Source organism: Lottia gigantea (genome assembly GCF_000327385.1).
Source record: "Lottia gigantea unplaced genomic scaffold LOTGIsca_84, whole genome shotgun sequence".
In the NCBI taxonomy this organism is placed as follows: domain Eukaryota; kingdom Metazoa; phylum Mollusca; class Gastropoda; family Lottiidae; genus Lottia; species Lottia gigantea.
The window spans coordinates 296,945-369,033 of NW_008710779.1; the positions used below are offsets into that span (position 1 = coordinate 296,945).

The 72,089-nt window shown below is 33.1% G+C and overlaps 6 protein-coding genes across 6 annotated transcripts; 3 read left to right on the forward strand and 3 right to left on the reverse strand.

Annotated features, from left to right (window-relative positions):
• The first annotated feature begins 6,661 nt into the window (after positions 1 to 6,661).
• Positions 6,662 to 9,308, forward strand: LOTGIDRAFT_222658 (hypothetical protein). Its single transcript, XM_009067612.1, has 4 exons — positions 6,662 to 6,714; positions 7,320 to 7,491; positions 7,998 to 8,107; positions 8,830 to 9,308. The coding sequence occupies exons 1-4, from the start codon at positions 6,672 to 6,674 to the stop codon at positions 8,976 to 8,978; spliced, it is 474 nt and encodes a 157-aa protein (XP_009065860.1). The 5' UTR covers positions 6,662 to 6,671; the 3' UTR covers positions 8,979 to 9,308.
• Positions 9,309 to 10,985: 1,677 nt separating this feature from the next.
• LOTGIDRAFT_236593 (hypothetical protein) lies at positions 10,986 to 13,839 on the reverse strand (the record flags this gene model as incomplete). Its single annotated transcript, XM_009067613.1, has 2 exons — positions 13,565 to 13,839; positions 10,986 to 12,920 (listed from the first exon to the last, which is right to left on the reverse strand). Exons 1-2 carry the CDS (start codon positions 13,622 to 13,624, stop codon positions 10,986 to 10,988), a joined length of 1,995 nt encoding a protein of 664 aa, XP_009065861.1. The 5' UTR covers positions 13,625 to 13,839.
• A 6,015-nt stretch (positions 13,840 to 19,854) lies between these two features.
• On the reverse strand, positions 19,855 to 27,047 carry LOTGIDRAFT_133451 (hypothetical protein; the record flags this gene model as incomplete). Its single annotated transcript, XM_009067614.1, has 10 exons — positions 19,855 to 20,026; positions 20,581 to 20,670; positions 21,320 to 21,470; positions 22,057 to 22,203; positions 22,827 to 22,967; positions 23,470 to 23,625; positions 24,497 to 24,648; positions 25,964 to 26,145; positions 26,298 to 26,398; positions 26,804 to 27,047. The coding sequence occupies 10 exons, from the start codon at positions 27,045 to 27,047 to the stop codon at positions 19,855 to 19,857; spliced, it is 1,536 nt and encodes a 511-aa protein (XP_009065862.1).
• A 2,106-nt stretch (positions 27,048 to 29,153) lies between these two features.
• LOTGIDRAFT_169295 (hypothetical protein) lies at positions 29,154 to 30,251 on the reverse strand (the record flags this gene model as incomplete). The annotated part of the gene is made up of 1 exon (XM_009067615.1): positions 29,154 to 30,251. The coding sequence occupies one exon, from the start codon at positions 30,249 to 30,251 to the stop codon at positions 29,154 to 29,156; it is 1,098 nt and encodes a 365-aa protein (XP_009065863.1).
• Positions 30,252 to 33,282: 3,031 nt separating this feature from the next.
• LOTGIDRAFT_59142 (hypothetical protein) lies at positions 33,283 to 34,615 on the forward strand (the record flags this gene model as incomplete). The annotated part of the gene is made up of 2 exons (XM_009067590.1): positions 33,283 to 33,450; positions 34,463 to 34,615. Coding segments are annotated over 2 exons (321 nt in total), but the record flags the coding sequence as incomplete, so codon positions are not given.
• An 8,310-nt stretch (positions 34,616 to 42,925) lies between these two features.
• On the forward strand, positions 42,926 to 54,302 carry LOTGIDRAFT_133456 (hypothetical protein; the record flags this gene model as incomplete). Its single annotated transcript, XM_009067616.1, has 5 exons — positions 42,926 to 43,159; positions 43,772 to 43,959; positions 52,340 to 52,462; positions 53,538 to 53,642; positions 54,140 to 54,302. Coding segments are annotated over 5 exons (813 nt in total), but the record flags the coding sequence as incomplete, so codon positions are not given.
• Positions 54,303 to 72,089: the final 17,787 nt, after the last annotated feature.

Here is a 72,089-nt window from a genome sequence, read left to right on the forward strand (position 1 = left end):
GAAAGATGTCAACCTTATATGCTACAACACCAGTCTTTTGAATCCAAAATGGTTGTCTTGGCAACATCTTCTCTTTGTTGGTAGTTCTAGAACTTGGTTAGTTGTACTAAATGGATGTACATGTGAACCTTTCGAATTCAGACGCACAGTACAAAATGGCAGCATTTTTTATTCTTTGTAGTAGCTACCTAACATTTTCTTCATCTAATGTCAGATTGTCGAAAACTCAACTAAGATCAAACCCAAATTTATGAAATACAGTATCTGATTGGATAATAAAAATATATTTGTTGGTGATTGACCAATCAGATTGGATAATGAAAATATATTTGTTTGTGATTGACCAATCAGATGAGTGTTAAGTTAATTAGGCATAGGTCCTAAATCCATTGTTTTAATAAAATGTGACATCTGAAGGTTATATCTTCTGGAATTTTTGTCAATGTGTTAACTTTTAATATTGTCATTGTGTTAAACTGAAGATTATTTACGATTTATTGCACAAAAAGTCATTAAAACGTTTTTCATGTACATGCATTAAGTTTATTTCAATTGATTTGTTGTTTTGTCAAGACTATTTTGTGCAAGGTAGAAATAGAATTCCAAGACTCAAATGTACTTGAAAGCAAGCTAGACTTGTTAAAAAAGCTGAAAAGTGCTTAGGTGATTAAAGAAAGCTTAAAAGTGTCTTAGTTATTCCAAAGATTTTGAAACATTCCCTTTTTCTTCTTTCTAAAACTGGACAATTTAGTGTCTTTTAAGTGTTTTTTCTCTAAGAACATGATATATGTATGTTTTTATTGTTATTGTTGTTTATTTTTGATTATATAAACTGTGATATTATATTCCCTTAGTATTATAAAACACAGCATCTTACCAAATATATTATCTGTGTTAATATTCAGTTTGTTTTCATGTATTAACAGGACAATTATAAGTCCCTTGAAGTCTTGATCTTCCTTAAAGGGATGATTGCGCCATTTTCGGGGATTGTTTTGGGTCTTGAATATATGTCAAAGTCTTCAGAAGTACTAGAATTGCACAAAAATTGTATAATTCCTTCAAAAATACTTCAAACTCGAAAATTCACCCTCTATTTATATATATTTCCTTTTCTATATATGGCAGTCTTTAGAAAAGACAAGTCGTCATTTTAACTTTCAAACACGGGATAATGCTGGACACACATGGATTTGAAGGCTCAAATTTCGAAGATAAGCTGTGAACACTATTAATGATTGGCTTAGCTTTAAAAAAAAATCCAGTTTCTGAGACTAGCGTACGGTTGGTAAAAAAAATGTCCCTTTAACTGTATATAGAGTCTTCATCCCAAAAGCTGCCAATAATATCTAAAGACCTTCCTAATACCTAACTCATGAAATGCTTAGTTTTTGTGCAACTGCAAGAACGACAGACAACGCCTCACTGAAAATTTGAATGTAGCAAATCTGTGCTATCAATGTCTTTGAATGACTTAAAAAGTTACAAAAACTCTTTATAAGTTGGTGGATATAGTTGATAAATAACACATGATTCAGAAATAATGCTTTATGTAGCGTGTTTAGCACAACATAAAAATCGACCACAAACATCCTTGTATCTCCAATCACTATGTTCATTATATAAACATACATCACGACACCAACCCGTTGTACCACAACTATGACTATCACTTTCTACAAGAATCATTGAAGGAAAATACATAATAGAACGTTCACTTGGCATCTGAAATATAATGACTCATGGTCGGATTGAAGATAGGTACATTGCAAAGAAACACTATTGGAGGCAGCCCTAAAGTACAGCCACGATTGACAAAGGATTATTGTATATCTCTTTGATACACGGGATAAGATCTCAATTTCATCTTTCAGAGCGTTTTATTTTTGGCGCGCACGGCCTCTATGCCTAAATGGACATACAATGCTCCTCGTGACTGAGCTTAACGATGCCTTGGACTGGGCAGATATGGCCCAGGCTTACCCTTTCCCTTAAAACCCGACTCTGATTGCATTCTATAACCAGAGAAGATTTGAGTTATTGCACTTGACTTAGTAAAAACACATCAAAATTTATCAGGGAAGTGGGCGTATCTTGCAAGGCAACCACTTGTGTCGTTTTCCTATTGGGGGGGTGTAGGTTACATTTTACACATTTTATCCTAATGGTACAACACAGTATAGGTTAATGTTTCGGAAACTTACAAAAAAATGTTTGGGAAAAAAGGATACGACCGCTTTTAATACCAGCTTTATTGGCAGTTTCTAATCCAAACGTGTGTATAATCCAAGTATAGGTGTCCGGACCCAAAGTGGCGTTGTGATATCTGGTTGGTATTTGAAAACTAAAAATGTTATGACGATCTCCTTTATTTCTCATCTTTAAGTTATCAGATGACGTTAGCTCTAAATATATCACACATATAACCGACAAAATCCGAATACTAGGTATCTGTAAATAATAGATATAACTAACATTCAGTGACCCAACTAGATGAGTTAGGTGCCTGTGGGCTTAAGTGGGTAAGGGCCCGTTTCCCGGGAAATTTGTTTTTAACATATGTTCTTCTGTATCCCTCTGTAAGTCGATATGCATGTTAATGGATTTTCAGTCTGTAGTTAACATGCTATTTCTGACCCCCTACTCCCCTGGAAAATTTTGTGGTGATATATTCTGCATGTATCATCATATATCTATACTTAATCTATATTCCATATATCTGTTCACATTATTGTACTGCTTTATATTTGTATGCTGTCCACAATGGGCGTATATGCCATAAATCTTATAACTGGACACACTTATATGGATAACAATTACTTTAATAAATAACTTGCGACGTTTCGACGATGATGCTTTCGTCTTTATCAAGCAATAAATCTTATCTTATCTTATAATAGTAATAATTCTCAAATTGTAAGCAAACCACATGTAAGACTTTCATTCTGAAACATGATACGCATACCATAATTAAAATTGAACTGGCCATGACATTATCATGGACATACCATCAAAGCAATTGTCTTTTTAAAAATTATGTAAACTAGATATCGACTTACCATATTTCAAGTTTTGATTCAATATTAGAATAAACGACATACGTTTCAAAATTAATAGTAGGCCAATTGTATAGAATTTGATACTTGGTTTTTGAAAGTTTTGACGTATAAATCCCCAAATATAAAACCCAAAACACGTTAAACTATCACGTTTTGTCCAGGTTGATAATAGTCCGAAATTGAGAGTTATGATTGACGACACCTTCACCTTGTCAAGCTGTTACGAACTAGACGAATGGTATGAGTCGAAATGTTTCGGACTAACATTAAGTCTAAACACATTTCATGACGTTGGTTGTAACATTCAGTTGTTGATTTCTCCAACACAAAGATGTGAAAACAAGATCTTTATGAAATGTAGTTTTAGATCCACATAGTTTTGTTAAGTTTGTGGCAGCTAGGGAGCCACAGATTGCCACAAAAGCATCACTTTTCCTATGAAGATGTGAACGACATATAAAAAGATCAATATAATTATAATGCTAAAGTGTGCTTTGAATTGAAAATTTAAAAAAAAAGTCCTTTCTGTTTATTTTTAGCCACAGGGTGGTTGTTTGGACAGGGAATTCTGCAGGTGGCGCTCTATTACCAACGAACTACAGTTTTGATCCATTTTTGTTAACTTGCTATCTAACTTTGCTAGTGACAAAACCAATTTGATATTTTATTACCAATCTGTAAGGAGGCCCATAGCTAGCCCAGGGTCTTATGGGGGAGGGGCACATATTTTTAAGGGGGGCTCAACTATGTGACTGGGCCTGGCTGTAAGTGATACCGTATGCTACTTAACGTTGCGAAATATACTTTATAATTATATTTATAACTTCAAAGAAAAATTTGAATCAGGAATAACCACAGGAATCATTAAAGTCATTAAAACCGCAATTTAAAGTTGCATCACGACTCTTTCATAGCCTTTTAAGTTATCTAAACGTCTTATAACACTGACCCGAATTCAGAAGAAAAAGAATTGAGGTCAAAGCCCACATGTTGGGTAAATTTAATGGAATGGTTCCTATCTAATATTTTCAAAATAAACATCAGTACGTAGTCAATAATTGGATACACATTCGTAAATTCGTAGTTTCTGGTCGCCGTCTGATCATTTTCCCATTCATATTTTTAGCGGGTAAAGTTAGCACGAGTTTCTCTTATAATTTTGATATCGAAAAATGATTCATTCTTGACTTCGACTTTCTTACACTGAAGTTATTGAAGAATTAACTCTGTTATTTTAAGGCTCTCTTAATGTGTTAAGTTAAATATAACGGTAAGAATGTATTTCTTTGTGTTTTGGATTTTTACTAATTTTTTGGATGGAAATTATTATTAAATTTAGCATTCTGCTTATTGTCATGTATGCTGGCTAACTAGCTGATCAAACGATCCAGATTGCTATGTCAGCAAAGATTGAGAAAACTCTCTCTTTTCAAGAGCCTGTAAAGAGGTTTTCTAAACTTTGGATGTGTATCAGGGACATAGAAAGCATCAGTTTGCACCATTTCAATTTCGTCAGACGTGTTTGGTTCCACCAAAAATAAGTGTTTGATGAAGTAACTATCACAAAACCTAATTATATCATAATATAAAACCCTTTTCGATAGTGACGTTATAAAACGCTTAGTTTCATTGGAATTACAGGAACAATAGACTCCCGTTCATTATGAGTGTCCCCAACACACATTTAGACATCAGAGGACCTCTTTACTTTTAATCCTTCCGGAAGGGTTAATAGAGCTTGGAGCTCCATTTTGTATAATATTATGCATGTTGAATTGATGAAAGTCTATAATGAAACGTGATTGTATTGGGGTAGTCTTTAGGGATTTTTATAGGAGCTGGGGAAAGTTAGATGCTTGGATTAATGCAAACTATTGACCAAAACCAAGAAAAAAAGGTTCTTCTTACATTATCTGAATATTTTACCAAAAAATCTTACTTGGAGTTAAATTTTATTGCGCCAAAACTTTTTAAAGGTTACGTAAACCTTTAAAAGTCGCCTTATTTTTTTGTCGGTGTTGGGAAATAATTATATAACTTCTACGTACAGATTAAATTGATAAATTACATTGGATTATTGCAAGCAATAATGACGGACTACAAATAATAATAATTGAATTACAAACTATAATGATTGACTACAAACCATAATGATTTTTCTACAATGATTGACTACAAAGAATGATAATTGACTACAAACAATAATGATTGACTACAAACCATAATGATTTTTCTACAATGATTGACTACAAACAATGATAATTGACTACAGACAATAATGATTGACTACAGACTCGTATTAAGTATTAGGTCTTACATCAAACAGCTATCAGTTTCCAAATTCTACACCTGCAACGGTTGCAGAGATGTGAGCTTTAAAAGTACATTTAACTTCTTTGGTGTGGACTGGCCTTAACACTAGTAACGATGGTGATGATGAAATACTTATATTTTTCTCTACTCATCTCATTTCTTATTACGACTAACGCCTGTGGAATTTTGTTTTCGAGCGGTTAATTAAGGGAGTGATCATTTAACTTTATTCCTCAATAGTTTCAGTTTTTTGAGATCAATGAACTTTCTGATTTTTCACTTAAAATGTTTATTTACTTATTCGAAATCGAGAAACCAGATTGATGAACTACGTCACCTCTAATGTCTACGTGTTTTCTGGTAATTTTAACTTATCAGACGTGATGCTGAGATTTGTTACACTAAAGGTTCTTACTAATTCCTATAAAACGATAATACCTTAATGATTAACCTACATTGATATCGCAGTCTGTACGTATTGCCCTTGTATTCGACCTCAAGGCCACATTTTCGGCATCTGGAAAAACTTCGGGCAATGAAATCTGGAAAAAAGATGTGAAAATTCATGAGAAATATTATGACGTCAAAATATTTACATCACTATAGTAGAAAGGTCTCAATTTCAACTACCCCTATCGCTTTTCAGAATTAACATCTGACGCTCGGTCCGTTTATTCAGTGAAAACTTACCGTTCTTGCAATTCCACTAAAACTATGCATTTTATAACGCCACTACCGCATATGTTCTAATCATAGAACTATAATATACTATTACAGTTCTATGTTCATATAATTATATCAGATGAAGCTCTTGCGATGGTGACGTCATACAACGTTGAGTTGTATATTGATATTGCAGAAACCACAAACCACGTCTGATGATTGGATGTGCAAATCGATGCTATCAGTATCCCCTATACTCATGTAAATATAGAAAATCTCTCAACAAGCCCTTTAAGATAACGTCCTTATTAGCAGTAATAATAATATTGTGAATATACAACACTTTTTTGGTTTTCAAATACAATTCCATCCACAATTGAGATGTCAAGTCTAATTTCCAACACAAACTTCACATCAAAACTCGAAGGACATACTTTTCTTTGAAAAACAAGGTGACATTTTCAAGGCCAATCAGCAGCAAAGAAGAAAACATCCGGAATAATTTGAATATAAATTGTCAAGATGTCAGTCATTTGTAAAGACTAAATGAGAAACGTGGAATTAAAATCCGATTTCTTATCGAGTTGTCTATCATTTGTTACAGGTTGATAGGAAATGGTTTTATACTTGATAAAAATGAAGAAATTGCTAATAACTCTGCCGTGTTTTGTTCTACTTTGTAAGTATTAATTCTATTTTTCTATATTGCTATGTTTTGCGGAAATTTTACGACACCTGCTTCCAGTTTCAACTATTTGTTTCACCTAATATGTAAAACGTACTGCTATCGCAGGCACTAGTTACGCAAAGAAATCTACCTTCTTATATAAACGGTAAAATTTCAGTCAACGAGCTGTAGCAAGAGCATTGGAATTTTAATGACGTCACATGCATTTTTACGTCTAACAAATGATGGCCGTCCTTTCTAATATCGGTCGGTTTGTGAAAGTCAAGTGACCTTATAAAGGTCATCATGCCAGTTAATCCAACTTTAAATAGGTAAGGATAATCATCAATGACACGAGGTTTGTCGAAGAGTCATCTGTAGAAGGGGTGGAAGAACGGGGGGGAGGGGGGGGGGGGAGAGTCCATCTGTTCGGGAATGCCCCTCTACTGCGAAATATCAAGACCTGGGTAGGCAGTACCCTTAGTTGTTATAAAAAAGATTGCAGTTTCTTTCCTTTTTCTTCATTTTTATTGTCAGTCGTAAACTTTCGTTGGCTTGTTTGAAAGACTCAGTAAGCGACACTTTAATTTTCTTATCTTAAAATTTAACTATTACAGACTTAAATGTAGAATCATTTCAACCTAGCCATTCTCGTCATAAAAGAACAATTTTCCAACTATGTGGGTTGATAAATTACTATACAGGAATATCATGCTGGAACTATAATGATTATGGTTGTTTCTGTGGACTGGGAAATTCTGGTCACAAACCTGTAGATAATTCTGATGCGTAAGTAATTGTATCTTTCTTTATAAAATCTAAGACCGAATCACTCTGTTGTCAATCTAAGGTGATTATCGAGTTTACTTATCAGAAAAACTTCTTTCTACAAAAAATTCTAGTTATTAATTTCTCTTTGAAAAACTCTCTTAGACTCTCCCCGGGAGGCTTGTGCCATTAGCGTTTTCGTACAACTGCCGCAATTGGAGTCTTAACCTCGACCGTTGTCCCCTATTAGGTCAATATGCCCAGTCTCGGAAGGCTGGCAATATCGCAGGTTGATGTTCGATCCCCGAATGGGTCGTGGGAGTACCACCAACTTTGCAAAAGCAGCTTTGAAAAGGAGGATAGTCGTCCTTGCCGCTCATTTCGAAATTAACTACAGCTGATAAATTAGAAACAAATATATAAATCCAAATGATCCAAGGCGTCGATCTCTAGATTTAGGGATTAAATTTCTGAAATGCACGATTAAAATCTTGAATCTAAGATGTCTGACATCATTAATATTTCAGATGTTGTAGAAAACATGATAACTGCTATGGAAGATTAAATTGTTATTGGTATTATCCTCAATGGATTGGCTATGAAATAGATTGTAATAATTCTACATGTGCTTGTCAAGGTAAGATTATGCGGTTCTATCCCATAATTTTGGTTTCTGGTAGTTTAACACATATCTGGTCGACCAGATGAGTACACAAAGCTTTATGAGCTTGCATATTTGGCGAAAGTGGATTGAATTTGGATCTATGTTTCAAAATGTTCGTTCTAATTTTGAATTTCTTTAGAGTCGTTGACGTATAAGCTAGAAACAATCACTGGATCTAGAAATAGAATACGTTTCCCCCACATAAGCGATGCTGTATATATAGCGACAAACATTGTTGAGTTGTTCGGCAGCATGATCCTTGTAAAGTTCAAACATGATCTGTATACGCCAACGAGTTCGTTGACATGCGACAGTCTCCATAGGGCCTTAATTTTCAACTGATTGGCGCCTTCATGTATGAAGAAGGTCGTCCAGAAGGGATAAACAAAAAATAGGTTCCACGTCCTTCATAATATCAATGTTGAAATTTCCAACTACAATCCTGTCTATAGCACAGCTGGTTAGGGTGTTGGTTAGCAAATGGTGGCTGTGCGTTACAATCTCGATCGGAGTGTAAGTCATCTTCACTCATAATTCCAGTCGAACAAGCAATACATTTTTAAGGATAATCCGGGAAAGATCAATGCCAAGAGGCTTGTAGAAAGGATCTCTAATTGTGAACCTCAGTTGTTATCCTTGTAAAATAAAGTTGTTTCTTTTTTTCGTTTTCTATCAACGTGTATTTGGTATTTTAGACGATCCTGTTGATTATGCCTGTGCTCGTTCAGTTTGTGAATGTGATCTACGACTAGCACAATGTCTACGAGATGCATCACCAACATACAATGAACACTATAAAAACTATGACAGAGTTTTATGTCGACCAAGAAGAAGACGAAAATAACCACAACGTATCAATCGTTGACAAAATAAGAATATGGTAATCAATCAAAATGGGATTTTTTCAATGTATACTTAACACATTAAAGAGATTGTAAATGTTTTCAAAATTTTTGATGACGTCAGTAATCGCGAAGAGCCTTAGGTCTATGTTATAATTTTGCGATTAGTGACGTCATCAAACACTTAATTTTAGCTGAATTGCAAGGACCTCAGACATCTGATTGAAAATTGGAATGGTGCAAGTTGATGCTAACATCGTCACCGATACACATACAAAATTTTGAAAACCTCTACAATCAATTTAACATCTAGATGAGCCACTGCATGCACCTAAGATTCTTAGTTAATCAGATCATTGAGGTCGTTGGAAATAAGTTTTATTGTTTCCTAAATCATATATTTGGGTAGTTATAGGCCTATGTTGTTATTATTTGTTATAAAATATTTTAAATTATTATGCCAAATAATGCAATTCTTTTACGTATATAATAACTGTTTGGACGATCACTTTAACGTCGTTATACTCTTGACTGGTTTACATATTAATTTTGACAAAAATGAGGAATAATATATTCTCCACATACAACTTTGCATCTGCAGAAAATATTATGTTATGTAAGTATATTTCTTTTGGGGTTAGGCCTATGTTAAAAATGTTGAAAAACGATACGAATTTCCCTTAATCTTGCATGAATGAATTTGACCTTCAAAAAGAGCTTTGGTCTGCAATAATATGACACTTTTGCTATATAGTTTCTCATTTAGAAATCATTATGTAGATTATTTGCGTATATCGAACATAATGTTTCTAAATTAGAATACTTTAATGATTTTATCATTTACTCACTGATGTAATTCAAATTAAAATGTTGGACTTTGGAACTAGTAATTTAAAATTAGACTGAAAATTAGATAAGATTTCACCTAACATTCAAGTGCGAAGAAGTTCTAGTAAACAAGGAAATTAGTTCGTAATTGAAGATGATTTAGTTCAGAAAAAATTATTTGAACTAGGTTTTGATGCAATCTTGAGATTAACGGAGTTCAATATTACAAAATATGTATTTGATTATGAAATAATTATTTTCATAAATGCACGTAATATTCTTAGTTAAGCAGATCATTGAGGCTGTTGGAAATAAGTTGTAATATTTCCTAAATCATAGAATTTAGTAGTAGGCCTATGTTGTTATTATTTGTTATAAAATATTTTAAATTATTATGCCAAATAATGCAATTCTTTTACGTATATAATAAATGTTTGGACAATCTTATTGTTTTTGTTTAGATTGTATGAGAAAGAACTGCTACATTTTAACGATAATCAACACCATGAGCGTATATCACTTAGGTTTCGCTTGTCTCGAGATTTTGGGTTCCTTTGGTCCTTAACTACCATAGGGAATTGTTGGCACGGGCCCCCATCCCTAAGGGGGCCAACTTAAGAAAAAATACAAAATTTAAAAAAATATATAAACGAGAGAAATAGCATTAATTACAGACTGAAAATATTTAAACCTTCCATTAGCATAATTCAGGATAAAATATGTTTAAAATTTTCAAAGGCTGGGGGCGTGCCGCCACTTATCTCGTTGAGCCACTGTGTATCACTCCATAGTATTCCGTTTTGCAGTGGTTAGGAAAAGTGTCTTTCAATAGAGCCAAAAAAAAACAACAGTAACGTTTGGGAATTCGAACAGAACTCTCAAGCAACTGTTTATTTCAGCACGTCATGTTCCTTTAACGGTACGATATTACATGTATACATATCTACTACCGGTGCTAAAATGAACTTTTTTGAAAATCGACAATAACGACAAAAGTTGTTTGCCACACAAATTCGAAGAACAGAGTTTTTTTGATCGATCACTAATATTGTAACATAAAGCATCAAATTTTCTAAGAAGCTTCTGTAGTAGCCTACTTCATTGGGTTGTGCACAAATACCCCATGGAATTGCAATCAAAGTCCTTGGCATACCAATATGAAATTTAAAAAAAGCTGGTCGTTATCTTTGGGAAAGGAGGGCAGCAGTTTCCATAGTAATTACATCAGGTTTAAATGGAAAGTAATTTCGGACATGGCGTCCGTGTATCTTTACAACTGACTTATTCTTTTTCTCCTGTCTCAATTCTTTCATCTGGTCTTGCTGAACTTCAGGTAATCTGACTGTTTCTAACGGCCCTCCAATAGCCAGCGGATCAAACGTTCGCTTCGATTTAAAATGTCGACGTCGTCTGTCTGTTTTCTGGAAGAACCACATGAGAAAGTTTGTAATAGAATACATGCAACCATCTGGAATTTGGGATTCTCCCCACAGAGCCTCTTTAATTTGAGAGTATATAGGGTTATACGGTATCGGGATTTTAACAAGCCAGTCATTATATAGAACTATAAATGTGTGAATTTTTTCCAGTGGTATCAAGAAAACAGACATTTTGATACCGATAGCTGAATGAAACACCGACTTGTCATCACTTGACGTTATAACCCTACCAGCTACCATTAACTGATAATGTTTTACAGATAGTCCTGTTTTCATTTGTATTCGAACTTTAAACGTAGCTAAACTTTCATGAGCGTGAGCAAACATTTTGTAAATTACTGTTTTTGGAGTATGAATGTACACTGGATATCGTTTGAGCTTCAGCTTCAAAGGAATTCTAGGATCGTCAATGACGTCAACAATTTTTCCAGAGTTCGGTAGTTTTGTATCTTGTGAATATAAATCATAAACTGTAGCATTTGGTACTCCCATGTCCTGAAGACGTTCTTTCACCTTTTTGATGGTTCTCGAGGCCGAGCACCGTATCACTTCTTGAATTCCCGAACCAAGATCAATGGTAAGCTCTATACCATAGAGAGTATCTGGATCTATTTGAGCTTGTAACGCTGAAGCTGAGATACGAGGACCAATGTTTCTCTTGAACGAGAAACCAACAGTTTCTGAAAAATCGATCTCCTTGCCATCTTTATATAAGCGAATAATGTTTATTGGGATTCTGGATATTCCATGAACTTTGAGAGCTACGATAGCCCAGCAGTCATATTGAGAGACGGTTACAACATGTGTAAGTCCATCATCCAAAGTAACTGGAATGTTCTGAAGTCCAAGCTTGTTCTGGATACCAAGAGATATGAGCTTCAAGATGCTTCCTTCCAAAACTCCATAATTTCCCAGACAATCGTGCCATTTCATATGAGATTTACCGTTATAAAGCGCTAATTGATGCTTAGGTAGGTACAACTCAAACAAAGCTTGGACGTTTTTAAGATTCGGACTCACTGTTCGTCTAAGTATCATATAGATGATATTCATACTCGTCATACACGGGTCCACATAAATATGATACGTTTGTCCCCAGAAACACTCAATGTGCACCAACATATCATAGTACAAATGTAACATCACAAATATTCGAGACTTGTGTCCAATTTTATACTCGAACAAATGACGGTCATTAAGCAAAGGTGCATCTTTGTATAACATTTCTATCCTGTCGAAAGGATAACCTTTCTGGTTTTGAAGGAACAGTTTGAGTTCCCGAACAGTGGTATTGGTATTAAGAACAAGATCATATTTAGCATTTAACTGTTTGGCCTCCAGAGTAATGGTAGGATCACATTTTGGCATGACAGTGATGCAGGATCCATGCTTAATCCTGTAGATATCTATGATATTCACCGGTCGACTCCGCTTAGGCTTCAACACCATTAACTTATCAGTGTCATTATTGAATTGAAGATTTGTTTTCACGAATTCTGTTAATCGACGAACATCGTCTCCCGCCAACGGAGTATATATGGCCAACGTATCTGGCATCTTGTACGACCATATGACCATCTGTTTACCAACAACATGGTTAAGATTGACCTCAGCATATGGCAAATCTTCATCACTGCTATAATCATCATGATGCGTCTTTATCAGATCATCGTGACACTGGAATAAAAGAGAAAACGTCGTTAAAGATATATATTAATCTGAAATAATTGCTTTAGCAGACGGACAATACGTCAGATTTTCCTTCTAAAATGTACTGTAGATACATCTGCATTGGCGCTCTTATGGTACAATGCCCCTTTCAGATTGAAGGCTGTGTGTTGTAAAAGCTATAAAATGGCTCTGGTACGTATGGAAAAGGAAATGGAAATGGAAATGGCAATATTGGCCACGGTTAATGTAACGATTATGATCGATCTTGTCATAATGTAAGTTGGTAACGGTAAGTATTTTTTATGGTATGTAGGAATAGACATTTTAAGTATGGTTATATGGTAAGTACATATATATATAATGATTAAGTAAGTGTAAGTATTTATAGTAATGGAAGGTTATGTTGGACACCCTGTTACTTCTGGGAGGTATGGGAATGTGGTAAATTATGTACATTATTATATTGTATTATAATTAAGTATGGTTATGGTAAGTGAATAATGACATAGATTACTATGATGTATCAAATTGTCCAAGAATAAACATTCAATAAAAAGCCAAACATATACAGTATATAAAAAAATAGATCAGTGGAAATAGTTCCCAATGGTTTTCTAGGCAAAATTAGAAATACGTGTAGATCAGCTTACCGTTTGGACATTCTCTCGACTTCTTGGTACCAGTTTCTCTTCTTTAAATTCGCGAAACATGCTGTGATATATTATTTCCTCAAGTTTTGAAGAATTATATTATCGTCCGATAGGCCTATCGTCCGCCATTTTGAAATGAAATCATTCGTAGTCAATGTCAACATATTGTCAAATATATTTATGACTCTCTTTCAATCGAACTCTTTATGAATAGGATTAACAAGTTGTATTGGTTGGTTTCAACAATAGTAAACAACAATAAAACTGTCATATATATTCAAAGCAGACCTCAATCTAACAGTTATAGCTGGTTAAACCTATATGGACCTTTACCCTTTAAAACTGGAAAGCATTGACTGATATGCTTATTATGCAGACTGCAGCGTGCTCTGATCCCTTTTTGCAATCCTTACAAACATAATATTAGCCCAATATTTATGGCTTAAGACAAAGGGCAATGAATTTCATATAGTTTCGTTTATAACTCTGTAGGTCTACTCCAAATTTGTTTCGAAGTGCCGCCAATTCAAAGATTTAGGCTACCCAAAAATGTGGGAAAGGAGAACTTCCGAACTGAAACCTAAAAGAATTAGGCTATAACATATCGCTGTTAATAGCGATTACCAGTTGCGTATGGTAACGATTGATAAAAGTTCCGGTATCCTTATTCGCAATTATTTGCAACTGGTAATCTTATTCGCACCCATATGCATTATGCAACTGGTCGAACGTAACCCACAACTCAGTTGCGTTCGAAACTTACAACAGGTATTGCAATCATATTCAACTGGTGTTAAGGTGAAATGAGAATTTAACTCATAGAAAGCACGGGCCTAGGTCCGGAGCAAGAACTATTCATTTACAGTGCTGGTTAGCTTAGTAATGTTTTGTTAGTTTTAACAATGATAATAAATTTGTTTTGTTGTGCAACTGGTGTGAGGAACACTCTGAAAAAGGACTGTAATTTTGAATAAAAAAATCTGGTATATAAAATTGTTTATTCGAGTTAACATTGAAACACGTACATAAAATCTACCAGTACTATAAATAGTATATATTAATCAAAAAATAACAGGTAAAACAATTGATTTAAAAGTATAACAATTAAAGTCAGAGTTTGATTCTATATAGGCCTCCTATTGGACAAACCAAAAAAGAAATGCAGGTCTAACTAGTGTGTCAATCTATAGGTTACTTCAATATTATTATGATTTTGAGCATTTTTACAATGTTATGCTAGTACTCACATAGTCTTATACCTTGACTTCACTCAGCCATACGGTCTTTCTGTCAAGACCTGATTGGCTGTATTTGCTTGTGTGAAATCAAACGACCTCCGTGAAAATTACACTAATATACTCTGCTCAGATTCAGCTTATGGAAACTGCAGAGAATTGGCAAATGATGACCAATGCAATCAAATCGCTGCATTCGATGATACAAAAAAGTGGCTTTTGCAGTCAAGGTATAATAGCTTAAGTTCTTAATAGCTTGACATTGTAAAAATGGATTTCGAGAGCTTGTACAACTGATCTTTCCTTATATCAAAATTGTATTCTAAATTGTATAATTTGTCTCTTTTTATCATCTGAAAATTTGCTTTACCAACTAATGGAGCTCAGAATCAGAAAAAAAAATCTCAAAAATATTCATTAAATATAATGATTTAGATTAAATTTAATTATATTTAAGTGCAGATATACTCAAAGATGGATATTTTCATTATTAAAAGTAATAAGGGTAGCTGGAACAAAGTTCTAGAAAATGGTAACGCCAAAAATCGACAAACAGATCTCTTGCACAAGTATGAAGATGTCTTTTCTATGATATAATAACAGTGAAACCTTTGATTTCAAACCTTGGCTTTTGAATTAACAGTTTTGGCACATTTTCTAAAACAATATAATATCATTATCTACATACTGGCCTTTAGGTAAAGAAAATGGAGAATGGCATCTGAGCTAACACAAAATTCAAAAAAAAAAAGATAAAATCAATCTGATTATCATAGCTTCAAAATATTTCATATAGTTTATTTTCTGTTGCATACTTCTATTCCCTCCATCTTCACAATGTCAAGCTATTACGACCTTCAGCTTATACCTTGACTTCAATAGCCACCTTTCTTGTATAACAGAAGTGTGTAGATGCAGTGATTTGATTAAATTGTACACAAAGCACTACAGCCAACCAGAGGCCTCGACAAAAAGTCTGTAAACACTAAGGCAAAATGTCTTTCCATCGAGGGCTTTGATTGCTAATTGGCTGTATACGCTAGCATACAATATAATCAAATCACTGCATACCCTTATACAAATTTCTGTGACACAAGAAAAGTGGCTATTGTAGTCAAGGTATGAGCCAAAGGTCGTAATAGTTTGATATTGTGAAGATGACTTCCCTCATACAAGATCTGATGACTTTCTTTTAATCTAGTTTGAACTGATAGAGCTTATTATGTAAATAATTAGACTAATAAGTGAAGTGAAAACCATTGTTCAGTAAAGATAGCTGGGAATTTCTTTTGTCTTCATTAGCCCAATCAAGTGCAGAAGGGAAGTACATACAACACCATTAGCATTTAGTAGGTTGATTTAGTATCACAGATACTACAGTACAAGTAGCCTCTATCATCCAGTCCCTCTTCATCTTTGCACAGAATAATCGTCCTCAACAGGAGAAGTCTGGGTATCAGAGAGTATGAGTGAAGTCATATGAATATACTAAATGAAATATGTAGAACTAGATTTAATCAGATTGTCAAAAACAAAGATAAAAATAAAAAAAATGGGGCTATCTGAGAATACCCATAAAATGTACATCATCAAGTCAGCAGTCCGGTTCTTCATAAGTAATAGATCTTGAGACAAGTGAACGTCAAATGAAGACGCCAAGAAGTGGCAAGTATAAACTGTAAAAGAAATTTCAATTTTTTCCCTTAAAAAAAAAAAAATTTCAAACTGCTCCTCATAGATGAGGATCAAAATGAGCCATTTTAGAAATAGTGGACATTTTTGCTTTTAATCCTTTCTGGATATACATGTCATCCTCAAAACAAATGCTGAATTATAATATCAATATGTGGCCCAATTCAATTTGTCTTATACTGTTTATGGTTGCAATAAATGCTCCAATAAACCTGTAGAGCCATCATTTATTATGAACATAATTTTGAAACATGCTTATGAACATAATTTGAACATAATTTGTAGTATAAGAGCCATATGAATACAATGAAATTTTTAAATAATTTATCAAGAGTATGCTAGCAGGGGCCGCGTCAGTCAGGTTATCATAGAAATATTGTTAGCATCCCCAAATGAACCCCTATTTTATTTGTAATAAATTAAAAATATGATTCTCTTATGTTTTTTCTTCAAAATATGTGTTAGAGTACCCAAATCAATTTCTCAAAAAATTTCTTGGGAAAACCATTTCTGATACTCCATGAGAAGCTTTCGACTATGACGCCTCAACGGAATTGCCACATTTTGAATTCAGCCTCGAGAGTTATAACTCCATTGAGTCAGTTACCACCAGTCTCTGGAGGCTGGCGACGCCACTGTTTGCTAGTTAGATGACATCAAACCTTTGAATCAGTAGGACCCTATTCTCATGGTTAATCACCTCCTTTCTTGGTCCAATGATTGGTTATCTCTATAGAATAGCTTATATACATAAGCTTGCAAAATTTTACTTTCATAGTTAAGGACTCACTCAAACTTTAAAAAATATTGTCCTTCTGTATCAAGGGCTGGTCTGTTGACTGACTCATACACTTGATAAATCAAAAATATTGTTATAAGTGAACAGAATTGACAAATTAAAAATTTGACATATAATATATCAGTCAAGCCAAAATATTCCTAATAAAAAAGTCAAGAGGCTAAACTAAAATAAATAAATTCACAGCCATTTTAAGATCTAAAACTAAATCAGCTTTAGAATAATATATAGGGCTGGGTATCGATTACAAAATTAAGATCGATTATCAATTGCAGACTACCGATCAATAATCAATTAATTATCGAAATAATTCAATTGAGAAATACTAAATTAAAAACATGCCAAACTTCTTAATTTCAAAGGTTATTTTTGCGTTATAGTATATTCTTGCTTTGATTAGTTATTATAGTTTATTGTGGATAAGTTATGTGCTGAAGGGAAACTATGTAAAAGTGATTACTACTAGTTAATGGGTACAGTGGAGAAAATGTAACTTTGAAATATAATCGATTAAGAAATTTGATAATTGATAATCAAAATTATAAATTCCTAGCGACGATTATCGATTATTTTGTTCATTTTACCCAACCTTAATAATAAATAAATATATATGTATGTTATAAAGCCATTAAGCTTTTGCATAAATATGTTAAATGTCATAAAACCAAAATATTTTCCAAAATATTCCAACCCAAATCTTCAAAGTTTTCAAAGATTATTAAGACTAAATCTATAGCGTGTTCAAAAACTAAATCTTAATTTACTACCTTTAAATAATGAAAAAATATTTATAATAAAAAACATAGATGTATATAGTAGATATTTGGCAGAAGTTATGGAAACTATTTCACAAAGGTAAGAAATATCATACAGGGATTTGATCGTGTCAATATTTGCTTAACAAGCCAATAATCAGTTTCAGCTTTCTTTATCACTTTTCGGAATGAAAATTTAACTTCTTGTTCCTCTACAATTAAACAGAAACTAGAAACCATATAAATACAGTGATCTTCTTGGAAGTTATTGATCATGTAAATTTTGTTAAAGGAATTTTAAAGAGGTTTTCTAAATTTTTTATGTGTTTCAACCACACTGGATAGAATCAATTTGCACCTTTTCAATTTTCGATGCTATCAGCGTCTCTGATACACATTAAAGGGATTGTAAAGAGGTTTTCTAAATTTTTTATGTGTATCGGGAACACTGATAGCTTCAACTTGCACAATTCCAATTTTCATTTTTCCGATGTCTGTGGTTCTTGCAATTCAACTAAAACTAACACGTTTTATGACAGCTACCGGCTACTATTAATATCTATGCAGTTCCCCTCTAGTGATGTAAAAAAACGTATTTGTTTTAGTGGAATTGCAAGAACCACAGATGTTGGAATAAAAATTGGAATAGTGCAAATTGATGCTATCAGTGTCCCTGAAACACATGAAAAGTTTAGAAAACCTCTTTACAATCCCTTTAAAGTTTAGAAAACCTCTTTACAATCCTTTAAATAAAAGTCTGTTCTGGGCCAGGAAAGCAAATATCTAGATGATTATATCCCTTTAATCCTAATATAAGTTGTGCAGGTTGTAGCTTGACATGTATTACTACATGATGTCAAATTACAAAGATATCAGATTAAAATACAGCTCTAGATATTCTGTTTCACTTACTCTTAATCCTACCCCAAAAATTTGATCAAAGAGTAATAATTCATGCAAATTTGAGTGGGCTTACAGTACAAAATCAATGTCAAATCCTCTGTACAGATAATGCATATAACAGATCCCTTGACTGTTGGAGTAGGCCAATGCTGCTCTCCTAACAAAATTTCCCTTATTACACACTGCGTGGCATCGCCAATCTTCATTATCCCGAGCAGGAGCAGAAGGGCAAAATTGACCAATATTATGGTTATTGTCGAGTTCTTACTACGAGCAAACCATTTGATTGAATAAATTCTTAAAACTGCATTATAAATACATGTAAATGTATTAAGATCATAAATGAGTGAAGTAGCTCACAGAAAATCAATGAAACAAAGTATATAGAGCTGTATTTGAATTTTTTTTTCATGCCCATATCTACTAACTACTGAGTTTTTATGTGGAGGTTTATCTGGATAATTTACCGTTTAGCAGCCTTTGACCTACTAGATTAACCTAAAAAGGCATGTAGTTGCGATTCTTGACAGCCATGTTCTTTAGTTAATCTGAAAAATCAAAAAAATTAAGATCCTTTCAATAACATTAGTACACTTGAATGTTACTTAATGAAGAGGTTAAAGCTATCATACCTTTATCGGGTTTAACGTCAATACTTCCGTCTAACAATGGGTTTGAAATTGTCTTTTTATGGAAGCAGCCAGTAGTGTCAGTGTGATTAGGGGATTAAACCATCAAGGACAAGAAAAATTCTTAAGCCATACCCATGACCAGTGATTAAAAAAGTTAGTCCAATGTCAACTTTCAAAATCTGACACCCTTCACAGATCTAAGTTATTAAATCTTAGGAATGATAGCTTTAAGTTCAGTATAAAGAGAGCAAGTAGGGAATTACTTTCATAATACCTACCTCATTACTTCTTTAGTAAAAGGTATTGGACCACAAGCACATACTAATAATTTAGTATTACTATCAACAGTTTTCGGTAAATGGTCAGAAACTAGTTCCTTTCGGATACGACCTTTTAAGCCAGTCCAGCTGTCATCTGCCTCTGATAAAATATACTTGACTTCAAATCTGAAATTAAAGAGGGCATGCTATGTTAAATGTTTATCGTAAAATATTAACAGGTGTAAAAGGCATCACCAATTAAATTTCATGACAGCTTTAAGTTTTTGTAAGAGAACAAAAGTTGATAGGTCCTCATGATGCATTTTGAAAATGACTTTTTGACCAGTTATACAAATGATTTTTTTTAAAATAAAATCTGCTCTTTCACTTACAAAATGAAATGAAATGAATAGAGTTTTACATCCTACTTTTCAGCACCATGTGAGCCTGAATCACTGACAGGGGGAACCCGGGTTGAAAATCTGAAGGTATTATCTCAACCAATGCCAGGACTGAACCCTGGACCTTCAGGTTAGCGATCAAGCGTCTAACTCACTGAGCCACCGAGGCTTCCTTTCACTTACAGAGAACATATCTAGCAAGTAAAGCCATGGAATAGGCAACGATACCACTCACTATTACTAGGTTATGCCAACTTGTTTTCTTAGTGCACTCGAGGATAGAAGGGTTTACATTATATTTGCAATGATGTAATTAATAAAAATAAGTAATGAACTAACCTGTTTTTAGAGTTAGTTGCCAATTGATCTAGTTGATCTTTCCACACTATATCTTCTAGTTTTTTATTAAAAAATAACAATTTAACAGACCTACAAAATAGACATTTTATTTTAAATCACAAAGTTTATAATTGTTTCGTTCTTAAAACAGAAAAAGCTGTCTGAATATTTTCTGGAGTTTACACAATCCCTACCCTTTTTCAGAATAACAATCTAAGTTTTGTTTATCTACAAAACCATCCTGCTGAGATATTGGATTTTCTGATAGCATTCTATATGTAGTGGGTGACCACTTGAAACCTCATACAAAGATATATGATGTAAAATTACTTTTCGAGAAAAATCAAAAACTATTTGTATGGGTATTTAGTTAATAGGCCGGAGTACTCAAAGTGTTATACAAGGTTTAAATTTTCAAAGAATGAAAACAACGTATAGCGGTAAAAAAAATAATAAAAAGATTTAACAAAATACACAAGATCCACGCTTTTACAAGCTTTCAAACGGTACCAAAAAGTCAAAACATGCAGTCACCCATGATATATGGATCAAATAATTGTATGGAATCAGTCTGCAATTACAGCAATATGATCTTGCAAATGAACTAGATGCCTGATATCCTAACTGAAAAGCAGTCAAGCTATTTTTTACAGAGCAAATTTTTAGACAAATAATACAAAACTCTACCTAAAAATTCTTTATAACATAATTATGTACTGATCTAATCTGATATACTTACTTTATTTTGGAGTTTTCTTGTAGACTTCTATGTATTAATCTAACCATAGGTGTAAAGCCAGTCCCAGCTGCATATAATACTAGTTGGTGGTCATTGTCCAAACGTTGACTGTTAAAATGACCGTCATAGTTACTAATGTCAACAGTATCACCTGTAAAAACAATTAGTGATTTTGAAAAAAACTGATTACAGTGTTTTATTCTTTTAAAACCAACTTCCATAATCATACACATTTAATCAAAATCTTATCAAAATTGTATTTTTGTCAAGGGCAATAACTCAGCATCAATTACAATTGAACTTGTCCATGACCAATCTAAGAATACAAGTAGAAAAGTCTGAAGAATTTGCATGCACAGGAAAAAAGCCTTTACAGAATGCAATTTTCTGCACCAAAGAACACATGTAAATGGTTTCCTATCTAGTCGGTCTATCGTATCACATATGGAGGCTGCCACGCGCCCATCAATCAGATGTTCAATAAAACAAGTAGGAACAGAGTTTCACATGTGTCGAAATAAATAGTAGGTGCAGACAGAATTCAAAATGGCGGAGGAAAGGAATAGAAGGGAAAATTTTGAATGTGAAATAATCTGGTTCAATAAGTTCCATGGAGGTCAGAATTGGAGCAGACCGAACCTGTTCAAAACCCACTTTCGGCAGCCACCATGATGGGTCATCCTTTGATCTTTACATCTGCTATATAACGTGGCATAATGTCTAAATTAATAACTGACCTATATTAAGACTGTTTAACCAGGGTGTTATTGCTCCATCTGGATAAATCTTTATCATTAAATAAATCAGACGTCCTTTACCCTCTGTATTATCAACATTGGTTAAACTTGGTGAAACACACGTATAACTTCTTACTATTTCCATTCCTAAAACATATATATTAAATTAACATTAGCTGTAGTCAATCAGACAGTCTAAAGACATGGAAATAAATGAAGTAGACATGAAATTAGTGTCATAATAGCTACTTTAAATCACAAAGGAGCCAAATTTCTTGAGAAGTAGTGAGAGCTGTCTGCTTAATCCACATGATCAGCCACGACAGCATCTCTGATCTGTACATGTCTATTTGGGCTGTTGGCAATTGTTCTTTGTAACAACCTTTTCAAAATTCATTCTCAGGTAACTTCAACTCCTAAGATTCTGGCATTTTTCCTCATATTTGAAGAGGAAACCATGAATTGGTGAAAATAAAAGAGGTCAGGTCAAGGAATAATAAAATTTGGACATAGACATTACATGGAAATAACACACAAGAATGTAGTTCATAGCCATTTTTGAATTTATTTTAAAGGCTTAGTTGATATATTATAGTCTTTTTAGAAATTTGTCTTATTAGGTTGAGGAAGAGATTCAAAATGGCTCTGAAATATGTTCGTGTGTGTTATTTCCATGTTACAGAGTTTCTCGGAGGCTTGGCAAATTCAATAAATCCACAATTTAAAGCGGTCAACATGTAGGTGTCAAGGTGAAATGAAAGATAATGTACCTGATATGATATGATGTACATGTATGTGATATCCTATTGGTACACACATCCATGTGGATTCAGGTAGTCGTAAACAAAATAATTTGACATCATGAGTAATATTACAAACAGATTCCAGTTTACATTCATGATATTGTACAGCTGAAATAAAAAACCACCACTAGATTATAACTTAACAGAATCAGACTTATGTATTGATAGTTGTTTTCATGCATGGATGGGGAAAAGACATCATCTGCGATGGTTGCATATTTAGCTTCATACTTAACACATACTGAGTATGTTTAAGAATTCTGTTGTAAATCAAAGATCACGTGGTGAATTTAAGATCATGTGATAAATAAAGTTCATGTGGCAAGTCAAAGATCATGTGGTTAAATTAAAGATCATATGGTAAAATAATGATCATGTAGTAAATCAAAAATCCACGGATAAGTTCAAATTTGGTAAATTTAAGATCATGTGGTAAATCAAAGATCATGTGGTAAATCAGAAATCATGTTAAATAACAAAAAATCCATCAGTAAATAAAAGATTATATGGTAAACTAAAGATCATGTAATAAATCAGAGATGAAGTAAATCAAAGATCATGCAGTGGTTGTGTATACAATTTTTTTTTTGATAACAATGCTGATTCTTACCTAATTCTGTTGTTTTCTTGTAAGTGCAGTGTTTATCTAAAGATTTTCCCAGCCCCGACCATTGCTTGTCGAGTTGTATTTTCGGTAACACTATTTCTACTTTTCCATCTTTACTAGTTTTTATTGAATAATCGCAAGATACTCCATCTTCTAATTCTAAAATGTATAAATGTATTTCATTAATAGAGGATCATTCATGTCATTCATTAGCAAATATAAAATTTTTCCAACTGTCAATGTCTGTTTTATATAGAACTGTTCAGCCTCTTTGCACCTTTTAACTGCAAAATGTCTTTGAGCCACACAGACCAGTCACCAAGAAAGTATTGTATCAACTATTGTTAATTATAATATATATTATCTCAACATGACCTCAAATTATCAATTATTATCAAGGCATCATAATAATTACATATAATTCTTGATCAAATTATTCCATTTCCTGTTACATCTTTGATTATAGTTAATGAAAGTCATTTTCAGGATGACCTTATCAGGTTCCAATAATGCACACCTCTTTTAGCTTGCGTTAAGGTTTTAATAGTAAGCAACCCTGCTTCTGTGGAACAAGCGTCTAATAATGAAATCATTTTTTGCTGTTGACATATGTTTAGGTGTTAAGGGTTTAAAGATGACAACATTCGGACTTTCAGAGGCACTGGCTGTGGAATCGAAATTAACAGACCCTCAGATTTAAAACTTTTATTAGGAAATATCTGTTTAAAAAGGTAAGTATCAATATCTGGACTTGCAGGAATACAAAAAAAGAGGGTATCCAAGACATCGCTCCGATTTCAAGTCAGGTTTGATTGAAAAACTTGACCAGAATTTTTTATCACTATCCAAAATACCATTAAAATCCAACAGATTCTGTGATTTGTCATAATCTCTTCAAGAATTTCTGTACTTACAGGAATCACAGGGGCCAGACGAGAAAATCAGATGTTGAAAACAGAACCCTATTATATATCCCTTTTAAATACATAAGAGAAGACAACAAAGTCATTGATCAGGAGTAATTTCTCACCTGTATGTATAATGAATGTGAGGTCTTTAATATTTACATTAACAGTTAACTCTTTATCTTCCTTACTAATTATAACATATTCTGATGACATATCACCCCATTTAGTATAAACAACCAACGTTATAGTTTTATTAGTCTGATACCAATCAAACCTACAATACAAACTAGTTTTTACCAAGAAATATCTCATTCCATAAACTCAGAAGCTGAATGTCACAGTGAGTTCATAGCTTGTTTGCTAACTTACAAAGCTCCACAAGTTTCCTGATTTTTCCAACCAGATTTTTTGCCATTAATGACGGTGCATATGCAGAGATGACAAAAAGACTCTAGTCATTTGGATGAGACAAAAAAGTCTGTATGCTCTGCTATGTTTTGAAATCGAAAAGGCTTGGCTAATGTTGATATCTGGAAATATTTTGCTCAATGCACACGGCTTCATAACTTCAATCAGTTACAGAATTGCACACTAGAAATTTCAATTATTCTGCAGCACTGCATATGTTGATTAAGGTGCTTTAGGTACTTAAACTCAGCATAAAATAACATTATGCTTATTATAGATATATCTTAATTACTGTAGTGGTTTGGCTAGTAAAAGTGACTTACTTTGGTGGAAGAGGTGAAGTAGCTTCAGGAGGTTTAAGATTAGCTATTGATATTGTTCCTGAAACAATGAAACAATAATAACATACTCTGAATCAATCAGACCGTTAAAACAAATATTGATTTAGAAATATCTTATCAATACCTTTTTTTATTTTGAACCATCTTCATAATGTTAAGCTATTATGGACTTCATCTTATACTTTGACTTCAATAGCTGTCTTCACCGAAGTTGTAAATGCAGCCAATTGATTGGATTGTGGGCTAGCGAATACAGCCAATCAGAGAGCTCAACAGATAATCTGTAAACACCTAGTAAAGTATGACAGTCTTTCTGTCAAGGGCCCTAGTTTGCTGTAATTGCTTGTATACAATCAAATCAAATTGATGCATTCCATTATACAAGAAAGATAACTGTTGCAGTCAAGGTATAAGACCTAGTGCGAATAAGTTTGGCATTGTGAAGATGATTAAGAACTAAACATTATTTCATTTTGATATGAAGATATGATTATAAGTTGCCTACCATTAGCACTAAGTTTACTAGATGAGATACTGGACTTCGATGTTGTACTGGCTAAAAAACATAAAGGCATAAAAACCAGTTATCATTTAGATGAATAATAGGGAATACAACAACGATTTGAAACCAACATCCATTCACTTAAGGTGTCCGATTACCAGTTATAGTTGCAAATAATAATAATTAAAACATATACTGTAAGTGTAGGGGTAATAATGATGATGCACATTGATGCACGAGCAGTGTTCTATGATGGAAACTTTGCCAAAACAGTAGCCTTTGTCTCTTTAATTTCAAACGGTTGAAGAATCCTTACCCTGTAGCAAAGGCTGCATCACTGTGGTTTTAGTTTATTATTCTTCATCTTAAAGAGACTATTCAAGCAAATTAAATAAGATGAATATATCTGTTTAAACCATGAATATGTATTGTTACCTTTTCTTTGGCTGACACTAGTAGTTACTAATTTGCCCACCAAACACTTCTCTAACATAGATTCAGCATTCACCCACTTGTGTATCTGAAAAGATTTTTTTGATACTGCCTTAGAAAAAACCTTATTTAATGTAAATGAATATATCATATTTGTAATATAAGAAAAATTTCCTGAAATACCAATAAAAAACTTTCAAGAAAAAAAAATATATTCAAGTCAAAAGATGCTGTGCTCACCTCATCAAAAAGTTGTGTGGCATCTTTACCTAGGCCTCTTTTTAATTCATCTATACCACCAGGATGATATTCCATATATGGCGTGACATTATAGACTTTACCTGTAAAGATATAAGCTTACAAAGTAATTGTACATGTAAATGATAGCACCAAAATAATTTATCCAGTTTGCTGTCTTACATATGTAACCTTTTACTGCATCACAAGACCAGCAAAGCCCCAGTGTCTAAGTGACTATAGAGATTTAGAAACCACTCAAAAGCAATAATTGCAGCACAAAGACTTTTTTCTTTTATAGACATATATATACCAAAACTAACAATAATCTAGCGACAACTGTGAAAATAACCGGGATTGGGGATTAAAGTTCTTTTACTAAAATATTCCATAGACATAAATTATCAAGGTCCATTTCAGCCCCAAAATAAGCTAATGTTATATATATTGTTACCAATACTTCAGAAACGACTTGTAGACCAATAAAACAACAAAAACCCTTCCCTTACCTCTTAAAGACAACCAGCCATCTTCTTGTGTATTATGTTTGGCAAGTTCTTCTTCTGAAACTTCTAAAATTTGGCCCCCAACACCAGTGAGATCTTGACCACTTCGTCCTAATCTGATCCAATCCATTAACGATCTACCTGGTTTGAGGGAGACTTTAACCCTAACAGTGGTATCAGCAGTAGAGATACGTTGTTGTGAATTCGTACTAGGAAAGGAGGGAACATTTAAACTGTTGCTAGCCATTTTGTTGCCGTCGCCACGTTTGGTATAACCACTACTACTACTATGAACTGGCGAATCAGCCTTTGACTTTCCACACCCCAGTTTGGCGATCTACAAAAATATAAGTCTACTATCAGAACAATCAACCATGTAGTTGGTACAACAATTTTATAATTTATTACGTAATGGAAGGGCTACAGTACACAATTTTTTTAATCTACTTCAAGGCCATTAACTTTTGAAAAGAAAATCACTGAAGTGACCCACATTTTGGACAGGCAATTACTGTAGTGTCTGATCTTCTGCCCATCTGCCTTCTAGTAGAGAAAGACATATTTCCTTAATGATTTTTTTATTGGTTGAACTTTTCACAACCAAAGAGAGATATTTTCATAGTTTACAACCATTCTTAATTAAATTGTTTAATGAGTAGGCCCTGTATACAAAATGTGATTCAGAAACGGACCATAGTCAGTAGGCCAAGTTTATAGTAGGACCGTATTGTAGCCTAACATATTAAAAAGAAAAGGAAAGTCTGCAAAGATAAACAAAAACGAGTGACCAAGTTACTTACTCTGATAAACCTAAACACAAAAGTTGAGCTACATCTTGATGGTGACAATATCTAATTTTTCTCCTTTTGAAATACGTATTACATTTTTTACACTAATTAGGCTGTAAAAACAGGAAAAAGTATTAATTATCAGTGGTGATTAAAAATGTTGATTTTATGTTGATAACTACATTAGACCACTTGTAACTTCTCAAGTAGAGCTCTCTCCAAGGGAGGTAACCAATTATATTCATATTAGTCAGACCACATTAATCGAAACATTCTATTTAAACTGCGTTTTACTTGATGAATCTAGATATTGCACGCAAGTCTGCTTACAGAAATGATTACGATAATATAGAAAAACACTTCGCTCCAAGAATAAATGGAAACATTGTAGTTAGACACGAAACTACATTATACTAAATATTTTGTTGATTTCTGTCAACTTCAATGCCTTCAATCTAAAATCCTCAAAGGGGATCCGAGGGCATAGCTGTATATAGACACAATCCTAGCTAAAGGGGCCTCAGTGGCATATAAACGTGGTATTCTAGGGGATATGCCCCTCCCCCCTTCAGGCTTAGTTTGAAGCCAAAAGTAGGAAAGTAAGCTCTCTTAATGCTCAGAATTCATCCATAGCCGTCAGATATCCGTTAGCTTATGGGGGCCTGTGGCAGCTCTTAGACCCACTGCAAGGAGGCCACAAATGGGGGGGGCAATTTTTTAAAAATGAAACAAATTATATAGGCCAAGATACACCAAGAATATTTATTTCATTCGATTCACATGAAATATTAAATAACCCCGAGTGTATGCCTAGTTTACATAACACTCAATGTAATGTATAAACTTATAAAGCCTATAGGTGTGGTCATATTTGAGAGAGAAAACCTAGAGCATATAATTCTTGTAAAGTAAAAATGTGGGCAGAGTGGTTTTATTTGATTGTGAAGTTGCTTGACAAATATTATGTTACTTATTATCTACATATTTAGGTGACATTTTTAATGATAGGGCCTACTGTAATGCAATTTGACATTTTCAACTGGGAAGCAGTGCGGCGTTTTTGGGTGGGGGGGGGGGGGGGGGGGGTTGGTTTCTGAACCAATCAGCATACATCATGATATAAGATAATACATAATACGTGATACAAATATTTCATATGAGCTGCCTCATTTTGAATCCCAACCACGAAAGTTGGACTCCTACCCCCCATTGAGTCTGCATGACCCCCACTTGTACCCCCAGTCTTTACAGACTGGCGCCGTCAATGCTAGGAAGGCAAAATATTACGACTTTATTCGTTTAAGCTTTTACGTACACAGCTTATAAAATAAAAAAAGCGCAACCCTGTAGTCTACCACAAGACATATCAACTGGCAGATGAGTTTTTGGTGCAACCATTATGATCTCTCAAATATGTTTTTAAGGGGATATAAATTTGCCCCAAGCCCCATCCCCTTAGCCACTCCGGTAGATGCGGCTTGGTATTGTGACGATGAAGTATTGTGTGATGGATGTAAATGAATTTCTCGTACATAATCTATCTCCAAACAAACACTAAATTCAGTTTATCTACTGCCAGTCGACGTCAACGACGATGAACTTCCAGAAGATGAATGTCCCTTAGATGATGGCATATTAACATGGATAACAGACTGTAGGGCTCGAATGGTTGGATCGTGGTATTGAGAAAGTGATGTATTTATTCCTGTTCTGGGACATAATTCAGCTGTATTTGTAGGATTGGAAACTTTCACACGTTCTTCAAATAGTTTATCTTCAACGTATTTCATATATTGATTGACCGACACAAAATGTTTCGGTGAATTTGAAACTTGCGCAGAAATTTGACGTGATTTGTGAATATTTACAGTGGAAAATGGTCGATATCTCCCTGGTTCCGAGGCCACTGGTCTCTTCGGATAGTTTGGTGAGTTGTAGATGCGACGAACACCGTTTGCGAATCCTTTTGAATGTTGAATATCTTGTTCTTTGTTTGGATTAGGGATCTGTTTAACATCAAAAGACACTGACAACAAATTTGTGTCTGGTGAATCTTTTTTGCTTGTTCCCGCCAAACCTATTCGTGGTTTATGTTGTCTACGGCTGTCTGTACCAATAAGTTGATGAGCGTCATGCTTACTGAAACGTTTAGATGGATTTCCTTCACTAACTGACCATGGTCGATCTTGATGGATTGACGGTAATGTTAATTCACGATATCTCATAGGACGCTCTTCTGGAAAGAAGGTGTTAATGTACAGATGGTCACGAACGTCAGGTGTATTTTGTTTCTGCTCTGTTGTGACCCAATTACATCCACCATCTCTGAACGATCGACCAGATCGGGGTGTATCTCGAAATCCTCGAGGTGAGAGCCCAGGCGTACATGATTTTCTTATCTCTTGGCTAGTCGTACATTTTATTTCGGGTTTTTCTTTCTTAGTGAAGTCAAACATACATGTCGTTTTTTGACTTTGTATATTCTGTAAAGATTTAGTGCGAACGCCTGTGGGATAGACTGAGGAATTGAATATCTTAGAAGTGGTCGTTGTTTGTGGACGAAATATCCCATCAAATCGGGGTGGTAGAAACCCTGGGTATTTTTGTCGAACGCTCATCGTCTTTGTTGGTTTTCTCCGAATGGTCATCAAATATGCAGGCATTTACTTTTAAGACAACATCTGAAAATACATTTTTAAAAAAACTGTTAGGAATCGTCTCAATATTATGTGATATACATGTATATAAGGATTTACTTAAAGAACGCACCAAGACGATATAGCAATGGAAGGCCAGCACTATAAAATTCTCTGGATCAATTTCCATAACATGATCCGAGCGCCCCGACATACCTTTGCAGATTTTTTAGGGCACTAGATTATGGTGGGGAGGTCAGAGGGCCTGGACAATTTTGTAATAAGGGAGGCCAGAGAATACATCTAACACGTTTTTGTAAGTGAAAAAAGAGTAAATTTTAAAATTTGTATGGCCCGAGGCGGGAATGGCCCAAAAATTACTGCCTAAATACGCCACTGTTGACTAACCTAGTTTAGTCTCAGAAACCTGAATGTTTTTAGCCAAGCTAATGAATAATTAGAATCTGCCCCTTTATTCATTTGACTGCACCTAGTAAGTAAATATTTAACTTACGCTGATAAGATATATGTCCTGCTGCTACTACATAGTTGATAACTAAAAATAAATTATGATATGGGAAAAATTTTAGATTAACAAAATAATACTGGTTGAATAAACCGGATTAGAGGATTATATATTAGCTAATACGTATTAACAATCTTTACTGTGTTAGTAATTGCCTACGAATATACATGCTCGAAGTGTAATCTCCAAATCGGCGTCTAGGTGATAAAGCACACTCCAGTGAAACATAAAAAGTAAACGTTAAGAAGTAGTTAACAAGTAACAACTCTCAGTTCAGTAACCCCTTAAAGAGTCATGACTCAACGAATGGCTTCCTACCACGATTCTCAAACCCGGTTATCAGTGAACATCACAAGGGATAGCGTAGAAGCTTCTGAGCGAATTACCAAAAGTTCTATGAGCATCTTTTAATACATCTTTATAAGGCCAAGCTGTTACGAACTGCGTCTTATACCTTGACTACAATAGCCACCTTTCTTGTTTCTCAGGAGCTTGTCAATGCAGTGATTTGATTGGACTGCATGATTGTATAGCCAATAAGATCCATCGACAGAAAGCAAGTGTATTGTAACAAAATTGGCTGCCGTGTAATCAGGGGGATATGATTGACTATGTTAATATGAATAAATTTGTATCTGATCAATATAACGCCTAGCAATGTTACTGTTACCATTTTTCTTGTTACTTAATCTCCACGGGGGTATAGTTAAAAAAACAAGAGGAGGGGTGGGACACGATGGGTCCATGAGGTAGGCCATAACCGCGGTTAAAAAGTCTTTAAAAACATTTTATTTAATCATGTTTCAAGAAATTTACAGAGCTACATTTAACAAATTTATTATGAAGTGGAAATGAAAATGAAGAATGAATAATGGCGGTTTTAATTTATGAATAGGAGTTGATATCCAATTTGCTCATTTCAAACATAATTCTCAGCAAGACAGTGTCTGTACAATGAGGTGGAAACCCATTTAAAGCAGGGACCGAATCTTCATTTAACGGTATTATATTACTAAAATGAACGTAGTTATTTAGAGCATTGAATTGGTTTTTCATTTGGTACAAGCGTCCCTTTCTGTGATCACGGTGATTGTTGCAATTTCTGTTACCCTCATCATATTTCATATGAGATTCAGGATAGAAGTCAACGCAATGTTTTTGTGTCTGCTGAAATTGGTAAGTGCGCAGGTCATCAGCAATATTTCCGGTTAAGGTGTCATGGCGTCTAAAATTACCAATGCTATCTTTCTTTCGATTCGCCATGAATGTCATAGAACATGGTCTTAGTTTTTGACTGAATTCACCATGTGTGAGAGAAATGGGTGGAAATTTTGGTTTTCCTTTCAACATCGTCCCCTGTTTCGATGGATATTTGCCAAGTTCCAAAAGTTGCTCACACTTCACTGATGTGATCGGTCCAGAAGGATGAATAATTTTTCTCAGATTAAAATCATATTCGCTCTGAATTTTGAGCTGTTCGGCTACAGTATTTCCCCTCAAAGTAAACTTGACATCAGACGGATATCTTTTAACCACGGGTCCATGAAGAGGAATCTGTATTTTTCTATTTCTAGACTTACAGTGGTATTTAATCCTTGGTCTGAATGTCTGCGACAATTCAGCTGGGTACTTGATCTCACGAACCGAAACTGTCGATCTTCTCCTTTCTTGTAACGTTTTCTTCAGCAACATTTAAATCTTTTTTTTAACAGGAAGACTACTGGCGACTACCACTTGGTCATTAACACCGAGCTTGTCGACTTGTTCCTGTGGTTCCAAATTCTGTATTTAGTGAACAATCGAAAAACGTTTAAATAATCTATTGTTACGTCATACATCGACAATAACTACATTATGCAATTTTCGTTTATTGATATTAGTCACTGCCCACAAGATTCTGTGCAAATACAATCCAGAATACCGCTTGTTAGTCCATCCAGACGGGTTGACCAGTTAGGCTTCTCTCCTAATGTATACCTGAATAAAGATTGGAATTCCATAAGTCTGAGTGCACCCTTAGGCCCTTAGGATTTTATTGAAATCAAGATTGCTGCTCGGAATTAACCACTTCTGCCAATTCTTAGTGACCACTCGTGAGTGTTCTACCAGCTCTGAGTGACCAAATGTTAATGTTTTTGTTGAATATCCTATTTGTAGGCATAATAATCGGTCTCAATACTGATTGTAAATAAGACTTATCTCAAATTTATAGATTCGATTGATATTTTGAAAAAGGTCTTTCAGTACATTTTTCAAGTTTTAAGGAAAAAGAATTAGTTAAAATTCATGAATATATAACATAATCTTAAACCGTGCTAAAAGGACTTGTTTCAGCTTAACTATTATGTCGTTCGAACGATCATTTCGACTATAAGTCACGAACAGAGGCCATCACCCACAGTTGCACTAGCGGAAACATTACCTAATTTTTTTAACCTCGCCTTTTGTTTCAAATTTATAAAAGGATGTGTTCGATCTTCTTTCCGATTTTTGGAAAGTTGGACGTTTTATGTGAAAATGTTGCTTTTTACACTTTCGTTGTCTCTATTGATAGTACATGTTAACTGTTATGGAGAATTTAAAGACACTATTCCAAATGGTCACTCTGTTGTTAACCCTTGCAGTGCATTTGGATTGTCGTGGTCTGGAGTGGGTCACAGGAGTGCCAGTGGTGGAGGTGATTTAAATGAGTTCGGAACGGTATGTGGCTATGTTTGAACACTGGCTGGAGCTCAATAAACGAACGCATTCAACTGCAGCTCAGACTATGCTTTACAGTGATATACTAATAATATAATAAATAGCTTGATGATAGAAAATGCGAACCTGACAACAATTTTGCCATTCAACCAGGGCTAGCCTTGGAGGTATTTTTGTATTACGATCATTGGTTTTATTTATAGCCTCACTGCTATAGTATTCGGTTCCTTAATATGGTCAACCTTGAACGTTTCGCTAGTTCTCTGCAAAATATTTTCAACTTAATGGAAACTGCCGAGAGTTGCCAAATGATTCGGTTTAGCCCAATTTTAGCTACCAAAAGTTAACCCCACCTGACCTTCAACCCTTTTACGAAGTCTTTATATCTCTGATTTGCTGTACTTGATAGCGTACAATCCTATCAATCGCTGCATTCCATAATACAAGAAAGTGGCTATTGCTGTCAAGGTTTAAGGCGAAGTTCGTTATACCTTGATATTGTGAAGATGCTCTGATACAAACAGTTTCACATACAGGATATAATATATATAAAATCTTCCAGTTGACAATCAGGATATAACCTTCCACATAGCAGTCTAGTATTATATATATATATTAATCTTTAAAATATTCTCCATTCTTTTTTTCTTTTCTTGTTCATAATCGGTTTTACAGATTGTAATACTCATAACTCGATAGATTTATATTTTCAAACAAAAGAAAATTTAGCTAGTAAACTCTAGTTCTTTTTCCACTACGTTTTTTCTAAAGCTAGTTCTTGTTTCCACTACATTTAACCTAGTTCTTTTTTTCCAATAGGATTTATCTTCAGCTAGTTCTTGTTTGCCCCTCCGTATATACTAGTCCCTCCGAACAGTCAAGTCTGACTACGGTGATATGTGCTTTATTTAGATATGGGAGTAGTGGCAAATTCCTTCCATAAAACATAAACAAGACTATCAATATTGATGCCTGCATAAGTGGTCTTCCATAATTTTTGAATTTTTTCCAGGATTACGACAAGGCTGGTAGAACTTGGACCCAGTCATTGTGTATGAAAGATTCAGACGGAGATGGTTATACCAATGGTCAAGAACTAGGTGATCCCAATTGCGTGTGGACAGTTGGACAACAAATACAAGCAGAACCAATGGGACATCCAGGTAAATCAGGACACGCCGATTTTCTCTAACGTATGACAATGATGGAAATTCCGTTATAAACACGCTCAGTTGGAATAACTAAACCCTATATCATCTAAAAAAATTAAGTGCCCAGAATATCAACTTTCTACATCAAGGGATGTATGCCAAAGACTCGTATCCCCTTTGTTATGTAATACGTATTATCACTTGAATCCCTTTTTGCTATGCTTTTAATCAATGTGAGCTATCGTTATACAAATTGGAAACAATAAAAGATTGGTCTAAACAAAGCGTGTGTCGGTTGAAACGTGCAATATGACATGTGAAATTGAATTGAAGTAGGATAGTATTTGGTTTCATGAAGAAATTGGTGTTATTCTTGGATTTTTCTGAATACATTATCCATTCATATTCAGGTCGTCCATTGTGTCCAATTACAATTATAATGTAGACCAAGGGAGTCGACATTGCCTATATTATTGTCATTACTAATATACGTATTTTTATTTGCAGGTATATGTGAACCTATTGGCTCCCAGAATTGTCAACATCAACTTTTAAGATGTTAAAAAGCATAGTTGATTATCTGTAGTGTTATTATATCACAGTGACACAACCTATATACATACTGTCATATTCTTAATGTACAGATATAGAAAATTTTACACTCTTTTGTGCTTTGTTTAATTAGTGATCTTAAAGGGACATTTTGGAGGGGATGATTTGAGTTCAGAAGTACTAGACAAACAAAGAATTTCCTCTATATAAACTTCTTTTCTATATATGGCAGTGTTTCAAGAAAAGACGACTCCTTGTTTTATCTTTCAAACGCGGATAATTCTGGACACATGAGGATTTGAAGGCTAAAATTTCGACGGTGAGCTGTGAAGACTAGCCTATTACTGATTGGCTTAGCTAAAACAATTCCCGTTTCTATGGTAGGCCACGATTTGTTTAAAAAAAATGGCGCGTCTGTACCTTTTAAGTTGAACTCATTCATGTGAACAGAGCATTTGATTGTCAAGATAAGACCACTAATAGCTTACTCTACTAAAAAAGAACACGACAAATAGTAATTATCTCTTCGAACGAATGGGTAAATTAAATCATTGAGGTGTTTTTAGTCACAATATAGCGAGTGACCACTTCCGTTTTAGTCTTCGAAACGTTGACAAATGACAACATCATTCTGATCTAGATGAGGGAGGGGGCCTTGGATTTAATTGTTTTTGTTTAATTTTTTATTTTTTTCCTGGGGTCTTGGTCTGTGGACATGGTTCAACCAGTCTCTAGTTGATCCATTGTTTTTACCAATAAGAGAAAAATATTCTACTGAAGAAAAGCATTAAATTTCATACATTTTGCTCCCTTGAAATTTCATTAAAATTTTTTCATTGGTTTGTGTTTCATATTGTGTTTTTGATGGATTACAATTTATTTCAAAAATTTTCCAGTTGTATTGATGTTTTGGCGGATATCGTCCTTTAAATTGAAACGGAAAACATTTCATATTAATTTTCTTACAGCCTTTTAGCGGGGCAAATATAATACAACAAGATAATCAAAGAGCTATATATGGCAATTCTCAATCTGAATAGCTGCATATCTTTATGTTTCGTCTGATTTTTCTACACCATCTATGACCTAACAAAATGTCATAATTCATTAAAAGGAGGCCCATAATACGAGATAACCAATAAATATCTCAAAATTCCACATAAACTATTCGACAAGCGAAAATCCTCTACTGATCAGAGGATTTGATTGGTTAGATATTTCAAAGTAGCAAAGCAATTTCGTTGGATCACGGCAGACAAGCTGAGTCAAATTGTTTGTTATGTGATAAATCGCCAAAGCATAAACTTCCAAGATACTGAAACAAATAACTGTTACAAGAATCTGAAGGCGTTGCTAAAGAATATCCATGTGCTCACCAGGAGTGACAAAGTGCAAAATTGACAAACCCGTTACGTGTTCGCCAACCTTACGATAGGGCCTTTACTATTGCAATAAAAATACACAGGTCTGGTGTAAGAGGTTCGTTTCTAAGCGAAATATTTTGCAATAGATATGATTTCATAACATTGAATACACCGAATATTTCGCCTATACAAATAAAGTTTCGTTCCAATGATTGAAATGATCTAACCATAACACATACATAACAAAATTATATGTATTATGTACACTTATTAGTAAATGCCCATCATTGCGCCTTGTTTCTTTTACATGTGTAAAATGCACTGTAGGCCTAAAAGGTTGGCGTTTCTAGGAAACATTTGATTTAGGGGGTCGTCGTGCAGGGGCCACAAAATTTCCCAGGGGGGCCACAGGCTATTCTTTGATTGCGTAAATTGATAAAAAATTTGAAAGCCGGGGGCCAAAGCAGGACCATAGTCATAAGGTCACCAAAGGTCATGGTCGCGATATATGAGCATTGTTGAAAAAATTCAACCGAAAATAAAACAGAAAGTAGGCCTAAAATCGAAATTTGAAATCCACTTCAATTTTTTTTTCGCAATCTGAATGCACAATTATAGCTAACTTCAAAAAGAAGTTCAAATATCTTCGAAATTTCGCCCCTTGGGGTAAGAAGCCTCCAGGGGATATAACTCTAAAGTTTATCACCAGATGGCGTTAATATCTGTCTACGTTAGTCACGTGATCCCTAACGACTTCCCGCTATTTTTTGTAGCTAACTTGATCGAGGGCTTTCAGTTCATAAAAGGTTTGTGTCGGTTTTTATCTAATTTTTAGGGTGGGTGATCTCAATATTGTATGAAATAATGATCTCTATCTGTATTTTTGAAACCAGGTTTCTACTGAGATGATTTGCTTAACAAAAACAAACGTAGTGTTTATGATGTTTCTTGCTGACCTATTTACAAAATAGTGAGGGCTCTGGGGCAAGTCGCCCTTTTAAGCTCGGGGCAAGACGCACTTGGGGGCGTTTTGCCCCTCGTTGTGGGGCGTTTTACCCCTTAATAATTATTAATGATATTGATAATGGTAGTATCATATCTTCGTTATTTCAGATATGGTTCGTCACTATACAAGTGCACCTCAAACCGAGGAGGTTATGGCAATGATGCTTTGAGAGATGCCCTACAAGCTTTCGAAAATGGTGGCACCCTGAAAGGACATTGCGCAGACATATGGACAATAAAGTATTGCAGCCAGGCCGGAGTGTTTTGGTAAGATGATCAGTAATACCAAAAGAGTTCGAACAAGAACTTGTTGTACACATTCAAGCAATGGAGTGGGCCCTCTTCGGATTAATCTCCTTTGATGTAAGAAGGTTAGCTTATGAACTTGCAGTGGCATCAAACTTCGAGCACCCGTTCAATAAAGCAGCGAAAATGGCAGGGGTAAGTTGATTGGCTTCAAGGATGATTCATGACCCGCCATAAAGAACTGTCTATAAGAACAACCAGCATAATGCGTGCAACGGGTTTCAATAAGATAAAACAGACCAGTTTTCAAAAAAGCTATAGAGAAGAACTGACTAGAATTCCAAATTAAACACCGGACCGATTATGGTATGTGGATGAAAATTATCGTATCAAAAGCAAGTCAGTAAGGTGACTAGTGGAGAAAGAAGAATAAATGTCACTGCTGTTTGTGCTATATGAGTGCAAGTGGAATTTATGTTCCGCCAATGCTTATTTTCCTCGCAAGCGCTTGAATGATAATCTAATCAAAGACGCACCTCCAGCATCAATAGCGAAAGTGTCAGATTCTGGATGGATAGACAGCGACATATTCATAGATTGGTTAAACCATTTTATAAAATATGCTGGCTGCACCCGAGAGAATCTTAAATGCAGTGACATTGGCACGCTCAAAGGAATTGGTAATGATTACCCTACCTCCGCACTGCAGCCATAAAATGCAGCCTCTTGGCAGAACTTTTTTCAAAAGCCTTAGAAGCAACTACAATCGTATAGTTGATACCGGTACTTTGATGTCTGCCCATCCTGGTGGAAGAGTTACGGTATATGAGATGGGCTATTTATTTGGTTACGCTTGTACACGAACGCAGCCACTGTGTATAAGGCTGTTAAGGGTTTTGAATGTACAGGAATTTGGCCCTTTGATCCAGATCATTTTAATGACGAAGACTTCATTCAGCATCAGCCACAGATCAAGAACCCACTAATGTGGTCGATAAAGAAAACATTACCGTCGTAATAACTGCCGAAAGACTTGTAAGCCCCACCTTGTCATCATTACCTACATCGGCATTGGCACCTCCGATATATATCTTCACCAATACCAACACCTGCTGCATCGTTTATAGAACATCTAATAAGAATAAACCAGCCGAGATCATTTCTCAGTTATCCCCAATGCCGAAAGTAAAAACTTCAGCACCCAGAAAAAGAAAAGCGTATATACCGTGCTTTCATCATCGCCGTATAAAAATGTCCTTGAAGAAAAAGAAGAACGAAAATTAGAAACTCAGAAAACTCCCAAAAAAGTTCCAAAACCAGTAAATCAAATAAATTTGGTAACGGTTTATGATACAGAATGCATATATTGCACAGAGCTTTTTTCCACTAGCAATGAGGATTTGATTCAATGTATTAATTGTCGTGGGTGGGCGCATGTGGGTTGTGTGTGTATATTATTTATCTATTTGATACACAAAGAAACACGGAATTAATTATATCCTCACGGTCGAAGTCGATCTGAAAGTCTGTAAATCTTAGAGATGTAGATCTTAAATCTGTAAAATGAAACAAGTATCCTTTGTCTCAAAGAGGAAGCGAGATAAGATGCCCTCTTGGGGCTTTTTACCCCACCTTCTTGGCATCTTGCCCCGAGGACGGGGTAAGATGCCCCTTAATAGAAAATAAGTAATATGACTGACAATTGACATTAATATGACTGACTCTACATACCATTCAAACATAATTTACGGTACGTCTTTACTTTCGTCGAAACAGCATCGAGTCCTTAGGGGGTGCGTATTCCCCCATGTTACCCTATCTGAGTTTACATTTGAAATAGAAAATAGTCCAAGAATAGCTTGAAAAAATGGTTCAATAGTCTGATAACCTTCGGACATACAAAACAAAAAACTGGATGACTGGACTACAAAATAGGACAAAACTTGTGGTTACTTCCCTTTTATTCATGGCGATCAATATTACCAGAGAGTATAGCTCTGATATTACTGACTATAGACTAGCCTAGTCAGTTATTATCTGGATCATAAACGACTGTTAGTTACTTACTATGGTTATTAGTTAAACTGCGCTGAAAGGTTTAATAAATTTCTAATCGTTGACCAAAGATGTAGATATCAAAATCGGAAGATACTGTTTTTTCTTAACAATTGATGAAATTCCGAAAGCTTAAAAATACTACCTACTGACGACAGAGTGGAAGTGTGAAATGTCAACAATTCGCCTCCGGTAGCCCTATTTGTGGTATATCCAGAGACTTATACGAACAACTACACCTACTACCATCCCATCAACCATTTGTAGCTAACAAAGCTGGCATTTAGGACCACAGGCTCATCACACACAAATTCAAATCAACAATCATGAGAGAAATCTAGATTTACATCACTGTGTAAGTGTAAATTAATGTCTAAACCAAAAGCAATTTGAAGTCAGCCTAGGCCCTATCTTTATGTGAAATGAAGGAAAGGAAATGAGTAAGTCTTGTACATAGCAGGCAAAAATATCTGTATATCTTGATAAGACAACTGAGCAAGCTGGTAATTAACCAGGTAATTAAATTTTTTTGAAAATTGATGTACTAAATCTTATACAATAAAGTTATATAAAGAAAATTTTAGTCAGGTAAATATAAATCAAATAAATATTGATTTTGCCATAAGCTTATTTTAAAATGATTATATTACTACACTTTATGATAAGATTTACTTAAAGAAAAAGTCAAGCTAGAAAACTTGTACACAGAACGACCAAGTTGTATTTGAGATTGAATAGATAGTAAGATAGTTGTCGCTACAAGGTGAATATTTCCTGTGAATCAGTCAAATTTCTTATTTACTAATACGCTGCCATTTACCCATGTGAGGAAAGAAAAAAAGCGGTAAGACACTTAGATGGGCATGATTACTATGGTTTTTAATATTTTTAACTGTGCCTGGGAAAACGAACTGAAGTGCCGTCGATAAAGAAACTCAACAGGTTGACCGCTAAATATCCACTGCGTTGAATCTATACCATCCTAACGTATATTTATTTCTACATACTGGTACTAGCCAGAATCATTCCTGGATCTGCATATTATGTCATTCTTTTTGAATATACTTTTATTTTTTCTTTTTCAGAAAGTTAAAGTGGATCTGCTGAATGCTCAGGATATTTGTATTTAACTGTGATCAAAATATTTTTGTGATTGAAACATGGCAGTGTGTGAGAAAGTCAATACTTTCAGAATATTAAAGATTTTATTGTTGTCGTGCTTAACATTAGTTTTACTTCAATACATCATCAACCTAGTGGTTTACAATTCAAAATCCAACATTTTTGGAATAGAGATTTTTCTCCAGCATTATATCAAAAGCCAGGATGGAACACCAAAGCCAACCGACTCAAAATTACTGGTGACAAATATATCTCGCTCCAACATTCCATTAAGTACATCTGTAAATAATACCATGACAGTTTCTAGAGAGGCATTATCAAAAACAACACCAAAAACTATAAACACAACCAAAATAGTTGTTAGTACTTCTAAAACTACTAGCACAAAAATTGAAAATAAAAATATTAGTACATCACCTAGCATCACTCTACCATTATGCCCTTTGGTACCGCCAGCTTTAGGTAAGTATTAGACTGAATATTTTCAAATAATTGTATGACTGAAAAATGTCAGTACAGAGGAATTTTGATGAAAGATGGGTTGTCACATTTTTCTTTATTAAAGGGACAAGTTCACCATCCGCTTGACCAATTGTACCGTTGTCTAGGAGGGGGGGGGGGATTTTTTAGTTACGCTAATTACTAATATTGTTTGAATCTTGCCGTCAAAATTTTTGCCTTCAAATCCATGTATATATACAGAATTATCAATGTTGGAAAGTTAATAAGATGAGTTGTGTTTTTTTTTCGTTTATAGAAAAGACAAGTTAAATTTCTAATTTGAGATATTTTTGAAGGAATTATGCAATTTTCATGCAGTTTTAGTACTTCTGAAGACTATAATCGAGACCCAAATCAACTCTTAAAAATGGTGAACAATGGCCTTTAAATATATTAATGAATTATGGTACTATTATTCTATATAAATAGCTTTTCATTGATGGAAATATACTAGTTTGTCTTATACTACATGTACAAATTAATGCATAATTAACTAAATCTGGGAATTACATATCGATCAGTCACCTCGAAACAATGTCTCTTGTATTGTTCATGATCTATTCCATCAAATTTCATTCGTACAGTGCCATTAGGTGTTCAGAAAGGATGAAATTTTCCCGTTTCTGTTGTTACAATTGCCAAAATGATGATTGTAAGGAAAAAAAAAAATTTTATCTGGCACTTTTTCTTTTTTGATACTCAGTGATACTGTAAATCTGTGTTTGAGAATAACGAAATAGATTAAAATACAATGAGTACAAGTTGTTGACATTCACTTATTCACGCTACTGAAAATTTACAAGAAATCACAATCTAAAATTGTCCAACTGTGACAGTTTTAATTTTACAAGAAAATGCCCATGCATGAGCACAGAAAAAATTATTTTATTTCATAAACCATAATTATAGTCTGTATTCAATATATTACGAGGTGTCTTGAATCATTCATGGAAATGAATGGTATAATAATATCTTACGACTTAAAATGTATATTTTTTAAGAGCTAACAGTGTTAGCCAAGTTAAAATTTAAAGGGTGGTAAAGACGTAACTAATTGCAAAGGTAAGCTATTAGATCAATACCAGTATAGGAATTTATATCGTTAGTAATATGGCCTTATTAAAAAATATGGAAATATGGCCAGAAATATGGCCAAAAATATTCCAAAATTCAAAATGGAATGGTGCAAATGGATGCTATAAGTGTCCCCGATACACGTAAAAATTTGAGAAAACCTCTTTACAATCCCTTTTAAATTGCAATTACCAGTAGAATATGGTTGCTAATTATGAAAGTGGTCATGTGTTCCAAATGCAACTTCACAGTGAAGCAAATTGTGAATGAGTTGCCAATATTTAGTAAGAAATGCCGCCATCTTGTAAGGGGAGATAACATAAAAAGGCTAGAAAACCTCTTTACAATCCCTTTAATTAAAAAAAATGTCCACAAAATAAGCTTTATATATTGTTTGTTTTTTCAGTTGGTGCCTTAGCAACTTACACTTCTGCTACGACTTTTGATGATGTTTATAAAGAAAATCCTGTCTTAGAACCAGGAGGCCGTTATCATCCAAAAGATTGTGTCGCACGTCATCGTGTAGCCATTATTATACCTTATAGAAATAGAGAGAGTCAGTTGAAAATATTTCTCAAAAATATTCATCCTATATTACAACGTCAACAATTAGACTATGGTATTTATGTGATTGATATGGTAGGTTTTTTATGATTATCGATAATGAACCTATAAACAATAGACCTTATTTACAACCCCGTTTTGAACACATCAAATTCAAGGCTCGTAACGCTAATGACATCATCCATTGAAAAGATGGCAACGTTATATGAAGGAATATTCTCTATGAAGTCATTAAAAACTCTGGTCAACGTGTACATAGTTGGCTTAAAACATAGGAACTTTATCAGAAATGTGTGAATATAAACTTCATCTGAAATTACATTAAATAGCTTAATCAATATTGTTATTTTAATGATCAATGTAAAAGATCAGGATAAGTTTTGAGTTAGTGAGATTGGAGAAAGACGGTCAAAGTGATGGTTTCGCTGTAGTGCCATTCAATATGGCTGACGCCTGAATTAGATCTTTAAGGTCTTTTCTTGTGCACCTATGGTTCTATTTGGGAAGGTTCAACCCATTTCCACGGATTGCTGTCCTAATGAGGATTTTGTTTCTTGAACACGTGATGTGAACAGTTCACATTTCAGCACAGATTTATATGTTGCAACCATTCAGTAAGAAATAATGAAGACAATTTTAATTGAAACTTATTGAATGTTATATCCATTTTTGCTCGTATACTTGCAGGAATTACCTACACAGTTTAATCGAGCTATGTTAATGAATATTGGTTACAATGAATCGTTGCAAATCTACGATTATCAATGTTTTGTGTTCCATGATGTTGATTTAATACCAGAAAATGATAAAAATATTTACTCGTGTCCAGAGAGTCCCAGGCATATGTCTGTTGCTGTGGACAAATTTAGTTACAAGTAAGTACATTTAGTTATAAATTTTACTGTGTTGGTCTTAACAATGACATTTTTGCCCCTACTGGTTTCTCAAAAGTGATAAAAGGATGTGATATATCATCACAGACCCAAAAGTTCTAATTTTATGGGAGTTGCTTTGATTCATTTTTGGATTTCTTCCCCTGACTAAAGCCAAATTAAGCTGAACAATTAATGAAGACATTTATATAGTGGATATATTCTGCCTTACAATACGGTGCAGGTGCCACAATACAATTGTTGAGGGGTAGGCTTAACTTACAGGTTTGAGTGAGGTAGTGAAAATCATACCCTTGACTGTATTGTGGTACCACTTTCATGGAACTTGTTTCTATTTCTTGCTTAGTTGCTTATTGGTCACACTTAACTCTCTTTGTTGGTTATTTTTTTTATTTTTAATTTAACATGCTAGCTTTGTATTAATCACAGCAAACCTACTTTTATTTGTTCTATATATTGATAAATGGATAGATCAATATTCAACAAACCATTGATTGTATCATATTGCATGGTCATGTATTGATTATTGATGTTATAATCAGCCCTGTTACCAGGAGTGAATTGTTGCTGAGACTCGAATTTTCTACTCAGAAAATTTGAAGCATTAAAGACAACTCGATTTTGAAAATTTTGAGGTGCCAAAAACGTATTAAAATCTATATGTTTTTTGATTTTGTACAAAGACACTGTAAATGAATCAATCTCTGCTGAACTGAAGAAGGTTTTGCTAGGGCTTAAATCTCTCTTGCTGGGGTCCAGCCCCCACAGACACCACCCTAACGATGGGCTGTACACTAGACAAAATATTTATGTGTATATAATTATTCTTTATCCAAAAACATGGAAAGTTCCATTTGTGAAGGAAACGTTGGCAACAATAAGCCTATTGAAAATAAATAACTAGAAATTTTAGTTTGTTCTGATCTGAAAGTAAAAAAGTAAAAAAATCATTGAAACATTGAAGAGAAATTATGCATTTTATCTGTTACCCCATTTTACATATCATATTATATAACTCTATTATATCATGGTCATATGTGATATGATTAGCAGTACTCAGCTCTAATACTTTAAAAGGGGGCATTATGACCTTATGTATTTTGAACAAAAATTTTGCCCAATTTTATGAAAACAGATAAATGTATCCCGAAACGTATCTGAAAGTGTTAATCAACAGAATCCTGCTGTTAATGAAGAACAATAAACGCCTGATTGTAGAGAAATATTTTCCCACTGATTCTATTTCAATAAATAATATCGAGCCATTATAAAGCCTAACACCAAAACTAGTTTAACTGCTTCAGTACACTCCATTTGTAATAAACCCTTTTACAACAAATTCAGTTTGATCAAGCAGATACAGAGAAATGAATAAGCTTAATATATCTAAGAAATATTTTCAAGTATGATTTACAGTTTTGATAACGAAAATATTGAATACCGGTACTGACTCTTTAAACAAGACTAAAGTAATAATGAAAAGAGTATATTGAAGTGCATTGAATGCAATCATTTGGTACTTGCATTGTGAATGTGAGGATGTGTTTTATTTCTATTAAATTTAATGTTGCTTGTTCACATTCCTTTCAATCTTGGTATAATCAATCATACTTTAGTCAGAAGCCAGAAATGGCTTAGCTAAGCTAATGAGTTATAGTGTTCACAGATTAGCTTAAATATTTGATCCTTCAGTTGTATCTATAATTATCCGTGTTTGAAAGTTTATTGAGGATTTGTCTTTTCTTCGCCATGTTGAATAGAGAAAATTTAAATTAGAAATTGATAGTTTACAAAAACTCCACACCATATTTTCTTGTATGAAACTTGTTGACAAAATGTATAATTGTCACACATGGTAGAAACTAGAGAAGATAGATATAGAAAGATAAATTTCTAGTTTGAGGTATATTTTAAGGGATTTTGTGATTTTTGAATTTTTGAAGACTATACTGTATGTTCAAGACCCAAATCTACCCCATAATGCACTTCAACATAGGTTGATAAAAAATTTTGCTAAAATTTTTGAGTACAAAATCAAAATCAGTTAGAGTGTTGAAAGCTCAGTTTTAAAATATTTAGTCTTCAAATCCATGTGTGTCCAGAATTATCCATATTTTTATGTCGATTCAACTTTTCTTGATATGTCATATATAGAAAAGATAAACAGAAAAATAGAAAGTGAGATAAAGATAGAAAGTGTGATAGAAATAGAAGGTGTGATAGAAATAGAAAGTGTGATAGAAATAGAAAGTGTGATAGAAATAGAAAGTGTGATAGAAATAGAAGTGAAATAGAAATAGATAGTAAAATGAGATAGAAAGTGAAATAGAAAGTGAGATTGAAATAGATAGTAAAATAGAAATAGAAAGTGGGATAAAAAGTGAAATAGAAAGTGAGATAGAAAGTGAGATAGAAATAGAAAGTGAGATTGAATTAGAAAGTGAAATAGAAATTGGCCTTTAAATATGATTATCAATTATTATTAGTCTATATAAATAGCTGTTTATTTATTTTATTATTTCTGAAGACTATTTACAGATATTGAGACCCAAATCAACCCTTGAAAATGGCATCTGTTCGTTTTAACAAAATGTTATATGAAATAAGTAAACAAACATCTTGTGAATTATAATATTTAGAATATATAAAAAAGAAAAATATCAAATAAATCATACAAATATGGAAGTACCTTGAATTATAAAGCTGAGTGTTTGTTTATCACTTACTATATATGATTATGTTATAATGACATATAATTTTCGATGTAACTCAACTTGCTTACTAGATTTTTATGCCATTTATCATGTACATTATCATTTTTATGATTAAAGGGATAGGTTCACAATTTTTGGGGGGTTAATTTGGATCTTGAATATTTGTAAATACTCTTCTGAAATACTAGAAATTGCGTCATTTCTTCAAAAATATCTTAAACTAGGCATTTCACTTTCTATTCTTATATAATTATGTCTTGTCAATATAAGACAGAGTCTCTAGAAAAGAGGAGTGGTCTTTTAAACTTTCTAATGAGGATAATTCTGGACACACATGGATTTAAAGGCTCAAATTTTGACAATGAACACTATTATCGATAAGCTTAGCTATTAAAAAAAACCTGTTTCTGGTGGTGAACCTGTCCCGCTAACTTGTAAAAGAAATTCTATATAGTATATATGAAGTCTCTGATTGATTGTATAATACAAACTCTAACACAAGTTTCCAAACTTTCAACCATCACAGCCTTCTTCATTGGAATTAAATTACAACATTAACAATTTCAACCCTAGCAGCCGGTTTACCGGCCACAAACTAACTCAATATATACCTGAGCAGCTGTTAATTAGTGACATCATACAACATGTCATAGTCTTTTTACTTTTATTACTTGGAGTTCAGGGTATATGATGTTATATTTCATTTATACTCAGGATTCAAAGGGTTAAAAGCAAGCATTATGTCACATGGAAACATGACGTTAAAAAATAATATTTCTATATAAATAAAGAATATGTATGGAATGGTAAAATTTGTCATCACAAGTGGTTGAAATTGTCAGTCGTATGTTATTCACCAGTCTTCTTCGAGTTTTTCAACAAATGACAGGAATATTATTGAATATAATAACAGCTGCATCATATCATGATTTAATTATTACAAATCATTTTACTATAAACATTAATCATCCTTCTTTTATTGCTTGCTCAACATATGTTACTCTGTTTTTATTGTGTTCATCAATTTGCATTCAGTCTCATTTCAAGTTCAGTCTGCAATTATTGACCAAATAATACATATAAATTGCACATATAATATAAATTGCACATATAATATAAATTGCACATAAAATATAAATTGCACATATAATATAAATTGCACGTATAATATAAATTGCACATAAAATATAAATTGCACGTATGATATAAATTGCACGTATAATATAAATTGCACGTATAATATAAATTGCAGGTATAATATAAATTGCACGTATAATATAAATTGCATGTATGATATAAATTGCATGTATAATATAAATTGCACGTATAATATAAATTGCACATAGATTACACATATATAAATTGCACATATAATATAAATTGCACGTATAATATAAATTGCACATATAAACTGACATATATATGGCTGAAAAATGATAATTTCAAAATATCCTGGTAAATTGATAGCAGAGCTAAAGCCCACACAAATGAAACCAAAAATGATGTAACTTGTTTTTAACTGAGAAGTTTTCCATCATTACTGCCTTATGCTTCTTTATACAAATGTTCCGAACTCGTCTCGAAATGTAGACATGAAAATAAGTTCTACTTCTAATTCTATACTGGTGAAAATAGGTCCCATATAACTGAATAACAACATGATTCAAGTTCTGTTTTAATATTTCTAAATTGACCATTTTCAAATTTGTACACATTAAAATTTGCTTGCAGTAAAATCTGCATAGAAGTAAATGGGTATATCATCTTCACAATATCAAGCTATTACAAACCACTTCTTATACCTTGACTTTCTTGGAATTTTTTCTTGCATCAACAAATACAGCGATTTCATTTGATTGTATGCTAGCAAATACAGAAGTCTCATCATAAAGACTGTAAAGATTACGGCTTAAGCTTCACAGATTTTTTGTCAATCTCTGATTGGCTGTATTTGGCTACATGACGATCAAATCAAAAGACCTCCATAGAAATAGTGAGTCAAATTCCTACTTTGAGATATTTTTGATGGATCATGCTAATTTCGTACATTTTTTGTACTTCTAAAGACTATTTACATGTATTCAAAACTCAAATCAAACCCCTATAATGGTGCATCTGTCGCTTAAAAACAAATTTACAAAATAATATTCCTAAAAGACCTACATTAGCTGAAAGTGTGTTATAATCTTTTCTCCTAGTGTCAATATGTTAATTTAAGTGCAAGCTGCCACACAAACCAAATGTACCGTGTAATTGAAGTATGATTGACCTACTAAAAGGGACATGTTCGCCATTTTCAGGGGTTGATTTGGGTCTTATATATATGTAAATAGTAGTGATGGACAGTGATGAACACACCCCATTTAATGAACATGCACTTGTTTTATGGCTTTATAAATTAATTTCATAGTTATTTTGTTAATTATGATTGGTTTGATCAAATTACTTTTTTTATTTGCATTTATTTTTTATTTAGTAACATCGCTGGACTTTCAACGACAGATAATCGATTGTCGGCGACAATCTGAACATAACTAGTAAAAGTCTCCAGAAGTACTATAAAAAATTGCATCATTCCTTCAAAATAGTAGTTCCACTAAAATTGTGTGTTTAATGACATCACTTATGTGATAAAACATATTTTGCTATTAGTGACTTCATTAAACACTTAGTGGAATCGCAGAAACCACCGACGTCAATTAACTATTGGAATGGTGCAAATTGATGCTAACAGTGTCCCCGATACACATATACAAAAAGTTTAGAAAACATATTTACAATCACTTTAAGTACTGGATTTTCTTAAAGCAGATTAACAATAAGATTGTTTTATAAGTTTGAGAAATAGTTCTGTTGAAATGAATGTATATAAAATAGGTGATTGTAATCAATAATGTATTATCAAGCTATTCTATCAGTGGTATAGTACATATTGTTTAATTTGACAATAATCAATATTTCTATATAGCTGGTATACTTACAGCTTTAATTTATATATCTCTAAGAAATATGTAGGGGTAATTACCATTGCTTGATGAACATTAGGTCAATTTCGAGTATAGTCACAAACTGGTCAATATTCACACTATTCAACCATCAATTTTATTTCTTACAAATTTATAAATATCATTTCTATACATTTTTGCCCAAAATATGTGTCAGAATGATATGAATTCTATTTTTCAAAGAATTTTCTTGGGGAAGAAACCTGTCACTTGTATTATGGTTTGCGTGGTAGTTCCACAGAGCTGCGCATTTTTAATTTCAACCTTGACTTTTGCCCCCCCATAAAGTCAGTCTGCCCCCTATTTGTCTTGGAATGCTGGCATTACTACTGATTTGAATAAAAATATGACCCACATCAGTCTTTTATATTAGCACACTCTCATAGTTTCTTACTGTCTCACACATAATTCCAGTCGACCCTACTGTAAATGGGTACGGATAATCCTGGGAAAGATCAATGCCAATGTTTGGCCAATGACCAGCTGGTAGAAAGGATCTGTGAAACTAAGTTGTTATCCATGTAAAATATAGTAACTGTTGTTTCTTTCATTCATAAACACTAGAATCTACCATTTTCAATCAAAATCAAATTATTTTTGTTTTCATAGTAATTTGGGCAGTATAGAGCACCATTTTCAACTGATTTTCATGAAATTTGATATGTGTGTATGTCATCAAAAGGGTGAATTCTTCAACCAATTTTCATGTATTTGACCAAGGCTCACTATTGCTAACTCTTATTAATAATATTAAGTTCGAAGCATCCCTTTAAACAGCAATTATTTGCTCTTGGATTTCTTATTGAGTTTTGATAGAGTGTCACAATTGTTTTGGTTTGAATTATGATTGCTATACACAGACAGCTGTTATGTAATTACCGGTAGTTGCTTTATCAATGTCATATTGATACACTTGTCAACATTAAAATCTGTTGTCTTGTTAATCTACAATAAGATAAACTGATACCATTTTTTGTCCTTTTTATCATGTTTATACAGAATACATAGCATATATATGTAAGCTTTGCTTTTACTAATTCATAATATAAGCCAAAGTATCATGGTTGTGAAGTTCTTATCCCATAAGTGAATTTGGAGAAAATTGTCAAAACTGTTAAAGATGGGTTCCCTTATTTTCATTCATGAAAATGACAATGCTAATACTTATAGATGAATAGAAAGTAGGTGTGTTCTAATGACTTGGAAAAATACCAGTTTGTCTCACATGTCCATAATCAATTCATAATTAGCTAAATTAGAAGGGAATTACCACCAGAATTCCAATGAGTGACCGATCAAGAAAGGTCAAAAAGTCTTTTTTTGTTTATCCAGACTGTACATACATGGACATGATTGTTTAAAACTTAATTATATGCAATAAGAACATAATGATATTATTAAGAATACATGATAATTAATTAGAAACACTGATTAATCAAATAGTTTGCTTAATTCAAAACTAAAATATATGGAAACCAATCTTTAACTTGTTTCATTTTTTGGTCTGATATAAGAGATAAAGATTGGCTGTGCGACCAGTTATCCCTGATTATCAGTGACTAGTTTCGTTCCTGTTTGAACTCTTCAGACTGGTTAGACTCACCTTGCGGGGTTCTATTTATACTGTTAATGGACCCAGTGGAAGGTTACCGGGGTATGGGTTTTACCGGGGTTGCCGGAGTTCGTAAGTATCGGGGTTACCGGGGTGGATTTTTACCAGGGTTACTAGGATTGGTTTTGGTTCCAAGGTAGGAGGGTTTATGACTTCACCAGACTGTCTGGGTTAAGAGAAGCTGGGAGAAATAAGAGTAAAGCTAACTTGGAAGTTGGATAACCCATCTAGTTGTTATTTTACTTATGAGTAAATTCAGCACATGAGTAAATGCATCCTTAAAGGTAATTTTGAAACAGAAGCTTGTTTTAATAATTACTTAGTTTTATGGATATATTGTCTTATAACTTATATAGATATTCTATACTTTAGTGATGGCACCTGATAAATCCAACTGATGAATATGTATTGGGTGACCGCTTGAAACCTTGTATAACGATATATGATGCAAAATTACTTATCGAGAAAAGTGCAAAAAACTATTTGTATGCATATTTTGTTAAAAAAATTTGTATACATGTTTTTCATACTTTGAAAATTTAAACTTAGTATAACAATTTGAGTACTCCAGCCTATGCAACCAATAACTTGTATAATAGTACAGTATACAAGGTTTTTTTTGTATTCATCCGCAGAAAACAAGGTTTTAAATCTGGCGGTTTATATAAGTGTTATTTAATTAGTGGTTTTTGGGTTATTTACAATCAAGCTAAGAATACGAGGTTTTTATCACAAGATTCCCGCTTTCAGACGGCACCAAAATGGCATATACGAGGTTTCAAGCGGTCACCCACGATATACACTTGTTGACCAAGTTTGAGACTCTGAATTTTACGTTGATTCTAAGAGGTAGTATCCTTTTAAGTTCAAATTTGCCTTATTAACCATTGCATTTAATTTGACAAGGATTTTTTCAGATTTACTCTAGGGTGAGAAAAGATGTGCATTATAATAGCAATTATATGGTTTGCAAAAATTACATAGGAGAGTACAATTATCTCATCTATTCTCTTTATACATTGTTCTTACAGATTACCTTATGCCAGTATATTTGGTGGTGTGAGTGCCTTAACCAAAGAACAGATGATTAAAACCAATGGTTTTTCTAATAAATTTTTTGGTTGGGGAGGAGAAGATGATGATATGTATTCAAGGTGAGATTAGATTATCTTCTCTTTAATTTATCTTGATTCACCAAGGGTGTATGAGTCAAACTACATCTAATCCTGGGCAATGTTCTCATCGTATACAAAATGGTATGTGCTGAAGCAAATTGTCTATGAGTTTTGGAATCTGCATGATATACACATATTGTGTTACGAATATAAACACACATGAAAAAACATCTTTCAGTTGATATATGAGCATGAATGAACTGTTTGGACTCAATTTTTACATGTATAGTAGGTGATACTTTATGATGGAGGCCATCAAGATCTTAGCATTTTTTTAATTATGAAAAATATTGAGTTTTTATTAAATTATTCATCTTTGTGTAACATGAATACCCAGAATGAAACAATCATATTTGGTATTGTTAATGAACGGACACAATATTGTCTGCATATTAGTAAACAACCGTTTAAGGTGCAGAAAATCCCTGTAAAATAAGGCCAAGTTTTTCTGACCCTACATCCAACAACTGACAAAATAACTAAGGGGCTTGAATAGAGACAGCTATTTCTGACTAAGATAATCTATGAAAGATCTATGCCAAGAACCAGCTGGTAGAAAGAATTCTCCCAAACCAAATCTGACAAAAATTCTTGAAACTTTCTTTTTCAATTTTAAATAGAGTTAATAAGATAAAGTTGGCTAGTGAGGGTAGAGAGCAAAATGAATTCATTGATACCTAGCGGAGTCATAGTTTTGAGCTCGTGGATCCAACGGTGCTGGGTATTGTCAATCATTCCATGATACAATACGTATTGTGATACAAGGGTCACGATACGATACATATTGCGATATGGGGTAATGGGATAAAAAATAACATTTTATCTTCAAAGTTTCTATATATATATATATTAATTTTAACTTTATAACTGTGATATTTGGTAATATAGTTGATAGAAGTGATCGACAGTCTAACAATTTCAGTGAAAAAATTTTTGTATATCATAAAACAACTTTTTGATGGCATAAAAGAGATTGCCAAGTACTGATACATGACATGACATGACACTAGGATCCAATGTACATAGTTAGATAAAGTTAATTTTTGTGTTTTAGAATCCGTAATAAAGGTTATAAGATATCCAGATATTCTGTAGATGTGGCTAGATATAGAATGATAAAACACCAAAGAGAAACTTCAAATCCTGTAAATAAAGATAGGTAAGTTCTATTACTCTGTTACTGGATTCAATTACTTTTTTGTATCTCAATTACTCTTCAAAAAAAGCCAGTAATTATTTGAAGGTTCAATTACTCTTAGTAGGCTCAATCACTAATAGTAATTAAGCTCCATTACTCCTAATAGGCTCTGTTATATTTTATGAGCCTAAGGGAAAACTGTCTTCATTCATATTACCCAAAAAATTTTAACAACTTATCTTGAATCTGAGTAATGTAATTTCAAGAACCACCGACATCTGATTAAAAATTGGAATGATGCATATCAATGTTATAAGTGTGTCTCCGATACACTTGATAATTTTAAAAAACCTCTTTACAATACCTTTAATGACTTGTAGCCCTATATATCTTGTAAATACATGTATGTTTAAATTTATTGGATAAGAGGTGTATTTTGCAGCTTGTTTTTTACAAGATGTACAGTAGTTGATCTCTTAAAATTGTGCTAATAAAATGGATTATTATTGTTTAAATAGATATAAATTGATGTCTGGTGGTAAAGCCAGACAAGATAAAGATGGTGTTAATAGTTTAAAATATATTGTGATCAAACGGGAATTTAACCCTACATACACCTATATACTTACTAAAATAGATAAAGATGCAGTCATGAAGGTAAGTTATTGTCATATGGAATAAAGTGACACTGAATATTATATCCTATTTGAATGTGTCTGATTGGGCTTATGAAGACAGGCAATATCAACAACTCTTTAGCAAGGAAGGCAACATAAGCTTAGGCCTACTCTTTTTGGATCTCCAACAACCAAGAAACCTTGGGGCTCTGACCTCAGTTTATTGACCATTTAAATGACTAGACAGGTTTATGATATCTGTTCTGCTGACTTGTGACAGATAGAACCTTAGAGCTCCCTTAGTGAGCTTAGTCAGCACTGCAAATAAGTCGAAGAAAATTCACTTATTGGAAAGCTAAGATTTAAAAGTAGCCATTTTGCTATTTCCAGATCATGTGATGATAAGACATGATAAGTTTCACGCTAAAAAAAAGCCTTTCCCCATCAATTATTTTACCAATTTAAAGATTTTTTCCTGCTGGAGACCAGATATTTGGCATATATTGAAAGGGAAATAACTCTTGTAAATTTTGCTAAGTACCCACTTTCTACAAAATAGGATACCAAAGTTTACTCTGCACAGGCAGACTGACATAGCCCAAAAGAATTGCCATTGACTTTTGAATTTTAATATGATGTTTTATGTATATTTTAGAGCTAGTGATTCAGAACATGTGATACAGTAAAACTTTTTTGTTAATTGGTTATTTATACAAGTATTTGTGGAAACCCCCCATGTAAATCCCTAGTGTATGTTTTATGTCTAGTGTGTGAGGGTTGCAGAGACCATGTAAAACCTGGTATATGGCTTATATTATATTGTTACAAGACCATGTCTTGAAATGTCTTAGAGGGAAATATGTTTCTTTTCAATGTCAACTTACGAAAAATTATATTTTCATCAACGCAAAGACATTCTAAGACTAACATTACTATTTTGAGTCTGATTTTCCAATTCTCTTTAAAAAATATAGAAAAAATTGCTTTGCTTAGACAATACTATAAGATGTAGTAAAGAATGAACATAACATTTAAAAGAATTAAGCTCTGTAATCATATCACATATTATAATTTACATATTTAGTATTGAAATTATGATCATATGTGAAGTGTGAGATAGAAACTAGCAGTAAATGTCACAATGAATCTCAGGATTAAAGAGATACCGTCATCTAAATATTTGCTTCAGCGACTGATTGAGCTCAATTTCAGCTTTCAATAGCAGTAATCAAAATGAAATTCCAATTTGGTGTCTTCCATGCAATCTACAATTCAACAAAATTGCACAGTGCCAACATATGTTGAAGTTGAGAAATTTCAAAAATGCTAGGCGCTGAGGCAGCAAATATTTAGATGCACATATCCCTTTAAATGAGTTGATCAAGGTGCAATTCTGGATACATTTTTATGTAACACAAATTTCCAGGTTAGTTCAATTTTTAGCAGCTTTAATTAACAAATTTAATTTAATAGCTGCAAAAGTTTATTAGTTGTCCAATAATCTGCTAAATTCGTTTGCTTATAATTTTCTTTTTTTCAAAGCTTTTTCAACTTTATTTTATTGCTGCATACGGTGGAGAACAAAGTTTTGTTCCAATTTTTTTTATTAGCTTTTAATTTTGATATTGCCATTTCAGTTAGGGTCTAACGACAACCCTCTTGAATGTTCGTCAAATTATCCTTTTAGTGCGATGAGGTCTGCTTTGACCAATCCAATTCCTACCTTCTCAGGTTAATTTGATGAACATTCAAGAGGGCTGTCGTTGGACCCTAACTGAAGTGGAACAAACCATCTGATTGACTATATGTTTAGATAGAAGTACTTGAGCTTTACCATATCTTGTTTCAACTTTATCACTCAAAAAGCATTGGCAAAATCTCATTGAAGTCTCATCTCATCTTAGAATGAACATAAAATTTAAGAATTTTAAACTTGGCCGATAAGAGCATATATTCATAAGTAGATAGACTTGGTGTCATAAATAACATAACAGGATCCTTATATAATCCGATAAATCCAAAAAATTTAGTAATTATCCATAAATTGCAATTAACTATTGAAAATCACTTAATACCGTACCAAGATTAAGCGTTTTTCAATAATTACTTATTTTTTCAATTTTCCAATTTTTCTAGGGATTCTGTTGTAACTTTATGACACCAGGTTCATTGACGAATATATACTCATATTGACCATTTTTGAGAACTTAAATTAATTCATTTTAAGACGTAGTATCACTTTAAATATTTGTCCTTTTTTGAAACATCTTCAATAGTAATAATCAAGGACAGAGGTAAAGAAATCAAGTTTCAGAGTATTTTTTCACTTGAATGTATATATGTTGCTTCATTATTATTATCACTTTATATTAATATTTATTTTGTACAGTTAAAATTTACAATCAGTATGAGTGTTTAATTAAAGATATTTTTTATATAATATTTCAGTTTAAAATAGCATTATATTATTATTTGAAGTTCCAAGCTTTAGTTTTTAAAACAACAAGTATTTTAATTTATTGAACATGAAATGCCAATATCAATATACTTTCTGTCAAAATTTGGCTAAGATGAATGAAATACAAGTTTATATTTCTATAATTATCATCTTCACAATATCAAGCTATTATGAAATGCCTCTTATACCTTGACTGCAATTTTTTTAAATGCTGCGATTTGATAGGATTTACATAATTGAATACAACCAAACAGAGCCCTTCACAAAAAGACTGTAAACAATTGGGCTGCAGGGTAATAGGTCGCTCTCATTGACTGTATTTGCTTGCATACAATCCAATCAAAAAGCTGCATTTACAATCTCCAGTGATACAAGAAAAGTGATGATTGCAGTCAAGGTACAAGATTGTGAAGATGATAATAATAGGACTGTAGGTTTCCTTAATCTTTGCCAAACTTTGAAAGGGAATATACCATGACATGGTAAGGATGTATAACATTTCTAGTTAAGTAGACAAATCCCCAACTAATCATATCTCTTTTCAGAATAAAGATCTGATTACTTAAGATTGGTCTACAATTCAATGAAAAACAAACTTCTGTTTGTCATTGTTAATTGGAGTTTCCCTCCCATCAATTTTATTGTATTGATTATCCCAGTTAGGTACAGTAGAGTAAGAAGCAAGACTAATGGTACTGATGTAAGAACTGTTATTAGGAACTGTAACTATACGCTGGTATAACTAAAATTTAGGTTGTTATATATACAGATGTTTTCAAATTATCTACCCGTCCATCAGCCAACAATATTGTTGCAAGAGTGCCTACAGTTGTCATTTGAATTTGAGTATACTCTATTTCCAGTAACTATTTAGTTTTGATTTTGTTTAAACTGCACATTTATTGTCTTGCATAGTTTACTTGCATAGATAGTTTAGTTAAGATTACCTTAATTCTAGTTAATTTGATCTAGTCTAGTAGAATATCGGGCTTTAATGTAGTTTTAATGCAGGCTTCAATTTTAGATTGATTAGCAATGTATCGCATCAAACAGAACAAATAAATATTTCTTTCCTTGCAATAAGGTATTTTTCATCTGATTCAAAATCCAAATAATGACAATCCACCAAAAATAAAATGGATTACAGAATAGAATGTAAAACAATAGTAATAGGCTACTTATTTGTTTCCTTTTATTTTTGAAAAGTCAGTGATTCCATAAAATGTTTCGTTTTGTGTATTGAAATTTGCTATCCTTAAAATATACAATACTAATGCTAGCACAAATTTTTATTAGCAATAGGGGCAGTTTGCACCCACTTTGTCTCGCAAATTGTGATGTGATACCACTTAAATTGAACCCTGCTCTGTATTCCCTCAAGTGTGATTGATTCTAGTTTTTATGTTACATATTGTTATCACTTTGTACATTTATTGCATTTTCATCTTTTTGCCCATATTATCATTCAAATACCTTATGTACAATAATAGAATATTTTACCAAATTTTCCTTTATATTTACTTGTATGAAACATTGTATTTGCCAATTTGAAAATGAAAATTGACATCGTCAAAATCTCCAATGAAAAGTTCAAACAAGTAGGATCAAAAGTAAAGATCTGAAGAGCACATGCAACCGAAGTTAAACTCTGGCATGCAGCCTCAAGTAAAGCTCTGGCATGCAGCCTCAAGTAAAGCTCTGGCATGCAGCCTTAAGTAAAACTCAGGCATGCAGCCTCAAGTTAAACTGGCATGCAGCCATTAGTAAAGCTCTGGCATGTAGCCTTAAGTAAAGCTCTGGCATGTAAACTTAAGTAAAGCTCTGGCTTGTAAACTTAAGTAAAGCTCTGGCATTCAGCCTTAAGTAAAGCTCTAGCATGTAGCCTTAAGTAAAGCTGCAGCCTCAAGTAAAGCTCAGGCATGCAGCCTCAATACAAGTAAAACTGTGGCATGCAGCCTTCAGTAAAGCTCTGGCATGTAGCCTTCAGTAAAGCTCTGGCATGTAGCCTTAGGTTAAGCTCTGGCATGTAGCCTTAAGTAAAGCTCTGGCATGCAGCCTTAAGTAAAGCTACAAAACCTTTCTATTTAAAACAGTTTGGAAAATAATAAGTTTGAGTGAACTGTTTTAATTAAATATAGTTTACATATGTTTATATGGCTTGTTTTTATTTTTCATACTAGGACAGTACATTCTACACCTTGGTAATTGTGAGGCCAGGTTCACAATGTCAAGCTATTACCTACTTTGTCATATACCTTGACTACAATAGCAACCTTTCTTATATGACAGAAATTTGTAAATGCAGCGATTTGATTGAATTGGTGAATACAGCCAGTCAGAGGCTTCAACAGAAGTCTGTAAACAATAAGCCAAGATGTCTGTCTGTTGAGGCCTCTGTATTTGCTGACATTTAATTCAATCAATGTGCTGTACTTTATGATTACAAGAATAGTGGCTGTTGAGGTCAAGGTATATGATAGAAGATGTAGATGTACTGCGGGTGACATGAATAATATAAAATGAAAAACATATTTATATTATATAAAACTACAAAATGTTTTTTGGTCTGAAAAATACTACTGTGGTGATAAATTCTGTCCCTTTTTCCATAAGGTATTTTGTCCGTCTGCTTGCGTAGCGCCATCGTCTCACTGTCAAGGATTATTATGTGCGTCATTATCATACTATATGAAATATTGTTTCCAACTAGAAAGCATGTTTTACCAAATTAATTGGCACCGTTACCGTAAAGATCGTGATATGAAGGCAGAGTTATTGCCAAAAGTCCTATTTTGTGGTTATTTGTTTAGCCTACAACGGGATCAACAAAACGAGGTTTTTCCACACTGTAAAAAAAAAACTAACAATCACACCAGATTCTAAGGGATTCCTCCTTATTCACTCTCAATGAGCAATATTATCTCTGAACTATCTAAGTCTTTGTTTTTTTTCCAGAAAGTGTCTTCAAAACCTTCTTTTACAATTTGAACAAAAACATCCATCAAAATGGCAGCTGCAGAAGTTTAAAATTTCCCCGCCTCAAGTTTTGTCTGCTCGAAATTCGTAGTTTTCAAAAGCGTTTTTTTTTACTGGGGGAGGAATTAATGTCAAGTTATTGAATAAAAATTGAAAGATGTGAGACAAAATTAAAGATGGGAGAGAGTCGTACATGACAGGAACTCGGGGAATATTTCCCATTGATTGGATTAACAAATAGCCTAAGATTATGATAGCTAAGCAAAAAAAAGAAACTGGAAAATTTCGTCCCCCACCCCCCAATTTTCAATGATTGGCAGGTGTTTTACCCACCCTTTTACGTTTCAAGCTATTTGATTGGATACTATAAATAAAGTGCTAAATGAATACAGCAGATGCGATTGTTAAAAGCGCGAGTTGTTGTGAGAAACTGTGTCCAGAACTGGCACGTCCTATAAAATCAGCGCTCTAAGGCACTCGAGTATAATAATTTTGAAAAAATGTAAGTAATTTGCATGCTTTATAATGAAATTGCACTGGTGACACAACCATGTCAGTGTGACATAGTAAAAGATCAATGTTTGATCTGTTTTTTTATGTCAATAAAACTTGATATGACATAACACATCGTTATAACAAAATCCACGGACGACAATGTTGCACTTTGTCTAACAAAAGATATCTGCGTGATGATCATAAAAACCGTTATAAATTATAAATGTCTTGATTGCTTGATATCTAGCCGTCAATATTTCTTTGTTGATTCATTCGTTTTTTTTTTTTTTTTTGTAAATTCGTCTATTATGAATTAAAGAATTGGGTTGAAATTATGTCAATGTGAGAAACACGTTACTGGCGTCGATTATAAAGAAATAGGCCACATCTTATTCTTTGGTACTTAATTTTTTCCAATTTTAAGGCCATGCTAATATAATTTTTTGCACTGAATGTTTTTTTCTAACTTCATAATAGGGAGTTATTTTTATCCATGTACAGTTTAACTATTTTTTAATGATGTGAATCATGAAATAACGTTTGTAAAGCCTTTGAATAGGCTTATATTACATGGATGATAGTCAACTGTATCAGTTGATAATATATTACATCATATTCAGATAACAGTTAACTTCTTTGCAGATTTTCGTATTTTTATTGATGTTTGATAACATTATTATTCAAAGAAAAAGAGTTTGTCAAACAAGATATTGAATGTAATTATCAAAGCAACAGAATATGATTAGAAAAAAATGCATAAGATAAGTCATTCAAAAACATTTAGTCAGTAAAAAAAGAAATAAAGTGTTATTCAAGTTTAGTGAAGAAAAAAACTATAGGTTATACCCATGATTTTATTGAAGAGAAAATGAAATAAATGGAGTTTTACATCTTAATTTTCTGCATTGAATCGAGCTAATGGAGACAGACAATGCCATACAGTATGCAATGAGGGAAATTTTTGCCAGGACAGCTACATTACTCATTTATTTTTGACTGTCAAGGGATATTTAACATGCATAACCTGTAGATCACAGGATTATTTTTCTTAGACACTTTTTCCATGTATTAAGTCAGTTAAATATTTGCTTTTTTAGCTGATACAGCTCAATTTCACCTATCCAGCATCTGAGCTTGAAATTCAACAAAAACATGGGAGTTTGGACTGTTGTGACTTTCAAATGTCTACTGATATTTATGACTGATGACTTGACATCAATGGTCTAGAAGTGATGACAGTGTTAACTTTCATGATGAAAACCTACACCTGTGTTTAGAGGCAAAGTTTATTTAGCATATGACAATATAAAAAATGATGACATGTTCTATTATTATTATCTACATTTATTACAAAAATATGTAAATTTTTTACAAACAACTTTATGAATGGAATTCCGGAACTATATATTTATCATAATGATAGCTTTAGAGCTGGTTTTAACACAGACTACACGAATATAAATGTAGACTGTTACAAGTTTTTTGAATGGCTAGGAAAGGGTTAAAAGCTGCAATTTTTCTTTTGTGAAAGGTAAAGCTTATTAAGATTAATGACATCATCGGTAATTATGGATGTTAATAACTACATCAGGGAAGTGCCAACATGGTAGTTTTTGTAGAATTGCAGGAGAACCAAACTTCTAATTTTAATTCTAAGAATTCTAAGCATACTAATTTCGAATTTGAGCAAGATCAAGTGGCAAAGCATACATTTTTTCTAAACTTTTTGTGTGTATCAGGGACATTGATAGCATCAATTAGCACCATTTTGAATTTCAGTCTGTAGGTCTGCATTACCACAAAAAAAGTTTTTGATGATATCACTAATCTCAAAATATACTTGTATCACTTAAGGCCCTTAGTATAAGTAGCAGATAAGTAACGTTATCAAACACTTAGTTTTACAGGAATTACAGGGACCACAGAAATCTGATCGAAAATTTGAATGGAATATAATGCTACAGTGTCCCTGATACACATTATAGTTTTAGAAAACCTCTTTACAATCCCTTTAAGAAATTGTTGAAGCATGTCAGTGAATTTTATACCATAACATCTACTCCTACATGAAGAAACAAGTTTATCAATTAGTGTCATCTGAGTGCATAGTACATGTTATTTAGTTATTTAGTACACCATTAAATTGTAGCCCCACAGTAAAATAAGATTGTTGCGCAATATAAGAAAAGAAATAATTTTATGCCTCTCTAGTCAAATTCTTTAACATAACATGGAATACTTGAATTGAATTGAATCCATTCTTCTATGCTTGAACAAGTTCAAGATTTATTATTTTAGAATTAAAGTTAAGAGTATTGCACAAAAGGCTTGAATACAAACAGCTTCTATCCCTCAGAAAAACAATTCACAGTTCTATCAAGCATTCCTTTTCTGTTATTAATTTTGAATGTTTATCTAAATCATATTGGGTATGTTCCCAGTTTGTTTCAAGTTAAGTGAAAAGGAAAAGTATGTCCATCTATCAATATCATGGTATTATAAAACTCTTTCAATCAAATTGAAATATAAAAGATGTGGTTGCAGATTTTCAAATGGCAAGAAATTGAACTACTGCAAATGACAGCCAGTGCCTGAGGCAGGGTTGGCAAGTTTAGGCCAAGTAAAAAGCACCCTTTTTAGAAATGGGTTAAAGGTAGTTGATGACAACAGAAGTTCTGTAAACTTAAAAGAAAATTTATGTAAAAAGTCAAAATAAATCCTTTACATGCACTGACTACATATCCATATAATTTAAATGGACAGATGCACCATTTTGGGGGTTGATTTGTGTCTTGAATATATGTAATAGTCCTTCAAAAATACCTCAAACTAGGAATTTCTTTTCCAATTTCTAAAGATATTTATAAACACACATGGATTTGAAGGCTGAAATTTTGATGGTGAGCTGTGAACACTATTATTGATTAGCTTAGCTAAAAAAATTCTGTTTCTGAGTCTTAAGTATGATTTTTCCAAATATTGTCTCTTTAAAATGAATGCAATTAATTCTACTTTGCATATAAGAGGTAGCATTTTTAATATAGCTTAATCTCACACGAATTATATTCTCTAGTGAGATATAAGGCGGTTAAGAGCATTTTAGGATGGTATTTACCAGTTTAAGGCACTTGAAGACAGTCTACAACTGTGCTGTAAATAAGTTAAGGGCTGCCTTTTTGCCAACCCTGGTCTCTGGTGAGGACAAGCTCTACCTCAGGTTGTGTGAGGGATTTGGAATCTTGGAGTTTAGTTAGTTACATGGTTGTGGGGTTCAATTACAGGTCAGTTGTTTACATGAAGTCATTTTTTTCTGTCAAATAACTATAAATGCTGGAAAGATCAATGTCAAGAGATTTGGTCCTGGATCAGCTAGGAGACTGGATTTTTGAGAACTTAAGTTGCTATCCAGATAATAAATGGCTTTGTGTTTTTTTTTTTTTGCCTTTCCGTTTTACTGTCAGCTTTGACTGTAGCCACTGTACAACACAATAGTTTAGATTAAATAATGTCTCACTCATTTCATTTCCAAAATAGTGTTCCCTTTTTTGATGAATTAGCTCTGTCTTTGTGTTTTGAGTAAGTGTTTTCTGAGTTAGCACTTATTCTGACCACAGTGCTCCACAATTAGGGCTGTTGGAATTTTGGCTGAGTAACTTACATATGAATGAAAAAGCTTTTCTGAAAAACACACATAGTGAAAGCAGACTAGTATTTTTTTACGAGATAGTTATTAGAAGTAGGTATATTCAGATACTTGTACGGATGCATGAAAAATTGTGTGTTTCGATAATAGATGGAACTATTCTGTGAATTTTTCACGTTGCACATATATGCCATTCAAATTGAGTTTTCAGTTACACAGTATTTTTACATTTTTTCTGAATAGCAAAACAAACCATAGAACTTAATGGAATAAATGACTACAGTTCAGGTTTAATTTTTTGCTCAATCTGCCAGCTAGTTTGACACGATAATTTTGTATGAGTAAGCACCATGCCTACTTGCATCTATAGCTACTATTAAATTGCCAGAGGAAAATGGCAAATGTGATTAATATGGAATTGTATGAATATAAAACGAAACTAGAAATTTCTCTAATGGCTTCATTAGATTCATGGTTTTTTCCTGTTCCTGGCAGAATATTATAGAATTGAAAATAGAGTGGCTCAGCTGGATTCTTATGACAGAATATTTTATCAAAGAGTAGAAGAAGAAAAGAAATATGGTGGCCATTATTGTTATCAGATAAGATGAGGAAGACATACTAAATTCCTATAATGATATCAAGCTGACAGAGCGTATAATAGAGTAGGCCCCTGGGGAGCAAACCCTGCGAAAATTAATGTCAAAGGTTAATCTTAGATGATGATCATTGGCTTGAATTAATAGAATAATGAGATGATTATATGGTCATTTTCTTTATCTCCTTCAAATTTCACACCCTCTGTTATACCCCATTATGGTCTACCCAATTTTCTGTTAGCACTTATTATTAGCATGTTTCAGTACCCGCTTGATGATGATGTGTTGGTAATTAGTAAGTTCTTAATTAACATCATATGAGTTGCGTTAATTGATAGATTAATTGTGACAAGTGTAGAACATATTAGTATTGAGTTCATTCTGTTATTCCTAATATATAATACGTCATTTTTTAACGTATTTCAATTGATAAAAAACAAGTGGTTGCCTACCAAGATACGTCCACTTTCCTGATACATTTTCAGTATATCAAGGGCAGTCACCAATCTATGTCAAATCAAACCAAAAATATAATTTGCACAAGATATTGTTGATTTAATCAAACACACAAAATTTAATAAAATTCTGACATAAACTGTCACCTCTATCGCGTTCAAAAGCCAACAAATTTTGATGCTTTTTTACTAGGTCAAGGGCAATAACTCTTAAACCTTTCATCGAAAAATTGTCCAAGAACACATCCATATTTATAAATGTTTATACCAAATTTCATTAAAATCAGATAAAAACTCTAGTCTCTATTGCGTTTACTTTCCAATTTTGGACGGACGGAACGACGAACAGATAGGGGTGACACCTATATAACCACATTATAATGTGGACGTATATAAATGAAGAATGTCTCTTAGACTCTAAGGCTAAGAGGGAAAGCAAGATTTCTAAGTTCTGCTGTAGCTTACTCCATTCCATTATTTTCCAATCACTTTGTTGGTATCTGAAACGAAAGTACCTCATATATCATCTGTAGAATTTCTTGAGTTTCCTCATCAAAAGTATGAAGTATTCCTAATAAAAAAAACCATTCAGTAAATGTATAAAACAACCCTGATCATCTAAAATGAAAAAAAAAAACAAGTAGTGAAAAGAAATCTTTTCTTTACTATTTAGTTGTATATCTAGTCAGTAGTCATCTGTATGTACTCTTAAAAACTGGTTTATTATACTAAAGTCGAGAAGAAAAGGGGAAAAAAAAGTTAGTTTTTGTTTGAAATCTTGACATTTTGAAGCCAGATGTTACAAAATTGTGTCAGAATAAAGAGGCTATTTAGCTTTTATTAAATTTCTAGTATGCTGAGGTAGCACTCTTAGGTTAGGTTAGTCCTAGCGTTTTCAGATAACTTGGGTGCTTATCAGGGTAAAAGGATTAGTACCCCTTAGAATGGACATAAAATTGAACTTCCTCAAACTCTACAGTTTTTGTTTGAGCGTACAGAAGGGTATAAAAGTTACGACAGCTTCAACATAACCTCCGAAGATATTGGGGAAGTTCAGAGGTCGCAATATAATTACTCATGTGCAGTATGACCAAAATAGTAATGGTAGGAACTGGTTAAAGCTGGCTTAACTAATCAAGCCAGGTTTAAAGCCACCTCAGATGAGGGTGTATGTTAAGGCAGCTTGCGTTTAACCAATTCAAGCGACTAAAAAACCCCAGAATCAAAGAATGGATGATAGTTAAGCTGAATTTACTTTAGTCGTCTGATACACTATAAGTAGTTTTACAGAACAAGTGTAATGTTTCTGTTAGATGAGGTATGATATTTGAATAACACCTGACACTGAGGAATGTTATTATTTCATATATACTTGTACTCTGCATGAAAATAATAAAGTTGCTCATGTACACTGTCAATATCAAGAAGTTTCAATATTACTATATTACATGTGGCATTTATGAAAAATGTTCATGTAAATGATGGAATGGTAGAATAAAAATGGGAACTGGAACTCTTTCTCCAGCTTTTGTCCATCTTCTGTACCAACATTAAGGCAAATGAGGCACGTGCCTGATGTGACAAAAAAAGCTAGAGTTACAGCCTTGACTTTCTGTAGATTCTGTGATAATGATCTTCTTTTCTACCTTCACCTAGAATTAATTACTCAGTAGAAGGAAAGTTTTTCATTGTCTTGAAATCTCACGACAAAAAACTGCTATTGCTATGAATTTGGGGATATGACTAAGACCTTGAAGGGGCAACAAATATTCCTTCCTATTATCTAGATCAAAAGGTCTGTTAATGCCCAACTATTGATAGTTGTTGTGGTTCAGTCAACTAATCTTAACAGGATCCAGGAAAATAACTACAATATAAAAGAATAATGGAAACCATTGTAAATATCTCAGAAACACTATTACATTATAAAAATTATCTGTTCTGAGAAAAATTCCTGAGAATGGGATGGATGTAGTGTAAATGGTGGATCGCTATAAGAACGTTCCAATTCTTAACAACAGATCATTTTCACTACTAAAAGTGAACTATTGAACTATTCTCTGAACGCTCGTTATTGTACTAGTGTAAAATTTTGTGATTTATCATGTTGAGGTCTAGATTGAGAACGGATAACTTCCTAATGTAAACAGGGATTGCGAACAACATTATTATGAGTAAAAGGAGCAATGGTGTCAAATTTTTAAGAATTTTTAGTTGATATACTTCTTTGTCTATTTTAATTGAAAATATTCACTCAAGCATCACACTTATCTTATAGTTCTACATCTAGTTTTTAGGCGGGATATTGAGTTTGTTTGAAGGGACAGTCTCATATTTTCCATAGATTCTTTATTTTAATTTAAACTGATTGCCAACATGTAGAGGAATATGTCCATTACCTGTTTTGGAAATGTTAACTTAGAAATATCCAAGGCAAGTCAGAAAGTCAACAAGTTTAATCTGCGGATAGAAATGGTACAAATCGTGCATGCTATCAAAATCCATAATTTACATATAGCCAGTACAACCAAACAAGTACACAAAATAAAGTTGATATTTATAATAGTCACCTGGTTAAATTATATATAGAAACTTTATAAAGTGTTTTAATAAAGTATCACACATAATAAGTTCTCACTCTTAAATTAAATCAGACTGTCCCTTTAAAACAACCAAATGGGTGCAGGCTAGAGTTTTAGCTAGAAAACTGAAATAACAGTAGTTTAACCTAGATAGAGTGCTATAAGTTAAAATATTTTATTATATATTTTGGACATTATGGAGGGAGGGAAAGTGACACCTGTTTATTTGAAGGTTGATATTTAATTACTAGAACAGTCTGAATTATACAAGTAAACAACTGAAATCTACCATCAATCTGTTACTCAAGACCTACCATCAATCTCTAACTCAAGGTTTTTTAAAATCTTGACGCTTAAATACTAGGGTAATAAGACCAACACCTGTTTAGTTTTAATACTTATTTATATTAACAATTGGTTGAGTAGAATGTATTTGCACTGGATCAATGACTAACACTACACTGGTATGGTTAAAGTCTGTAACGATATACAAATTAATATGTGAATGCAGTGTCAACTGATATATGTATATATACAATCAGCTATTTGTAACTGAATGTAAGCAATGAACAAACTTTGTATGGATACATTTAACTATTATATGGAAATGTTTATATTCACAATATTTGTAAATCTGTATTGGAATAGATACAATCAGAGATATCAAATTTTAATCTGGATACTGTTGGCAATCAACATAATTTTGAAAGACATATTTTATTAGTTTTATAATTTAGCCATTTTACCAATATTTGTATAGATACAATCAGAGATATCAAAATTTGTATCTGGATACTATCAGCTATCTACAGAATTGTTATAGATATATATGCATCTAGCAATTATCAATATTTGTATGGATATAATCAGAAATATCCAAATTTGTATCTGGATACTGTCATCAATCAACAGAATTAGATAGGTATATCAATATATTTTGTAATTATCAATGCTTGTATGGATGCAATCATCAATCAACAGAATTTATATAGAAACACATTAGCAATTATCAATATTTGTATGGATACAATCAGAAATATCTGGATACTATCATTAATCAATGGAATTTATATAGATACACATTAGCAATTATCAATATTTGTATGGATACAATCACTAGATATCAATATTTGTATCTGGATACTATCAGCTATCAATAAATTTATATACATGTATAACACACTTATACATTCATATTATCCATTACCAATATTTGAATATGTACAGTCAGCAATTAACAAATTCACTTGTTATATGCATGCATGTACACCAGTGGTTTCAAATTTTATGACTGGTTAAATTTTATAACGTTATAAATGAGTAACATTTTATATGGATATTAATATGGTTTTATTACCATATAAAGATCTCTGCTCAATTTATTTTCTACTAGAATTTTTTTTTTTTTTTTCTAAAAAGATTATGAGAATTAGAATATAAGTATCAAAATAGTACTGTTAGTCTTACAGTGTCTTTTTTGGCCGGAAATTGTCCTTTGTAAAAACAAATTTTGAAGACATGATGTATGCTCATCTTCCTATTGTTCAAACTGTACTATTTTGAGGCTGCTATTCCAATTCTCATTAAATAGAAAATGAAAAAAAATCCAACTTTGCTCAAACACAAAGGTTACTTGTTTGTTTGAAAATTGTAGCTGGAAAAACAATTTATCAGTAATCTTTCATTCCTGACCTACACTTGACAGTGTAATGATTTGTCTATTATAATGTATAGTCATGTGGGTTCGTTTTACCACCAGAGTGTGGGAGAAATGTACTGGTGTGGGGTTTTTTTAAGAGTCACAACACAGCCTGTGTTCTTATATATTCTGAATTAGATTTGTAAAACATTGAACTTATAAAAATTCTTCTATCCCTGCTGGACATGTTTTACTAAGTTTTTCCACTTTAGAAATAGATACTGATCTTGTTATATGTACCTTTTGACATTAACTTGCTCTAAAACTGTTTTGATGCAATCTTATTGAAATAATAGGACTTAAACAACATTTATAAGTGAGGAGTACATATCAAAAACACAAGACAATATTATGGATTAAACACACTTCTTAAATGAAATATCAAACACATACTGCTTCCACACAATTTATAGGAATTGTGAGAATTAGCAAAACCCAAAGAATCTGTCATATTGCTCTACTGTAGGTTTCGATATTCAACAATTTTTTTGTTTGTTTATCAATAAACAGTTTCTACATGACATGCTTTGATTGGTTGAAATTGGGACAGATTTTTGGTAGAAATCTATTTAGATTACAATGTACACTAAAAATATCAGAAAAAGATATAGAATAGTTTTAATTACCAGTAGATTGGCTTTGTGATGGCACTTTTTTATTGAATAATTTGCAGTATTTTAATATGTTCAGTAATGAAATTGAAATGAAAATGTAATAAAATAACATTGTGAACTTTTTGTCTGACTCTTATGTTGAGTAGCTAGTCTTGTGTAAGAAAATGCCTACAATAAAGTTTAGTTTATTTTTGGCTAAAAGTACACAAATATTTCCCCAAGTTCTCTGATAGAGGTCTGTTAGGAAACAGTCAGAAAGAGCTGCATTAATTTTGTTGTTGTTAGATCTATTAGAGTGAAGAAAATATGTTGAAATGTCTAAAACTTGGAAGAATTGAAGAAACTGATGCTACAATATAACTCTCATAGGCCAGGTGGCATTCAGCAGGTTTAATGCTAACATTGGCCTTGACATCTTTTCAAGAATGTGGTTTCATGTACAATACAAACAACAGTGAACATGTAGTTATCTATTGGAGCAATGGTATTTCTGAACTATGGTAAATAAGCGCTATAATGTTTTCTTGGTGAATGGTAATATCAGAAGGTTTCAAGTCATTGTCATATGTACTAAAATATTGATATACTGAATTATTGGTATATTGAAATGATCAATATCACCAAACAATAAAGTGTCAAGGTGTTTGACTTTTCTTCAATACAAAACAATATATAGGTAGTATGAACTTGTGGGTAATTCTACCTATCAATATTATTTATTATGATAAAAAAATAGTCATTGCAACATCTGTTTAATAGTCAATTACTTGCATTTACATTCTTCTTGGATTTCTTTCTTGAACACTCTTTTGAGTCTATTTTAATGGGGTTCAATGATGTAGATCTGTTTAGAACTGAGATTTTTCACCATACCTGTACATCAACAAGGTTTCTGACCTGGAATAAGTTTTCCTGTAAAAAAAACTGTCTGATCTCAGAACGGAATGTACATTTTAAGCAAACTTCACCTTTTCCTGCAGAATTTTATCAATATTCAGTCAGTGCCATTGTTGCTTACATCCGGGTGATGACAAAGACTAATTCTGACTCCTTCAAGAAGAGTTCCACAGACAAGACAGAAACAGCTTCCATTTATGCTACACTTGAAGAACTGTTCTCAGACCACTCAATTTAATGTACTATTTTTTTTTATTATTGCCTAGTCTGGACTGAGAACGGAACTCTTTATCAAAGCTAAATGAAACAAGGGGCTGATAATGCCAGTTAATTTTGTCCAATTTGGTGGACATTTTCATTGATTTGTTTCATCCAGTGTTTTTTTTTTTTTATGGAAAACTATATATTGGAAAATTTGAAGTAATTGTAAGGGCAAGTTACTTGTATAGACTACAAATCCCAAGGTGGGCCATGAAACGCTTAACCATTTACATTACAAAAAATTCAAAGAGAAAAGGTGAAGGTCACTTGTGAGGCATGCACAGTAAAGCGTTCTCAAAACGGTAACCGTTCACATTACACCAATTTATCAAGTCTGTTCTGAGAACCATTCCAAGACCACCTCCCCAAGGTAGGCCAGAATTGGAATGGTTCTTAGAACGCTCGAAAGTTTACATTACAAAAAAGAGATTTTGTAATGTTAAAGGGGTTATTAATTAGAGCTGCTTTAATGTAAGCATATTCTGTGTCTTTCAACACATTGCCTGTTTGATAATTCATGGATTTTTTTTTTACAACAAGTCTGTTATTTTATATGCATATTGTACTTCTAGTTTATTGATATGATATATATGTCAAGTGGTTTTTCATGAAATGAATTTCATTTTACTGTTCTGATTTATTTAAAGGGTAGTCATCTAATTCTAGTGCCTTTATTAATGAAAATCTGACTTGTAGTTCAACTGCAATTAAATAAATAAAAGACAGTTATCTAATTACTGACGTTAAGATCTTTATGGGTTTAGTATACTAACCATTTGAAGCTCATTTTGTTTTATCGTAGTCAAACTATGTATCAGATTATTATTCTATAAATGATACAGGTAGCCAAAAGTTTGGTTGTCTGACCAATGAAAGGAAGAGTATATAATATGAATGAATTATATTGTTTTGTCTGTTTTGTCGTATGAAAAATAAAAACCAGATTCTTTGTGATAGAGTTGTCAATGAATATAATACATTCTGATATTTAAGAGCTTAATCAACATAAGAACCTATTATTATACTGTCAACCCAATCACACATAAATCCCCATTTTGACACCTGTTTGGAAATAGAGGTTTGATATTTTGGGAATTTTCTAAATGTTACAGGTAATCATTTTTGATATAAAACATCTCCCCAAGAAATTTTACCCAAAAATGTACAATGAT

What these genes read in the sequence shown, in the direction of transcription:
- LOTGIDRAFT_222658 (XM_009067612.1), top strand. Translation starts at nt 6,672, where the DNA reads ATGAAGAAATTGCTAATAACTCTGCCGTGTTTTGTTCTACTTT. An exon ending in GCCGTGTTTTGTTCTACTTT is followed by an intron (nt 6,715 to 7,319) that starts GTAAGTATTAAT and finishes TAACTATTACAG; the next exon opens with ACTTAAATGTAGAATCATTT. An exon ending in TTCTACATGTGCTTGTCAAG is followed by an intron (nt 8,108 to 8,829) that starts GTAAGATTATGC and finishes TTGGTATTTTAG; the next exon opens with ACGATCCTGTTGATTATGCC.